Here is a 61,724-nt window from a genome sequence, read left to right as displayed (position 1 = left end):
AAAAAAAAAAAGAAAAAAGAATCTTGCTCTGTCACTCAGACTTGAGGGCAGTGGCACAATAATGGGTCACTGCAACCTCAGCCTCCCTCACTGCAATCCTCCTACCTCAGCCTCTGAAGTAGCTGTGACCACAGGTGTGCGCTATCACACCCAGCTATTATTATTATTTTTTGAGATGGAATCTCGCACTGTGGCCTGAGCTGCAGTGCAGTGGTGTGATCTTGGCTCACTGCAACCTCCGCCTCTAGGGTTCAAGTGGTTCTCCTGCCTCAGCCTCCCAAGTAGCTCGGATTACAGGTGCCCACCACCATGCCCAGCTAATTTTTTGTATTTTTAGTAGAGATGGGGTTTTACTGTGTTGGCTAGGCTGGTCTCAAACTCCTGACCTCGTGATCCGCCCGCCTCAGCCTCCCAAAGTGTTGGGATTACAGGCGTGAGCCGCCTCGCCAGGCCTTTACTTTTTTTTTTTTTTAATAGAGATGAGGGTCTGCTCGTGTTGCCCAGGCTCATCTTGAACTCATGGGCTCAAGTGATCCACCTGCCTCAGCCTCCCAAAGTGCTGGGATTACAGGTGGGAGCTACTGCATCCAGCCTAAAATGTTTAAAGTTAGGTTTTTGTATTAGGTTTGTGTGCACCTGGAATGACTTTTGTATATGAAGTGAGACAGAGGTCCAGTTTTCATTTTTCCCCATATAATCAATTGTCCTAGAGCCATTTATTAGCCCGTCACTTCCCGCTTTTTTTTTTTTTTTTTCCTGAGATGGAGTCTTGCTCTGTCGCCCAGGCTGGAGTGCAGTGGCGTGATCTCGGCTCACTGCAAGCTCCGTCTTCCGGGTTCACGCCATTCTGCTGCCTCAGCCTCCCGGGGAGTTGGGACTACAGGCGCTTGCCGCCACGCCCGGCTAATTTTTTGTATTTTTAATAGAGATGGGGTTTCACCATGTTAGCCAGGATGGTCTCGATCTCCTGACCTCGTGATCCGCCTGCCTTAGCCTCCCAAAGTGCTGGGATTACAGGTGTGAGCCACCACACCCGGCCACTTCCCACTTATTTTTGAAGGGGGAAAAGGCAATGGTTGTTTTGAAAAAAATTAACCTATCTAAATAAAATATCAGCAGTTGAAACTAACAATGTATATTACAACAGTATTATGACCAAGTTGCCTCTACCCCAAGAATTCAAGAATGGTTTACCATTAGAAAGTTTATTGATGTAACTGATCTCCTTAACAGATTTAAAGAATACCCGTATGATCATCTTAATAGATGCAGGAAAATCATGTAATAAAATACCTATTTATGATAACTGCTAATATTTTATTTGTGCTTTTCCTTAAAATGCAGTGTTTTAGGAATTAAAGTTCAGAGCAGCAAAAGTCAAACAAAAACCAAGTCTAAGCAATAGAGTTACTACAATGCCCATCACAGTCTTTGCTCAGATGACTACCTAAGGTCATGTTCAGCTCTATGTTTCTGTGACCACAAATAGCACTTTGGCAAATCTGGTTTCAGCTGATCTTTGTCCAGCTCCTGGATTCCATGCAGGGCCTGAGAAGCCCTCAAGGATAAAAGATTAATCCGGTCCAGTGGACTTCGTGGTTCCTCAACTCCAAGTGCCCCCACCATAGGTAGGACCTGCCTCTCACGCAAAGGATCCCTGGCGGCAACCCCAGACCGGTTCAGACCGGTTCTCCTACCCGCATTCCGCCGTCTCTCGCTCTGCCCAGGACGCACAGATGAGAGCGCTCAGCAGACTGGTGCGTCTGTCTTTCGGTCCTTCCTAATTTTCCCCTCCTCTGGGGAAAGGTCAAGGATACCTGAACCAAAGTGTCTGGCGGGGTGTAGGGGGGGGTGCATCTGTGCACAATCAAGGGCTTGGCCCTCCCGAGAGCGCCCAGGGGCAGGGGCCTCCTAGGTTCTGGCGGCCGGCAGGGGCGACCGGCGCAGCGGGTCGCGCAGGATTGCGGCTGAGGTCCCACCAGCGAGAAACAGAGACTTTCAGACATTTAGTCCAGAGACTGCAGCAAGGGAGGGGGACGAGGGGCCAGGGCCGGAACGTCGGGGGAGGACTTGGGAGCGCGGCGACCAGAGTCGTGTGCTGGCACCTGCGGGGGCGAATGCAGGGGCTTGGCCGAGATGACTTTGGACCAGAGCTCCCTTCCGGCCTGCAGAGATGAGCTTGGGGTTTAGCTTAGTGAGAAGTGAGCAGCTTTTCAGCCGCAGTGCTGCGAAGGAGGCGGATGGAGGATGAACTGGAGCCGTCCTTACGGCCTCCGACGCAGGTGAGCCCCCAGCAGCGGCGATCCCCCACCGCACGGTGGCGACAAACCCCGCGCCACCGCGGCGGCGACCCCCTCCCCCCACGGCGGCGGTGAGCTCCCCAGCACCGGCAGTAACTCTTAATACGCTGCAGGTCCGCGCTTGCGCCTCAAGCGCCCTCCGCGACAGTCTACCGGCTCTGCGCTCCACTGCGCCTGCGCTTGAGTCTCAGGCCCCAGTCCCGGCCACTGGTTAGCGTTGTGCGAACCTTCAGCATGTGCGGCCGTTCTCAATACCCACTGCGCTTGTGCTACCGCTTGGTCTCGACTGGTTTGAGCCTCTCAAACGCTTACTGCGCGTGCGCTAGTCCCTCTTTCACAGCTGGGTAACGCGCGCTGACCTTCCCTCCGCGCGCATGCGCCCGGTTAACCGCTTGGTAATGGCAGCTGGGGTCTCCCTGGGACAGCAAGACCTCCACTCAGGCCCCTCTTCCGAATGCTCTATGCCCTCCTGCGATCTGGAATGGTCTGAATTCTCATACCTGCCCAGACCAGGCATTTCAGATGAGGGATTGCGGACCTGAGTGAACTGCGCATGTATAGCCACCTTGGAGGCTTCACTAAGTCGTCAAATGTTCAAAAACATCGTGCTTGTATGTACAGTGGCGTTAGGTGCTAGGCTCAGATGTCCATAGGCAGGTGTTTACGTCCAGGGTCGGCCTGTGGGCCAGAGCAAGGTTGCTGGACCCTGGCATCCCAGCCCCCAAGGATGCTAAATCCTCTGCCGATCAGCCCTGACCTCAGAGGCAGTAAGCCCTCCGAGCACGGCAGTCCTGACCGCTCACTCCTTCCCGTGACTGTTTCCCACCCTCGCCTCTTTCCTCCTCATGCTCCCTCAGCTCTGACCTGGCGTCCTGCCTCACAGAGGGAAAGGGCGCAGCCAGAGGAGAGCACCTGCACTGCCCACCACTTCTATGGGTTCCTCCCCAATCTGGACTGATTTCTTTAGGTATTTGCATGGCACATTCCCTTACCTCCTTTGTCGTCATTTGCACTTGTATTCCTTGACAGCCGTATTTAAAATAGCACCAACTGAGGTGGGAGGATCGCTGGAGCCCAGGAGTTTGAAGCTGCAGGGATCTAATAGGATCTCACCACTGCACTCCAGCGTGGGCGACCTAGCGAGACCTTGTCTGTAAAAAATAAAAATAAAATAGCACCACCTGGTCCTAACACTTCCTACGCCCCTTCCCTGCTTTAAGTCTCTGTAGCACCAGCTGATGTACTATATATTTTGCTCGTTCATTTTGCGATTGCTTGTCTTTCCCTGCTGGAAGGAAAGCTCTGATAGCTCATTGATTTTGTCTGTTGTTCACTGCTGTATCCCAACACCCAGAACAGTAGGATTATTGACCATAATAGGGAGGCAATAAATCTTTGTTTGCCGAATTAATGGTCCATATCATAGCTAATGTCTGAATGCTTACCATGACCAGGCACGGTATAGGCAATCTCCATGCATGATCTCACTGAATTCAACAATTTCCTGTAGTCTTAGAGGCCTGTCAGCATCTCCTGCTACATGAGTTCAGCTGCTATCAAGCACTGTGTTCGCTGCTTCCTTCAGATCTGCTGTCTTAAGGGAGCTCTTACTTCCATGAAGCCCCCGTGGAGCTGTAATGTGGCCCTAATGGGACCAGGCTCCAGGTTTCTCACCTGGCTTCTTCCTAAGGCTTCCAGCCTAAGAGAAAGTAACTTAGGCCTTATGGGAACTCTGGGCAGCCAGGGCCCCTGTCACCAACCTGTCTCCAGACCTATGGCAAAGCCTTCAGCAGGATTCTGCCCTCCAGAGCCACTTCCTCTGCTCCCCCACCCTCCAGTGCAGTATCTCACTGAATGGTGAAAGCACAACTGACGCTTTCCCAACTATATCTTGCCTCCCCAGCACACTTCTTGGCTGAGATAAACACTCAGGATTTTTTTGTTTTTGTTTTTGTTTTTTTGAGATAGAGTCTCACTCTATTGCCCAGGCAGGAGTGCAGTGGCGCAATCTGGGCTCACCGCAACCTCTGCCTCCCGGATTCAAGCAATTCTCCTGCCTCAGCCTTCTGAGTAGCTGGGATTACAGGTGCCTGCCACCACGCCTGGGTAATTTTTGTATTTTTAGTAGAGACGGGGTTTTACCATGTTGGCCAGGCTGGTCTTGAACTCCTGACCTCAAGTTATCTGCCCACCTCGGCCTCCCAAAGTGCTGGGATTACAGGCATGGGCCATCGCATCCGGCCAACACAGTATTTGACTAATGAATGAATAAATAGTCCGTAGGTTCTGGAAACTTCAGAAAACCTTAGCCAAACATCCTTCTGTCATGAAAATTGTATCAAAGTTTTCAAAAATAATACATTTAATTTTACAGAACAATTTGCCAGAACAAGAAAGGCAGTAATTTTTGGGGGAAGATATCAACGATTCAATTTTTGTAAAGTCAACTACTTTGCAAATATCTAGGAAAATACCTGAGGGAAGGAGTTCATTGTTGTGCCTTTGGAGGAGTGGAGAACTTTCAGTATATACTGAATTTTAAAAAATCTTAACAAACGTGTCATTTTGTAATTAAAAATCACAAAAGAGTAGACGGGGTATGGTGGCTCACGCCCGTAATCCTAACACTTTGGGAGGCCAAGGCGAGTGGATCGCTTGAGCTCAGGAGTTTGAAACCAGCCTGGGCAACATGGTGAAACCCCGTCTCTACAACAAAATACAAAAAAAATTAGCCCAGCGTGATGGTGTATGCCTGTAGTCCCAGCTACTTGGGGGGCTGAGGTGGACGGATCACTTGAGCCCAGGAGGTTGAGGCTGCAGTGAGCCAAGATCCCGACACTGCACTCCAACCTGGGTGACAAAATGAGACCCTGTCTCAAAAAAACAAAACAAAAAATCACAAAAGGAGAAAGATAAACAATTTTGTGAATCCCTCAGAAGACCTCAACTACAGGTCGGGTGCAGTGCCTCACATCTGTAATCTCAGCACTTTGGAGGCCAAGGTGGGCAGATCACTTGAGGTCAGGAGTCTCTACTAAAAATACAAAAATTAGCTGGGCGTGGTGGTACATTGGTACATGCCTGCAATCCCAGCTACTCCGGAGGCTGAGGCGCGAGAATCACTTGAACTGGGAGGCGGAGATTGCAGTGAGCCGAGACTGCGCCATTGCACTCCAGCCTGGGCAGCAGAGCAAGACTCCGTCTCTCTCTTTTTTCTATTTTCTTTTTTTTGAGACAGAGTCTCACTCTGTGCCCATGCTGGAGTGCAGTGGTGCGATCTTGGCTCGCTGCAACCTCCACCTCCCCGGTTCAAGCAGTTCCCTGCCTCAGCCTCCTGAGTAGATGGCATTACAGGTATCTGCCAACAAGCCCGGCTAATTTTTTTTTTTTTTTTTTTTTTTTTTTTTTTTGAGACAGAGTCTCGCTCTGTCACCCAGGCTGGAGTGCAGTGGCACAATCTCAGCTCACTGTTTGCCTCCCGGGTTCACGCCATTCTTCTGTCTCAGTCTCCCAAGTAGCTGGGACCACAGGCACCCGCCACCAGTCCCGGCTAATTTTTTGTATTTTTAGTAGAGACAGGATTTCCCTGTGTTAGCCAGGGTGGTCTCGATCTCCTGACCTGGTGATCCGCCCACCTCGGCCTCCCAAATTGCGGGGATTACAGGCGTGAGCCACCGCGCCTGGCCAATTTTTGTAGTTTTACTAGAGATGGGGTTTCACTATCTTGGCCAGGCTGGTCTTAAACTTCTGACCTCGCGATCCACACACCTCAGCCTGCCAAAGTGCTGGAATTACAGGTGTGAGCCTGGCCAAGACTCCTCAAAAAAAAAAAAAAAGAAGAAATTCCCAACTATAAATGATGAGGCATTGGGGATGCCTTTGGGAATTCTCCCTCCATCTCTAAGGGTGTTTCACTGTCCTTTTGTGTACCAAGTGTGCATGACTCATGTGTACCCAGCCTAGAAGTAGGCTTCATTATCTCCAGGTCCAGGTAAGGAAGTGACTTAGGATGAGGAAGTAAGGGGAGAGCTGGGATAGGGACCAGGCACCTTGGCCATCTATGCTGCCTCTGTGCTGCTCATATGTCCCCAAGTCCTTGCACCTGCAGGTCCATGTGGCTTCTTTTCTTAGCCTAGTTGCAAAACATGCTGGTGGGAGGTAAGAGAAGGAGGCTCAGCCCAGATTCCTGGAGCCTGGCCACTCTGTTGGAGAACGTTTTCCTGGGGCAAGTCAGGGGCTCCTGTCCTGCTGGAGGCAGAGCTTTACTCTGCTGGGGCCCCAGCACAGGGGACTGTCTTCCCCTAACACAGCAGACGTGCTCAGGGGCAGCCCAACAAGAAGGGATGGGAACTGCTCTCCAGCTCCAGGAAACGTTGGGGCTATGGGTGGTGTGAAGGTAAAGTGGGGCCCTGGACTCAGAGCAGGAGGCCTGGATTCCTCTGCTACCTGTCAGCCATGTGACCCAGATTAACTCCTCTCTGAGCCTCGCTTTCCTCATCTGCAAAGTGGAGACATCACTGCTTGATTCAGATAAATTGCAGTGCTGTGATTGGCAGCTCTGGTCCAGGGAGAGGGGTGGTGGCTGTTGTTGGTCACTCTGTGTTCTCCCCTCTCTCCTCAGATTCAGGGCAGGATCCTGCTCCTGACCATCTGTGCTGCCGGCATTGGTGGGACTTTTCAGTTTGGCTATAACCTGTCTATCATCAATGCCCCGACCTCGGTACGTATCCTCTCTGTGTCGACTGCCCCTGTCTGAGTGGGTACTGGCTAACAGCTGCCCACTGAGGGGCTTCAGCCAGGCATCCACTTGGTGGCGCTTTCTGCCACAAGTTTGTCTCCATTGGGTTGGCCCACAGGTTCCTGCAGGTTCAAACTAAGCATACATCTTCCCCCAAACCTGCATGTCCTCCTGAGTCCCTAATCTCAGCGGATGATTCCATCTTCCACCTAGTGATGGGGGGGTCAGCGTTGACTTCTTTTTGTCTCTTGAACACCAAGTCCTTCCTAACTACCTCTAGAATCCAGCCACTTCTCCCCATGTCTCCACCACATTCCCAGTTCTGGCCCAGCCTCCTCACTGGCCTCCTTGCCTTCAGCCTCTCCCCATCCTGATCTCTTCAAGTCGCTCCCCTGCTCAGAATTGTTTTTTTTTTTTTTTGAGATGGAGTTTTGCTCTTGTTGCCCAGATTGGTTTGCAGTGGTGTGATCTCAGCTCACTGCAACCTCTGCCTCCCGGGTTCAAGCGATTCTCCTGCCTCAGCCTCCTGAGTAGCTGGGATTACAGGCATGTGCCACCACGCCCGGCTAATTTTGTATTTTTAGTAGAGACGGGATTTCTCCATGTTGGTCAGGCTGGTCTCGAACTCCCAACCTCAGGTCATCCGCCTGCCTCAGCCTCCCAAAGTACTGGGATTATAGGCATGAGCCACCACACCCGGCCTCATGAATGTTATTTATAAAGTAGCTAGTGGAGGTTAAGTTTCCGTGTTCAGCGGCGAGGCCTTGAGCTACCAGGGCCTCAGCTTCATGGAAAAAGGAAGAAGAAATTTTAAAAAGCCAACTGACCAAAAGCAAGCCGGGCAGGCAGATCTGACCAAATGAACCCCTCGGTTTCACTGTCTCACACCTCCGCTCCCCCAACCCTGATACCAAAGCAAGTTAAGTATAGTTCCTCAAATGCCTATGACACAGCCCTTCCTCTAAGCCTCCTTCCATGGAGGGGCCCTCTCTGTTCCACCTGTAGAAGCCCACCCCAGATACCACCACCTTCTTGAAACCTTCTTCCCTCTCCAGCCCTTGGTGTAGGCTGTCCTCACTCATGCTGTGTGAGGGCTGTTTTGTGTCCATCTCCTCTCTCCTGCTGATTCACTCTCAGCATCTGAGTCATCTTTGAATCTCCGGCACTTGGTCGTAGCCTGGCCCGAGCCGATGTTCTGTGAGGGTCTGTGGAAAGGATGGGTCTTTCAGCCCCAGTGATAGAAGCCCACCTCTAACTTGCTTAAGTAAGAAGGGCAAGTACCTAGTCATAACTGGGAATGATGGGATATGGGGCCTCACACAGCACTGGGGGAGAGCTGCAGGAACCAGGCCCCAGGACAGAACTGTGGCTGTCCTGCCCCTGATTTTCCTCTCTCTGTTTTTTTTTTTTTGTTTGTTTGTTTGTTTTAAACAGAGTCTTGCTCTGTCACCCAGGCTGGAGTGCAGTCATGCAATCTCGGCTCACAGCAACCTCCACTCCGCCCCAAGCTCAGGCGCTCAAGCGATCCTCACACCTCAGCCTCCCAAGTAATTGGGACCACAAGCGTGTACCACAAAGCCCAGCTATTTTATTTGTATTTTTTAGTAGAGACAGGGTCTCATCATGTTGCCCAGGCTGGTCTCAAACTCCTGAGCTCAAGTGGTCCGCCCACCTTGGCCTCTTGAAGTTCTAGGATTACAGGCATGAGCCACCGTGCCTGCCTTGGCCTTGTTTTCATACCCAGTTGGGGAGCTGCTGTCACCAGATTCACTTCCTGCCAGCTGAGAACTCCCCCAACCAACAAAAGTCTTCCAGATTAGCTCATGTAGAAAGGCAGGGAAGAGCCTGAGGGGCTGGTTTGGTTTACATGTCCACTCCCAGACCAGTAATGTGGTCAGGAGGCTGGGATGCTCGGATTGGCCAGACCTGGGCCAGGTGATCACCTTTATGGGGGAACCAAGAGCTGTACTTGACCATGGAGAGAACTTCCTCCAAAGTAATAGTTGTTAGCAGAAGATAGAGATGGGAATAAAAAGAATGATAGCAGCCCAGCCTCTTAAAGCAAGGGATGAGAATTTAGAAAGGGAGGTCTGAGCTGGCTGCATTGGTTTATTTATTTATTTATTTATTTATTTATTTATTTATTTATTGAGATGGAGTTTTGCTCTTGTTGACCAAGCTCGAGTGCAATGGCGTGATCTTGGCTCCCTCTGTCACCCAGGCTGGAGCACGGTGGCGAGATCTCAGTTCATTGCAACCTCTGCCTCCCAGGATCAAGTGATTCTCCTGTCTCAGCGTCCTGAGTAGGTGGGATTACAGGCGCCTGTCACCATACCTGACTAATTTTTTTGTATTTATAGTAGAAGTAGACTTTCCTCATGTTAGCCAGGCTGGTCTCAAACTCCTGACCTCAGGTAATCTGCCTGCCTTGGACTCCCAAAGTGCTGGGATTACAGGCGTGATGCATTGGTTTATTTATTCATTCATTCATCAAGCATTTGAGCACCCACTTCAGTGCACACTCAGACTAGAGAGGGGTCCATCCCGGGCTGGGCAGGTCACTCAGACCTTACCTCCCACGGCCATCACCAGCCCCCACAAAGGAGACTTTCCTAGGCTCAGAGGCCTCCCCTACCCTGCTGAATAGTGTTAAGTTCTAATTGTTAAAGAAAAAGTTATTCAGGCTGGACATGGTGGCTCATGCCTATAATCCCAGCACTTTGAGAGGCTGAGGCAGGCGGATCATTTGAGGTCAGGAGTTCGAGACCAGCCTGGCCAACATGATTAAACCCTGTCTCTACTAAAAGTAGAAATATTAGCTGGGCATGGTGGTGCGTGTCTGTGATCTCAGCTCCTCCAGAGGCTGGGGCAGGAGAATCGCTTGAACCCAGGAAGCGGAGGTTGCAGTGACCTGAGATCTCGCCACCGTGCTCCAGCCTGGGTGACAGAGGGAGACTCCCTCTCAAAAAAAAAAAAAAGAAAAAAAGACTGGGCGCAGTGGCTCACGCCTGTAAACCCAACACTTTGGGAGTCTGAGGCAGGTGGATCACCTGAAGTTGGGAGTTCCAGACCAGCCTGAACAACATGGAAAAACCGCATCTCTACTAAAAATACAAAATTAGCCAGGCATGGTGGCACGTGCCTGTAATCCCAGCTACTTGGGAGGCTGAGGCAGGAGAATTGTTCGAACCCGGGAAGCAGAGGTTGCAGTGAGCCGAGATTGCGCCATTGCACTCCAGCCTGGGCAACAAGAGCAAAACTCCGTCTCAAAACAAAACAAAACAAAACTATTCAATGACACTTGTCAAAGCACACTAATGAAGACTTTATTCAAGAGGTGGCAAGCACTAGTTGGAGGGACCATGGCAATGGGGTCCTGCCCTGAGGCAGAAAGATTGGATTCAACTTCAAATACAGCATGGGCAAGTGAGAACTGATAGCCGAGGAGTAGAGTGGGGACAGTGGTTGCACAATGACTAAGAGGATCATCAGGCGTTTGTGGGGGATTCTGGTTAAATTGACCCAACAGGATTCTTGTTGAGCGCAGGCCAGGGTAACCAGACATCATGGAGGATGGCAGAGGATAAGGAGGCCGATTAGATTTTGAAAGTGATCAGATGTGGAGGACGAGGATTCTAGCTAAATCAACTTAGCAGGACACTTGCTAAAACTGAACAAGGCAGAGATGAACACAGAAGTCCAAAAGTTGAGACCTAGTTGAAAAAGCGCTCAGAATACTGGGCGCAGTGGCTCACCCTTCTAATCTGAACACTTTGAGAGGCCAAGGTGGGAGGATTGCTTGAGCCCTGGAGTTTGAAATCAGCCTAAGCAACACGCAAGATCCAGTATCTACAAAGAAGTAAAAAAATATTCAACAGGGCGCAGTGGCATGAGCCTGTATTTGCAGGTACTTGTGAGGCTGAGGTGGGAGGATGGCTTGAGCCCAGGAGTTCGAGGCTGCAGTGAGCTATGATCATGCCACTGCACTCCAGCCTGGACAACAGAGGGAGATCCTATCTTTATTTTTTTATTTTTTATTTTTTTTTTTTTTAGAAGGAGTCTCGCTCTGTCACCCAGGCTGGAGTGCAGTGGCCAGATCTCAGCTCACTGCAAACTCCGCCTCCCGGGTTTACGCCATTCTCCTGCCTCAGCCTCCCGAGTAGCTGGGACTACAGGCGCCCGCCACCTTGCCCGGCTAGTTTTTTGTATTTTTTTAGTAGAGACGGGGTTTCACCGTGTTAGCCAGGATGGTCTCGATCTCCTGCCCTCGTGATCCGCCCGCCTCGGCCTCCCAAAGTGCTGGGATTACAGGCTTGAGCCACCGCGCCCGGGTATCTTATTTTTTTTAATTTTTTTTGAGGGACGGGATGAGACGGAGTCTCGCTCCGTCGCCCAGGCTGGAGTGCAGTGGCCGGATCTCAGCTCACTGCAGCTCCGCCTCCTGGGTTTACGCCATTCTCCTGCCTCAGCCTCCTGAGTAGCCGGGACTACAGGCGCCCGCTACCTCGTCCGGCTAGTTTTTTTGTATTTTTTAGTAGAGATGGGGTTTCACCGTGTTAGCCAGGATGGTCTCGATCTCCTGACCTTGTGATCCGCCCGTCTCGGCCTCCCAAAGTGCTGGGATGGAGACCCTATCTTTGAAAAAAAAAAGAGCTTAGAAAACTCTGAGGAGAATCTTTGTCAATGGTCACTCTTGAGGAGTTCCAGCCAATGTCGGGGAAGCTGGCCCTGGTCCCAGCTCCTGTGGACAGTTCCTCCCCCGAGAGGCAGCTGGTGGGCACTAGGCTGCCAGTCATTGCCCTGAGCTGGGCAGGGGAGAGCTGGCCCAGCACCTGAACCCACTGCCCTCCCTTGTGTTCTGTTCTGTCGGGAGACCTGCAAATGGCATTTCTTTTTTTTTTTTTTTTTTTTTTTGCAAATAGCATTTCATCGCTAACCAAGAAAAGAGTGTCCATGTCTTCCCCACTTCTTTCCTAACCATGTGACTTCCCTTCACTCACCTGAGGTTTGGAGTCTGGGGAGTCCAAACTACCTGGTACAACCCTGACCCATGGCTAAAGCTGTGAACAAGTCATTTCACCTCTCCCTGAGCCTAATCCCCAGTCTTGACAGTGACCAAGGCTGAGCATGGTTGCTCATGTCTGTAATCCCAGTGCTTTGGGAGGCTGCTTCCCAAAAGTAGTGAAACCCCGTCTCTACTAAAAAAATACAAAAAAATTAGCCGGGCGTGGTGGCAGGCGCCTGTAGTCCCAGCTACTCGAGAGGCTGAAGCAAGAGGATTACTTGCCAAGATTGGTGCAATCTTGGCTCGCTGCAACCTCCACCTCTCGGGTTCAAGCAATTCTTCTGCCTCAGCCTTGCAAGTAGCTGGGATTACAGGTGCCTGCCACCACACCTGGCTAATTTTTTTTTGTATTTTTAGTAGAGATGGGGTTTTACCATGTTGGCCAGGCTGGTCTTGAACTCTTGACCCCAGGTGATCCACCCATGTCTGCCTCCCAAAGTGCTCTGATTACAGGTGTGAGCCACCGTGCCTGGCCATGGAATTTCTTGAGTGATAGGAGCATCTTTTGTTATTTGCAATGAGCCCCATTTCATCATACCTGCACATATGCTAATGAGGTGACAGGGTAGGGCCACTAGACTGCCTCAGGATGGAGCTGGTCACCAAAAAGACCAAGAGATTAGAGGGTCAGAATGTTCAGTCCCATTCACAGAGCTCTGGAAAAGGGAGAGGAGCTGAAGATATAAGGTCTATAAAAGCTCTTGAACAACAAGATTTGATGAGCTTCCAGGTTCGTGAACACATTGAGGTGCTGGGAAGGTGGTGTTCCTGCAGGGAACATGGAAGCCTCTAGCAACCTACTCCCCCAGGACCATGTCCAGTGTACCTTTCCCATATGGCTGTTCATGAGTTGTATCCTTCGTAACAAACCAGTAAATGTAAGTAAAGGGCCTTCCTGAGCTTCGTGAGCCATTGTTGCAAATTATCAAACCCACGGAAAGGGTCCTAGGAATCCCCAATTGATGGCCAGTTGGTCAGAAGTACAGGAGACCTGGTCTTGCAGTTGGCATCTGAAGAGGGGACAGTCTTGTGGAACGGAGCCCTTTGACTTGTGGGATCTGATGCTAACTCCAGGTGGATAGTGTCAGAATGGGATTCCATTGTAGTACACCAGCTCGTGTCCGGAGAGTTAGAGAATTGCTTGATGTGGAAAAAATCCACATATTTGCTGTCAGAAGTGTTGTGTGAGTAGGGAGAAATAGTGTTTTTGCAGAGAGGGGCAAATGGGGCATGTCCAGTGCTAGGCTCTGAGGGATATTGAGGGATAAGAACCAGCATGGTGCCCTGCACAGGGGAGGTGCTCAGGTGAGTTGGTTCCTGCTCCACGGGGAGCTCAGAAGACACGGTGCCTGTTCTCATTGCCTGTTCTGCAGAAGCATGGAACCCTGTTGGGGAGAAGGCTTGTCTTGTCTAGTGCCCCCATGCCCCCGTCCCCAGAAGGCTGACTGGCATTTCTGTCCACAGCACATTCAGGAATTCACCAATGAGACGTGGCAGGCGCGTACTGGAGAGCCACTGTCTGACCACCTAGTTCTACTTGTGTGGTCCATCATCGTGTCTCTATATCCCCTAGGAGGCCTCTTTGGAGCACTGCTTGCAGGTCCATTGGCCATCACGCTGGGAAGGTAAGTGTACCTGTGTACCCCCTGAATGCCCTTTAATGAGGAGTGCTGCAGCCTGCAGGCTGAGGGACATGGAAGCAGGAAGAGGCTTGGCAAGCTCCAGGCCCAGATCAGCTCCTCATCCAGCCTCTTACTCTGCCTGGAGTTTCACCTTGCAAGACACATCTTCCAGGATTTGGTAGAGCAAACAGTCCTGTACTATGAAAGAGAGAGGACTCCTGGTTTCTAATTTCATGTCTGCCAACAAGTGCTAACTGACCTAAAACAAGTATTTTCTTCCTGGGCATCACTTTCCTCCTGCGTATCTAATGCAGTTCTTGCATTGCAAACAACACAAACTGACTCTGATTAACAGAATAAAAAATGTAATAGCTCGAAGGACACTGAGGCAGCTCATAGCATGAAAGGAAGTTCTTAGAAGCCAGGCCTGGCCAGGCAGGGTGGCTTACCCCTGTAATCCCAGCACTTTGGGAGGAATTACACTAAGGAGGAAAGATTGCATGGGTCCAGGAGTTTGAGACCAGTCTGGGCAATATGGTGAGACCCCATCTCTACAAAAAATTAGCCAGGTATGGGCTGGGCGCAGTAGCTCATGCCCGTAATCTCAGCACTTTGAGAGGCTGAGGCGGGTGGATCACCTGAGGTCAGGAGCTTCAGACCAGCCTGACCAACATGGCGAAAACCCATCTCTACTAAAAATACAAAAATTAGCAGGGTGTGGTGGCACACTTCTGTAGTCCCAGCTACTCAGGAGACTGAGGCAGGAGAATCATTTTACCCCACAAGGCAGAGGCTGCAGTGAGCCAAGATCATGCCACTGCACTCCAGCCTGGGCGACAGAGTAAGACTCCATCTCAAAAAAAAAAAAAGGAAAAAAAAAATCAACCAGTTATGGTGACACATGCCTGTGGACCCAGCTACTCGGGAGGCTGCAGCAGGAAGATCACCTGAGCCCAGGAGATCGACGCTGCAGTGAGTCTTGCTTGTGCCACTGTACTCCAGCCTGGATGACACAGTGAGCCCCTGTCTCAAAACAGCTGGCTTACTAGCGATCTTAGTCTATTTTTGTTGCTATAACAAAATAACTGAGACTGGGTGATGTATAAAGAACAGAAATTTACTTTCTCACAGTTCTGGAGGCTGTGAAGTCCAAGATCAAGGCACCAGCAGATTCAGTGTATGGTGAGGGCTGCTCTTTCTGCTTCTAAGGTGGTTCCTTGTCCCTGTGTCCTCACATGGCAGAAAGGGCGAATGCTGTGTTCTCACATGGTAGGAAGACAAAGGGGAAAAAGGCAAAAAGAGCCTGCCTAGTTCCCTCCAGCCCTTTTATAAAGCACTAGTCTCATCAATGAAGGTGGAGTTCTCATGGCCTAATCAATCTCCGAAAGGTCTACCTCTAAATACTGTTGCATTGGAAATTAAATTTCAACCTGAATTTTGGAAGAGACACAAACCATCAAACCATAGCACTAGCACAAGATCAACAAGACTGGATTAGACCACTGGGGCTCATATCTGCACCGTGGGGAGTAGGGGAACAGTCGCAAACAAAAGTGGGGCTCTTCCCACGAAGACAGAGGTAATAACTATTGTGTGGCTGTCTCATGATACTTGGTACAGCTGGCATAAGCATGAAAGGAATTAAAAATTCAAATTTAGCACATATGCCTATTCTAATTATGTCAAATGTCTGTTCCCCTTCTTCCATTCAGCAGCTGACTGGAGCTCTGAAATGTGTTGCCATCTTTGGGTGCTCAGGGTTGGTTGCATAGGGGAACAGGTGGGTTAGTCATCTCGGTGCCAGGAAGCCCCTATTGTTGAGTCCATGTACGTTTTCTGTGCTTTCTACACTATTTGCTTTGTTTATCACCCAACTGAGTAAGCACCAGGATGGTCAAGGAAGGCAGTTGAATGCCATCTACAGATAGAAGGTCATACTGTCCATGATTGTGCATGATTATGAAGAGCCTCTTTGCAGCAGGAAGGGGATTCTGATAAGCAGAAACATATTTATGTATACTTTCAGGTTCTGGGTTATTTATTTATTTTTTTGAGACAGAGTTTCGCTCTTCTTGCCCAGGCTGGAGTGCAATGGCATGATCTTGGCTCGCTGCAACCTCCACTTCCCGGGTTCAAGTGATTCTCCTGCCTCAGCCTCCCGAGTAGCTGGGATTATAGGTGCCGCCACCACGCCTGGCTCATTTTGTATTTTTAGTAGAGACGGAATTTTCCATGTTGGTCAGTCTGGTCTCGAACTCCTGACCTCAGGTGATTCACCCACCTCGACCTCCCAAAGTGCTGGGATTACAGGCGTGAGCCACGGTGCCCAGCTATATTTTCAGGTTCTGGGCTAATTTTAAAAGATACACCCACTTAGTGTTTCCCTGTACCTCCTTGAAACCAGTCTTCAAATTCTGCTTCATCTAAGACTGTCTGTCCAACCAAACCTTTTGAAAAAGGGACAGGCTGGGTGTGGTGGCCTGTAATCCCAGCACTTTGGGAGACTGAGGCGGGGGGGGGTTCACCTGAGGGTCAGGAGTTCGAGGACCAGGCCTGGTCAACATGGTGAACACCCCATCCTCTATCTAAAAACTACAAAAATTAGCCCAGGCCGATGGGTGGGCCGACGCCTGGGTGAATCCAGCTACCTCAGGAGGCTGAGGGCAGGGAGAAATTCACTGAACCCGGGAGGCAGAGGGTTGCAGTGAGCCAGAAGATCGTGCCACTGCACTCTAGCCTGGCAACAAGGGAGTGAGACTTCCAAATCCTCAAAAAAAAAATAAAAAAAAAGAAAGACTAAAAAGAGGCAAAGGGTCCGATGTACGGCTGGCCCGGCGCAGTGGCTCATGGCCTGTAATCCCAGGCACTCTTGGTGGTGAGGCCCAAGGCAGGCAGGATCATGAGGGTTTTGGGGAGATCAAGACCATCCTGGCTAACACGGTGAAACCCCCATCTGCTACTAAAAAAAATTACAAAAAAATTAGCCGGGCAGGTGGCGGGCAATCTGTAGTCCCAGTCTCAGTAAGGCTGAGCCAGGGAGAATGGCGTGAACAACTGAAGCAGGAGAATCACTTGAACCTGGGAGGCAGAGCTTGCAGTGAGCCCAGATTGCGCCACTGCACTCTAGCCTGGGTGACAGAGCGATACTCTGTCTCAAAAAAAAAAAAAAAAAAAAAAAAAGTCCATGCTAAAAAACCTGTCTATAGGATAGGTTTAAGTCCTTCAATACCTTTTAGGTCCAAACTGATGTGAGTGACATATTCATGGGAAACTTTGGGGCCCACATTGGGCAAGTTTGGTTTATACCACTTCTATTCAGTGACGGAGTGCTACAGGGCACACTCAACCTTAGTAGGAGGGTGTCATACAGCACCCAGTTATGATAAGTACATGGCCCTGTGGCATCCCGCAGCCTGGTGTTTATTCCCCACTAGTGCCTAGTGACAAGGCCAGGAGCTCTTTCTCCTTAAGAGGATAGCAGGCTGGGCATGGTGGCTCATGCCTGTAATTCCAGCACTTTGGGAGGCCAAGAGAAGAGGATCTCTTGAGCCCAGGAGTTTGAGTCCAGCCTGGGCAACATAGCAGAACCCCATCTCTACAAGAAAAAAAGAAAAAATTAGCTAGGCATAGTGGCGTACACCTGTGGTCCCAGCTACTCAGGAGTCTGAGGTGGGAGGATCACTTGAGCCTGGGAGGTCGAGGCTTCAGTGAGCTGTTATAGCACCACTGCACTCAAGCCTGGGTGACATAGTGAGACCCCATCTCTAAATAAATATAAATAAATATATATTTATATATATATGAAAAAATGTATATTTATTTATACACATGAAAATATATATATATATAATATGTATATATAAAAGAGGCTAGTAATTTGCTGAAGGAGAGTAGCTCAACTTAAAAAGCTTTGGTTTTGCATTGTGACCTCTTTTTAGAGTATTTTAACTGCCACTTTGAGCACCACAGGCTCTCCTAAAGCTAAAGGGTTGAGTGGCAGAGCTCTTTGAGCTTGGCTTGGGGCCGTGATCGTGTATAGTTGCTAGTACTCTGCAACGTGAATTTGGCTTCGACCCACTAGAGAAATACTTCTTTTGCTTAGCACCACTCAAAACTGCCAGGTTTTCAAGTCACCTGATAAATGTGCCAGGTCATGACACCTGATGTGGTATTCCGCTGCCTCCAAAATGGAAAGAAGCTCTCAGAGGCTTGTCCCTCCTCCTTAGAGGAAGGGGACTATGTTGCAGCAATTTGTCATGCACTTTGGAGAAAATACACTGCCACCTCTTAGTCCTCTAGACCTCAGGAACTTCGTTGGAGTGGCAGCCCCCTCGTCTCGTTTTAATCTTCTACTCTTTGTCACAGTGTACCTTACCAAGGTATCTAGTGCGCTTGCTGCTTCCTCTTCTCCAGGTCCTTTCTGTGTGAACTCATCAAAATAGTGGGACAGCAGCATGTCCTGTGGGATGCACAGGTCCCTGTGGAATGGACTGTCGCCCATAGCTGGACAGCTGCTATATCCTTTTTTTTTATTTTTTATTTTTATTTTTTTTTGAGACAGAGTCTCGCTCTGTCACCCAGGCTAGAGTGCAGTGGCACGATCTCGGCTCACTGCAACCTCCGCCTCCCAGTTCAAGCAATTCTCCTGCCTCAGCCTCCTGAGTAGCTGGGATAACAGGCGCCTGCCACCAAGCCTGGCTACTTTTTGTATTTTTAGTAGAGATGGGGTTTCACCATGTTGGCCAGGCTGGTCTCAAACTTCTGACCTCATGATCCGCCCACCTCAGCCTTGCAAAATGCTGGGATTATAGGCGTGAGCTGCTGCACCCGGCTGCTGCTATATACTTAAGGCAGGTCAGTGGAGGTGTATGACTTTTCCTGCAAGGTGAATGCTAAGTGTTTTTGGCAATGTCTGTGTATTGAAATGGAGCAAAGTGCACTCACCAGGTTGAAGTACTTAATTATTATTAATGGATTTATTAATTCCAGTGAGGAAAATGTCTATCATTGTAATTATAATTATTAGTTACAATTGGAGTTACCACTGGATCAAGCTTGTTATAATCTACTGTCATTTTTCATTCTCTAGACACAAGACACACAGGCTTTGGCTCATGTTTTATCACCAATGTGCTGGTCACTTTGAGCAGAACACTGGCCACTTCCGGTCTTCGGTTTCCCTCTCAGTACAGTGAGCTATACCATCACAGTGAGCTCTCCTGGGTGATCTGTATGACAGCACTTCTGAGCTCAATATTAGGAGCTAAAGCTAATGCTTCATCATGATGGAACAGGTGACATTTCCAATGGCCCCTCCTTGGATTGGTGTCTGTCCCATTGATCAAGGCATTGAGACATACAGCCATTCTGAGTTGTGAGAAGCGACTCTGTAATACATGGAGGAAAATATAAGGAAACTCTACTTGATTATCTATGCATCCATTCCTTCACTCTAAAGTCCCTGTTCTTCCTCCCTGGAGTTGTATTGAATCTGAGAAATTACGTATTAGTACCTTCATTGTTGTTGTTAAGACAGAGTCTCACTCTCTCACCGAGGCTGGAGTGCAGTGGCGTGATCATGGCTCACTGCAGCCTCATACTCTTGGGTTCCAGCAATCCTCCCACCTCAGCCTCTTGAGTAGCTGAAATTACAGGTGTGCGCCAACATGCCCAGCTAATATATATATATATTTTTTGAGATGAAGTTTCGCTCTTGTTGCCTAGGCTGGAGTGCAATGGCGCAACCTCGGCTCACCACAACCTCCACCTCTCAGGTTCAAGCGATTCTCCTGCCTCAGCCTTGAGTAGCTGGGATTACAGGCATTGCCACCACGCCTGGCTAATTTTGTATTTTTTTTAGTAGAGACGGGGTTTCTCCAATTGGTCAGGCTGGTCTCGAACTCCTGACCTCAGGTGATCTGCCTGCCTTGGCCTCCCAAAGTGCTGGGATTACACGCGTGAGCCACCGTACCCAGCCTAATTTTTTTGTATTTTTTGTAGTGATGGGGTTTCATAATGTTGCCCTGGCTAGTCTCCTGGGATCAGGTGATCTGCCCGCTTCAACCTCCCAAACTGTTGGGATTAAAGGCATGTGCCACCATGCCCAGCCCAATTTTTACATATATTTTAAAAATTATGTGTTCCAACAGACCTATAAGTGTAGGAACTCTCATCTCATTTGATAGCAAGGATACCAGGACTCAAAGTAGTTAATGGCATACTTGAGGTCATGAACTAATGAATGACAGAGTCAGGATTTAAATTCAGAGTCTTGGCTGGGCGCTGTAGCTCATGCCTATAATTCCAGCACTCTGGGAGGCCAAGGCAGGTGGGTCACCTGAGGTCAGGAGTTTGAGACCAGCCTGGCCATCAGGGAAAAACCCCATCTCTACTAAAAATACGAAAATTAGCTGGGCGTGGCGGCATGCGCCGGTAATCCCAGCCACTCTGGAGGCTGAGGCACAGGAATAGCTTGAACCTGGAAGATGGAGGTTGCAGTGAGCCAAGATTGCACCACTACATTCCAGCCTGGGTAACAGAGCAAGACTTTGTCTCAAAAAAAAAAACCAAAAACAAAAAAAATGAAACTCCTGGGCTCAAGCAGTCCTCCCACCTCAGCCTCCCAAGGTGCTAGAATTATAGGCGTAAACCACCACCCCTGGCCAGTCCCTTCATTTTCAAAAAGTCTGGGGAGAACAATACTTAATCTGAAGGGGGAAAGCCATACCACATAAATTCTGTTATTTCAAGCTTTGCTGTAGGCAGAAAGGAGAGTAATTGGGGTGCATGGCAGGGGAGGGGAGTGGGAATACTCACCTCAAGGCATACCATAGGTGAGCCTAGGTATAATGGTCATTTCCGTTCATGCAGTTTAGACTCTTTGAAACACAAATACACACACACGTGTGTGTGTGATTAGGGCTTGTTAGAGTTGCAAAGAGTGGTCCCCAAGGATGGCCCCTCCGGACTGAGCCACAGCCTCTCTTTCTGTGTGTTTCACTTCCCCTAAGGAAGAAGTCCCTCCTGGTGAATAACATCTTTGTGGTGTTGGCAGCGATTCTGTTTGGATTCAGCCGCAAAGCAGGCTCCTTTGAGATGATCATGCTGGGAAGACTGCTTGTGGGAGTCAGTGCAGGTATGGAGTGGGGGCTTCTCGTCCTACCTCTCTATGCCTATTTATTCACAAATTCATTAATTCCTTTTATTTCATTTCTTCCTTCATTTCCTCCCTTTATTTATTTATTTATTTTATTTTATTTTTTTGAGATGGAGTCTCACTCTGTTGCCCAGGCTGGAGTGCAGTGGCGCTATCTCGGCTCACTGCAAGCTCTGCCTCCTGGGTTCATGCCATTCTCCTGCCTCAGCCTCCTGAGTAGCTGGGACTACAGGCTCCCACCACCACGCCCAGCTAATTTTTTGTATTTTAGTAGAGACGGGGTTTCACCGTGTTAGCCAGGATGGTCTCGATCTCCTGACCTTGTGATCCGCCTGCCTCAGCCTCCCAAAGTGCTGGGATTACAGGCATGAGTCACTGCGCCCAGCCTCATTTATTTATTTTTTGTTTATGCCTACCTTTGTCACAAAAGGATGAAATATAGTTTATCTTAAAAGACTCATATGACTAGATATTTAAAGTAGGTACAGAACAATGGAAAAGTTGTGTAGGGATGGGGGAATAAACATCTGCAAACTAACACTAACAGAGGTCCCATGTTTGAGTAACACTCTAAGCCATGAGCTTCCTGGCAGCCAAAGTATAAAGGGATATAGGATGAGTTTTCTGATCTTCCCTCAGAAGCAGAATGGCCTGGTAGGTACTCCTCGGTTTGTGGGGCTTTTCATGTGAGAGAGCAGAATTTTGAGCACATCCACCTGGGTTTTTAGGGGCTCCAACACAGCTCCCTTAGAGCCCTTCACACTCAGGCCCCAGTGATGGGACCTAGGAAGTTCCCATGAACATGTGGGACTGTGGCCAGGGACCAGGATGGGAGCGGATCTGAGAAAGCCTCTCTCAGAAGTTCTGAGGAGAGAGTTGGGATCCTGTTGACCCTTCAGCAGGTGAAGCAGAGCCCCTCAGAGTGTGGGGGCGAGGATCAGCCCTCAGTGCCAGGATCTAGTTGAGTGGCTGGACAGTGCTGAGTGGGGCAGGGGAGACAGGCCAGTGTCGTGGAGGGAAGTCCCAGCTGGTGGCTGATGTGCCTCTGCTGTGCACATGTCCAGGCGTGAGCATGAACATCCAGCCCATGTACCTGGGGGAGAGTGCCCCTAAGGAGCTCCGAGGAGCTGTGGCCATGAGCTCAGCCATCTTTACCGCTCTGGGGATCGTGATGGGACAGGTGGTTGGACTCAGGTAAGCACCCCTCCCCCACATGCATTGAGTATTTCGGAGATACCAGTAAAAACCTTTCTTCACCTAAATGTCTCCCCTGCCCACTAGTAGATTAAAGCATTGTTGCTTTGCATGAAGGCATCGAATCCTCTATCCACATCTCTGCTGCCAATTCACAAAATGGGTATCAGTCAACATACTGCAATGTGAATCACCTTTTCCTGTCCTCTCCAGGTCAGGGAGCAAAGAACAGGTCTTGACAGAGGAGAGGGTAAAGATTTGGGCTTTCAAAGAGAAACCTGTTCCAGTCATTCCAGAAAAAAGAGGAGAACGCAGAGTCTGGACTCTTGGGAAGGGGAGTTGCTAGGGATGAGGTGGGGCAGTGTCCCTGTCCTCTCTTGGTGCCAGCCTGGGTGGGAGGGATCTTGATGTTCAGACCCAGACTTGGATAGGAAGAGGCACGGGGCAATTGCAGACCCTCTGCAGGGAGGTGTGCAGGTGGGCAGGAGAGCAGGGTGGTAGGACTCTGGCAAAGAGGAATCTGGCCTGGCCTCTCCTTTGCCTCCTTAGGGAGCTTCTAGGTGACCCTCAGGCCTGGCCTCTGCTGCTGGCCAGCTGCCTGGTGCCCGGGGCGCTGCAGCTCGCCTCCCTGCCTCTGCTCCCCGAAAGCCCGCGCTACCTCCTCATTGACTGTGGAGACACCGAGGCCTGCCTGGCAGGTGAGTCTCTGTCCTTGGGCTCCCAGACTGCCTTGACCAAGGGGTGCATCTCCTCAGAGTATATGGGTCCCCATTTCATAGGTTTCATTTATTTATTTCATAGGTTTCATTTATCAAGGAAGAGCTCTCTTTGTGTCCCAGTTTCATGATCTGCCCATACCTGCCTTCAGTCAGAACTCTTATCAAGTGGCTGTCCAAACTGCCAGGCAGCAAAATGGATCAGACGTAGCCACAGTTATTCAAGAACTCCAGAGTGGTGTGGAGAAACATGCGCACACACACATACACACACACACACGGTCAAACACCTGTGCAAGACCTCACCTACCCAATGCCAACTGGGTGATGGTCATCTTATCAGTCAACTATGGCTACAATAAGAATGCCTAAGGAACAACTGCCACATTTCTGGTTTAAAGCAACAATTATTTACTGCATCTTTTATTCATTTGCTTGCCTGGCTGGCTGCGCAGCTCTGCTGATCTCAGCTGGGCTACCTCACAGCATGGGGCGGGGGACAGGGGCAGCGGTGAGGTTCAGCTGCGGCTTGGCCGGTCTGGGCTGGTCTGGACTGGAGTCATTCAGCTTTGCTACACTTTCTGTCCTCTCACTTTTGTTACCAACGGGTTAGCCTAGGAATAGTATGATGATGGCAGAGAAACAAGAAAGCAAATCCAGTTGCATAAGTGCTTTCCAAACCTTTGGTCCCCTCCTGCCATTAACATTCCATTGGCCAAAGGGAGTCAGTCATGCTGCCAAATCCCAAGTCAAGGGATGGGAAAATTGATGGCATATCCTCTCCCATCGCAAGGGGTATGGATTTAAGGAGGGGTGAAGACCAGAGCCCATTAGCCCATTAGTGTACTCTTCTCTGTCACCACGGCCACAATTATTACTTACGTCTCTCGTCTGTGCAAAATGTGTTCAGTCCCATCCCAGGATCCCCCAGAGTCTCATCCAATCATGGCATCAGGCTTGAAGTCCCAGATCTTACACCACATTAAGTCTATATGGGCCTTTTCTTGATCCAGAAACCTAGGATCTAGAAAGATAAGTCTTCCTCCCTTCCCACACTCAGCGTGCAATGGTGAAAAGTAAGATGAGGTAACCGGAATTAAAGCTCTCATTTCAAAAACGAGGAAGCAAGGCAGGCATGGAGCAGTCACTAATCTATAACAATTCTGAAGTGCCCCTAGGAAAATACGGCCATGTCCCCTGCCTTGGGGGCAGGGAGTATTCTTTGTTCAAGTTCCGGCTCTGTCCCCTGCCCCCTAGGAAGGGCACCCCAGGCCACGGTTCTTTTTTTTTTTTTTTTTTCTTTAATTTTTAGAGACAGGTTCTCGCTTGTGCAGGCTGGAGTACTGTGGCTATTCATAGGCATGACCCCATTGTTGATCAGCATGCAAGTTTTCTTTGTTTTTGTTTTGGTTTTTTGGTTTTGTTTGGAACAGGGTCTTACTCTGTCACCCAGGCTGGAGTGGCGTGATCTCAACTCACTGCAAGCTCCGCCTCCCAGGCCCAAGCAATTCTCCCACCTCAGCCTCCTGAGTAGCTGGGACTACTGGCCCGTGCCACCATGCTTGGCTAATTTTTTTTTTATTATTGTATTTTTTGTAAAGATGGAGTTTCACCTTTTGCCTGGGCAGGTCTCAAACTCCTGAGCTCAAATGATCCATCCTCCTTGGCCTCCCGAAGTGCTTGGATTATAGGCATGAGCCATTGTATCCAGCTAGCACGGGAGTTTTGAACTGTCTCATTTCCAGCCTGGGCCAGTGCATTCCTCCTTAGGCAGCCTGGTGGTCCCTGCTCCTGGGACGTCACTATATTGATGCTGAACTTAGTGTAGACACCTGATCTGCCTAGCGTACTACAACCCAGAGCTCCTGGGCCCAAGTGATCCTCCTGCCTCAGCCTCCTGAGTAGCTGGGACTCTAGGCACACACCACTATGCGTGGCTCTCCATGCTTCTTGCGTCTGCCCTCTGAAATGTTTTTCCTTTTCTATCACCTTCCTTGATTCCTTCTGAAGAGGGCATTGCACAGTGTGCTGCTTTTGATGGTTGAGCAAATTTCTCAGCTTGCTTCCTGCCTAGAGAGTTGGGGCAGGCCAGGCACCATGGCTCATGCCTGTAATCCCAGGGAGGCCAAGGCGGGCAGATCACGAGGTCAAGAGATCGAGACCAGCCTGGCCAACATGGTGAAACCCCATCTCTACTAAAAATACAAAAATGAGCTGGGTGTAGTGGCATGCGCCTGTAGTCGCAGTTACTAGGGAGGCTGAGGCAGGAGAATCGCTTGAACCTGAGAGGCGGAGGTTGCAGTGAGCCAAGATGGTGCCACTGCACACTGCACTCCAGCCTGGTGACAGAACGAGACCCCATCTCAAAAAAAAAAAAAAGAAATAAAAGTTGGGGCACAGAAGTCTTTATATTTCAAATTGTCCTGGTCTTTTTTTTGTCCAAACTGGCAGAGCTTTTGCCAATACAACTTTCTAAAAAATGATGTGAGTTTTCTATGTATTTGAGGTTTTTTCATGTGCCAACAAACCACGCTCACAATTACTTTTGAGACAGGCTTCTCTCCCAAGGCCTAACTGCTGTTATTTAGAGTATGTCAGGCTACCCTGAAGCAACGCCCGCAAGCCTCCTAAATGCCCCCTTTTCTAGCTGTGAGGGTCTATGAGGCACTGCTTTAAGCCACATGCTTGATTTGATCTTTACTATGAGTCCATGGCTTCCTGGCGGTGCTCCAGATTTGATCTTTGCTCACAGGCTGTTACTTAATTTGGGATTCTTTTGCTAGCTGGAGAGGATAGAGGCGAGAAAACATTTTTGTTGTTGTTTTCAACTAACCCAGCGTTTCTGAAATATGTATGTTTAATTAAATTTTGTTGCCTCTGAATTCTGTTTGCAAACTGGCCAGTTATTTTCTGAGTTAATTCTTCATGTCTTACAGCAAGCTTAGAATATTCATTTAACAGCAACCAGTTCATGCTTTCAACATTTGGAGTTTTCTTTGCTCAAGTCCATAAGTTCATTGAGCCCGTTTTCTTTCTTCCATGTTACTGCACTATATAACATAGCATTTCATTTCTTCAACCTCATCGCCATCCTCTGCCTGGTCTTGGAACTAATACCATATTTCACAGGTCTTTGTTATGGTAGCACCACTCCTGGTGCCAATTTACTGATCAGCTTTCTATTGCTGACTAATAGACAATCATAACATCTCGGTGGTAAGCAAAAACAAACAAAAAAAGCAATTGTTTAGCCTAAGCCTCTAAGTCCTCTGGGCTGCGCTGATCTAGGATGGTTCTGGCTGATGTCTCTGCTGATCTTGGTCATTCCTGCAACTGCAGCTCAGCTGGGCATTGGCTGATCTAGAACAGTCCCAGCGAGGGTGGCTCATCTGGGCCCCTTTGGCTGTCCATGTCTCTCTTTTTTTTTTTTCTTTTTTGAGACAGAGTCTCACTCTGGTCCCCCAGGCTGGAGTGCAATGGCACGATCTTGGCTCACCACAACCTCCGCCTCCTGGGTTCAAGCGATTCTCCTGCCTTAGCCTCCTGAGTAGCTGGGATTACAGGCGCCTGCCACCACGCCCGGCTAATTTTTGTATTTTTAGGAGAGACAGGGTTTCACCATGTTGGCCAAGCTGGTCTCGAACTCCTGACCTCAGGCTCACCTCTGCCTCCCAAAGTGCTGGGATTACAGGCTTGAGCCACCGCGCCTGGCCGATGGCTGTCCATGTCTCTTGTCATCCTCCTGGCTAGCCTGGAATGTTCTCATGGTAGCAGAAGAGCAAGTATAAGTGAGCAAGGCCTCTTAAGGCTTAGGCTGGAACATGGCACACCCTCACTGCAGCCTCATCCTATTGGCCAAGCCCGGAGCCAGGAGCAGGGATGTAGGCGGTACTTGCCCCTTTAGTGGGAGGAACTGCAAAATCACACAGCAAGCAGCATGGGTGCAGGGAGGGGTGAAGAACTGAGTTTGATAATGTGCTGCAATAGTCATGATATGTCCGCAGAACCCCGAGTTTCTTTCTAAAGCCTTTTTTCATCCACGGTAGCAACACCCCAACAGCCCTGAGAAATGTCAGGGCCAGGAAGATCATCTCCATCTGACCAGGGAGGCAAACAGACACAGAGAGATTGAGAGAGACAGAGGCAGAGAGAGAGACACACACACAGAGACAGACACAGAGACAGAGAGTGAGCCAAGAAAGAAAGGAATGGTGTGATGGAGGAGAGGGTCCCTGTGGGGGGACCAAAGAGGGGCTTGGGGAAGGGGAGCTCAGTACCCTCTTCCCTGGCTCAGCACTACAGCGACTGCGGGGCTCCGGGGACTTGGCAAGGGAGCTGGAGGAGCTGGAGGAGGAGCGTGCTGCCTGCCAGGGCTGCCGTGCCCGGCGCCCATGGGAGCTGTTCCAGCATCGGGTCCTGAGGAGACAGGTGACAAGCCTCATGGTGCTCGGCAGTGCCATGGAGCTCTGCGGGAATGACTTGGTGAGACCCCTGCCCCACCCCACGCCCTGGGCCCCGGAGGCTTGGTGTTGCAGGCTGCTGGGAGCCATGGGAGGTGGAAGGGAGCCCAGGCCTGAAAGCCATGCTCTCCCAGATGTACGCCTATGCCTCCTCCGTGTTCCGGAAAGCAGGAGTGCCAGAAGCGAAGGTCCAGTACGCCATCATCGGGACTGGGAGCTGCGAGCTGCTCATGGCGATTGTTAGTGTGAGTCTGGAGGGTGCCCTTCCTCCACCAGCCCTTGGGGGAGGGACTCCCAGGTCCTCTGCATTAAACCAGTTTACACTCCAGCTTATGGTGTTAAAATGCAGTGAGGGGCCGAGTGCAGTGGCTCACACCTGTAATCCCAGCACTTCGGGCCGAGGCGGGTGGATCACGAGGTCAGGAGTTCGAGACCAGCCTGGCCAACATAGTGAAACCTCGTCTCTACTAAAAAATACAAAAAATTAGCCGGACATGGTGGCGGGCACCTATAATCCCAGCTACTCGGGAGACTGAGGCAGGAGAATCACATGAACCTGGTAGGTGGAGGTTGCAGTGAGCTGAGGTGGTGACATTGCACTCCATCCCAGGCGATAGTGCTGAGGTGGGATCAGGAGTTCGAGACCAACCTGGGCAATGCGGTGAAACCTGTCTCTACAAAAAATACAAAAATTAGCTGGGTGTGGTGGTCTTTGCCTGTAGTGCTAGCTACTGGAGAGGCCGAGGTGAGAGGATCACTTGAGCCTAGCAGGTTGAGACTGCAGTAAACCAAGATTATGCCACTGCACTCCAGCCTGGGCTGGACCAGCGAGGCCCTGTCTCAATCAATCAATGCAGTGAGTTAGAGAGCATCTATTGTTTGCGGGTCACTTCCAGCACCATTTTGAGATGCGGAAACTGGCTGAAGTTGGGTGATTGATTGACCAAGTTCCTTTAGGAAATTAATAAAGTCACATTGAAGCAATAAACTACCCCCACCTCCACCACCAGCTTTCTCAGGAGACCCCTTCCCATTGCCTGTCCCATACCTCAGTGACCATGGCTGGGTGCATGGGTCTGCGCTTTCTTCCTTTGAAGTGTGTGGCAGTCGAGAGGATGGGTCGGCGCGTGCTGCTCATCGGTGGGTACAGCCTGATGACCTGCTGGGGGAGCATCTTCACTGTGGCCCTGTGCCTGCAGGTAACTGGGGTGGATGAGGGCTGGAGGGTCCAGGCTGGGCTAACTTCCACCTCACCCCTGCCCCGTCCACGGCAGAGCTCGTTCCCCTGGACACTCTACCTGGCCGTGGCCTGCATCTTTGCCTCCATCCTCAGCTTTGGCATTGGCCCTGGTGAGTGGGCCCAAGGGGCTCTGGGCATCCATCATCACATAGAAGGAGTGATGGGTAGCTGGGTGCACAGTGGTAGTGTGAATGCAATGTCCCCTACGGGCCCTCAGAGACCACCTCATATTGGGGCTTCTGGGAGGGAATGGCAGGAGGAGAGCCCTGAGGGGTCCCCCATACAGACTGGGCCTCGGCTCCCACTCCCATGTCTGGGCTGGGGTAGGGGAGAGGCAGGCAGGGAGCCCTGGCCAGCAGACCCCTGTCCCTGCCCCCCCTTCCAGCTGGAGTGACGGGGATCCTGGCCACAGAGCTGTTTGACCAGATGGCCAGGCCTGCTGCCTGCATGGTCTGCGGGGCGCTCATGTGGATCATGCTCTTCTTGGTCAGCCTGGGATTTCCCTTCGTCATGGTAGGCCTGCCCCTCCCGCTGGGGGCCCTGCCTTAGGCTGTGTCCCTGTCATCCTGAGAACCCCAGCGGGGGGCTTCCATCCAGGGAGACTGAGACTGAAAGGGAGGGGTCTTAGGGGAGCAAAGAGGGGGGCAAATCCCTCCTCACAACCTGTCATGGGCCTTCCGTTTGGGGCTGATGGAGCCACACCAGGTCTTGGGGTCTCTTTCAATCCACAGGAGGCCTTGTCCCACTTCCTCTATGTCCCTTTCCTTGGTGTCTGTGCCTGTGGGGCCATCTACACTGGCCTGTTCCTTCCTGAGACCAAAGGCAAGACCCTCCAAGAGATCTCCGAAGAATTACACAGACTCAACTTCCCCAGGCGGGCCCAGGGCCCCACGTGGAAGAGCCCGGAGGTTATCCAGTCGACAGAACTCTAGTCCCAAAGGGGTGACCAGGGGCCAAAGCCAGCTGCTGTCCTGTCCTCTGCTTCCTGCCAGGGCCCTGGTCCTCACTGCCTCCTGCATTCCTTTGTTTAAGGAGTGCTTATTGAGCACCCTTTGTGTGCAGACATGGCTCCAGGTGCTTAGCAATCAGTGATGAGAGTGGTGTTCCAGGCTAAAGGGAATTAACTGACAGAAAATCAGTAACAACATAATTACAGTCTGGTTGTGGCAGCTCATGACTGTAATCCCAGCACTTTGGGAGGCCAAGGTGGGAGGATCAATTGAGGCCAGAGTTTGAAACCAGCCTGGGTAACATAGTGAGACCCCCCTATCTCTACAAAAAAATATAAAAAAAAAAAAAATTGAAAAATGAGCTGGGCATGGTGGTATGTGTTAACAGGTCCAGCTACTCAGGAGGCTGAGGCAGCAGGATCACTTGAGTCCAAGAGTTCCAGGTAGCAGTAAACTACGATCACACCACTGCATGCCAGGCTGGGTGACAGAGGAAGACTTCATCTCTTTTTTTTTTTTTTTTTTTGAGACAGAGTCTTGCTCTGTTGCCCGGGCTAGAGTGCAGTGGCCGGATCTCAGCTCACTGCAAGCTCCGCCTCCCAGGTTTACGCCATTCTCCTGCCTCAGCCTCCGGAGTAGCTGGGACTACAGGCGCCCGCCACCTTGCCCGGCTAGTTTTTTTGTATTTTAGTAGAGACGGGGTTTCACCGTGTTAGCCAGGATGGTCTCGATCTCCTGACCTCGTGATCCGCCCGTCTCGGCCTCCCAAAGTCCTGGGATTACAGGCTTGAGCCACCGCGCCCGGCCGACTTCATCTCAACGTAATAATTACAGACTCAGGAAATGCAGTGAAAGAAAAATACAGGTTGGCCAGGCGAGGTGGCTGATGCCTGTAATCCCAGCACTTTGGGAGGCCAAGGCAGGAGGATGACCAGGAGTTTGAGACCAGCCTGGGCCACATAGTAAGATCCTGTTTCTACCAAAAAATAAAAAAATAATAAATTAAGTTGGGTGTGATGGTACATGCCTGTGGTCCCAGCTACTCAGGAGGCTGAAATGGGAGGATCACTTGAGCCTGGGAGGTCGAGGCTGCAATGAATCCTAATTTGAGCCACTGCACTCCAGCCTGGACAACAGAAGGAGACCATGTTTCAAAAAAAATAAATACAGGTTGTAGTGGGTATGGATATGCATACCAAGAGGACTGACGTAGTCTGAGAGGGGAGTGATCAGAATTTTCTGAGGAATTGATGTTTTTAATCAACTTTATTGAGGTATAATTTACACATAATCAAATATATCCATTTTAAGTCTATATTTGGTGAGTTTTGAGAAGTGTATACACTTGTGAAATACCATCGCAATCCAGATGGAGCGTTTACCCTGCCCCAAGGCACCCTCATGCCCCTTAGTTATCAATAACCCACCCCAGCCCCAGACCCAGGGAACCACTGACCTGCTTTCTGCCTCAATTAGTCAGATTTGCCTTTTTTTCAGAATCTGAAGTCATTCCATACTGTATGTACACATTTGTGTCTGGCTTGGCTTCAGATACAGATTTTGGGATTCATGCATGTTGTTGCACGTATTAGGAGAGACTCCTTTGTATTGCTGAGTAGTATTCCCCTCTGTGGTTAGACCATGATTTATTTATCCATCAACCTGTTGGTGGACGTTTTGGCTATTTCTAATTCTTGGCCATCATGAATAAAACTGCTGTGAATGTTCCTACACAAATCATTGTCTAAACGTATGTTTTTATTTCTTTTGTGTCTTAGTCCGTTGGGCTGCTATAACAAAGAACCATAGCCTGGGTGGCTTATAAACAGCAGAAATGTATTTTTCATGGTTTTGGAGGCTGGGAGGTCCAAGATCAAGGTGACAGTGGATTCAGTGTCTGCTGAGGGCCCATGTCTTGATTCATAGATGGCGGTCTGCTCACTGTGTCCTCCTAGACATGGCAGAAGGGGCAAGGAAGCTCTCTGGGGTCTCTTATAAGGACACCAATCCCGTTCATGCAGGCTCTGCCCTCATGACTTAATCACCTCCCAAGAGGCCCAAAGGCCCTACCTCCAAGTACCATCATATGAGGGATTAGGTTTCAATGTATGGGTAGGTTACCTGGGGAGGACATAGTCAGTCAGTCTAGCTTTTTGGGTAAATGAATTGCTGGGCTTAATAATAAATGCATATTTAACTGTATACAAATTGTTTTCGAAAGTGATTGATTATACTATTTCACATTCTCATTAACAATGTGTGAGAGTTCTGGATACTCCAAATCCTCACCAGCACTTGGTATTGTCAGTCTTTTCAATTTAGCCATTCTAGTGAGTGTGTAGTGGTATCTTGTCATTTAATTGTGGTATTTCCCTGATGACCAATAATGTTAGACATCTTTTCATGTGCTCAGTATGGCCATTCGTGGGTTTTCTTTTATGAATAAATTTTTTTTTTTTTTTTTTTTTTTTTTTTTTTTTTTTTTTTTTTTTTTTTTTTTTTTTTGAGACAGGGTTCTCTCTGTTGCCCAGGCTGGAGGACAGTGGAATGATCTCAGCTCATTGCAACCTCTGCCTCCTGGACTCAAGTGATCCTTCCACCTCAGTCCCCCCCACGTAGAGGGGACCACAGGTGTGAGCCACCATGCCCTGCTAATTTTTGTATTTTTGGTAGAGATGGTATTTTGCCATGTTGGCCAGGCAAGTTTCAAACTCCTGACCTCAGGTGATCCACCCACCTTGGCTTCCCAAAGTGCTGAGATTACAAGCATGAGCCACTGCACCCAGTCCTTATCTATTTTTAATCAGGTTGGTTGTCATTATTTTTGAAATGTGGGCATTTTTTATACATTCTGGAAGCTAGTACTTTGTTAAATATATAGTATCATAAATATTTTCTTGCAGTCTGTAGCTTGCCTTTTTTATTTTCCTTTTTTTTTTTTTTTTTTTTTTTGAGACAGAGTATCGCTCTGTCGCCCAGGCTGGAGTGCAGTGGCCGAATCTCAGCTCACTGCAAGCTCCGCCTCCCGGGTTTACGCCATTCTCCTGCCTCAGCCTCCCGAGTAGCTGGGACTACAGGCGCCCGCCACCTCGCCCGGCTAGTTTTTTGTATCTTTTAGTAGAGACGGGGTTTCACCGGGTTAGCCAGGATGGTCTCGATCTCCTGACCTTGTGATCCGCCCGTCTCGGCCTCCCAAAGTGCTGGGATTACAGGCTTGAGCCACCGCGCCCGGCCGCCTTTTTTCTTAATGCTACCTTTCTAAGAGCAGAATTTATTTATTTTTATTTATTTGGTTTTTTTTGAGACAGAGTCTTGCTCTGTCACCCAGGCTGGAGTACAGTGGCATGATCTCGGTTCACTGCAGCCTCTGCCTCCTGGGTTGAAGCAATTCTCCTGCCTCAGCCTCCTGAGTAGCTGGGACTACAGGCACACTCCACCACACTGCTAATTTTTTTGTACTTTTAGTAGAGACGGGGTTTCACTATGTTGGCCAGGATGGTCTTGATCTCCTGACCTCGTGATCCACCCGCCTCGGCCTCCCAAAGTGCTGGGATTACAGGCATGAGCCACCTGGCCCAGCCAAGCAGGAATTTTTATTTTGGTAAAGTCTGATTTATCAGCTTTTGGTTTTTGTGCTTCATGCTTTTTGTACCATAAGATATCTTTGCCTCTCCCAATCTTGCAAAGATTTTCTTCTAAATGTTGGATAGTTTTAGCTTTTACACTTATGTTGCTGATGATGAATTTCAACTTAATTTTTGTGTATGGTGTGAGGGGTTGAGGTTCCTTTTTTTTTTTTTTTTTTTGAACAGGGTCTCACTGTGTGTTGCCCAAACTGGAGTGCAAGTGACATGATCTCAGCTCACTGCAACCTCCACCTTCCAGACTCAAGCAATCCTCCCACCTCAGCCTCCTGAGTAGCTGGGACTACAGGTGCATGCCACCATGCCTGGCTAATTTTTGTTTTGTTTTATTGTTTTGTAGAGACAGAATTTTGCCATGTTGCTCAGACTGGTCCTGAACTCATGGACTCAAGCCATTTGTTTGCCAAAGTGCTGGGATTACAGGAATGAGTCACAGCGCCTGGCCCTTTTTTCTTTTCTTTCTTTTTTTTTGAAATGGCTATCTGGTCGTACCAGCACTGTTTGCTTAAAAACAGCCATCTTTTCTTCATTATTTTACTTTGGTGCCTAAATTAAAAGATCAATGGACTATTGTTGTATAAGAAAGAATTTCGCTTTTGTCAGGAAACAGTGACTGTTAAAGAGAAGTGGTGGCAGTGGGTTCTCTGCAGAGAGAAATATGTGGGTCAGGGGATCAGTAGGGGTCTCAGGGAGATGGTGACTCTGAGCTGGCTTCCCAAGGATAGGCTCAGCTGGGAGCCTTTTAAAAGCTAGAGCCTTGGCAGCATGTGCCTGTAGTCCCAGCTACTCAAGAGGCTGAGGTGGGAGGATCGCTGGAACCCAGGAGTTGGAGATTACAGTGAGCTATGATTGCACCAGTGCACTCCAGCCTGGGCCACAGAGCAAAGCCTTGTTTCTACCAAAAAAAGAAGAAAAAAAAAACCAAAAAACTGGAGCCACTCGGAGGCAGTAGCGTTGCGGGATGGGAATGAAGCCCCCGTGTCCAGTCACTGTGGAGTTCAGGAGGCAGGGGCAGCCCTCCCAGGAACCCTGTGTGTGGTCACTCTGACCCTCTGTGTCCATCCACCCTGATCCTGCATCTGTTGACCTGCTCCCCAGCTTACCTTTGTGCTCCAAATGGCTTCCCTGGCCGCCCTGGCTGCAGACCTCCATGAGTAAGAATCCGTAGACAAGCACCCCTGAGATCCTGGGGTACATGCCACAAGCAGAGCAGGCATCAGGTGACACCCAGGTACCGGCCTACCTCAGACACACTTGGTTCCCTGGTCCCCAGCTGGAGCCCTGCCCTCTCACTCACCACCCACCCAGCTGGAATTGGCTCTGGCCACTCTGGGAGCACAGGGTGGGGGTTGCAAGTCCCTTATTGCCCAGCGACCCCCTCAGTTAGGGAGAGGAGACAGAATCTCAGGACAGGACCTTGAAGACAAGGAAGGGCAGCGCAGAGAGGGGCGGGAGGGCCAGACTGGGTTTCTAGGGGGTGGTCCAGGGTGGGAGCTGACCTGTCTGCTGAGCCTGCATTCCAGGTGTGAGGATCGATGTCATGTAGCTAGAGAGGAGCCACAGCCATGCTCCCCAGCTCCAGCCCACCTCCCCAGACCCCAGACCCAGTGTGGCCTCTCCCTACCTCCCAGAGCATGTGATCAAGCCCCTCAACTAGCCCGAATCCCTCCCTCATTTGTTAATTACCAGGACCTACATGTCCCAGCTTCCTAGGGCCAGGAGACAGGGCCCAGCCCATCTGGCAGGCTCGAGTTGACTGCCTGGCCGCCAGGATCCAGGCGGCGCTCACAAGGATCTGGGCTTGCACAGCCTGCAAAGGGCCGCTGTCCATTCTCTTGTATTTGCTCTCATCCTCTCCTTTCTTGGACCCTCTGAGTCTCTGGTTCCCTCTTGTTGGGACCCAGATCACTCTGTGCCTCAGCTGAATCATTTTTCCCTTCAGTTCACACATATCCACCTAGGGTCCACTACATCCAAAGGCTTCCGCCTCAGTCCTTGTCCTCAGGCTGTGCCCAGGCTTATGAGGATGGCGGTCGTCCTTACCTTGCAAAAAGAAACAGTCTCCCAGTGACAACAATGTTCAGGGATAACATCTATGGAGGGCTTTCTACATATCAGGACCATTCTGAGTGTCTTCCAAGTGTTAACTCCTTTAATCCTGGAAAGGACCCCATGAAATTAGTACTTTTATTCCCCCTGTTGTACATATGAGAGACTGAGTAGAAGCCGGTGGCTTGTCCAGTGTCACCCAGCTAACTGGAATGGCCAGGAGTAGACCTGGTGACCATGGACCCCAGACCTTGATCACTGCACACGCTGCGTCTGGGGACTCGCCTGGTATCTGAGGTCCGTCGCATGCTGGTGCTGATCATTCAGAGTGCTCATGGGCAGTGTAGTCTAGAGTCTGTGTGCTTCCTGATCTCCTTGATCTCCATTTTATTGAGGAGGCCTTTAGGCCACCCAAGGGGTCCAGAGTGACCCAGTGGATTAGCAGTGGAGCTGAACTTGAGCCAGTGCTCTTCAAGGCTTGTGTTCTGCCCACTCTGGTTCATTCTGCAGGTAGCAGGGAATCATTGAAGATTCGAGAGAATCAAACACCTAGAGAGAGATGACTCTGCCAGGGGAACCTAGGCTCCTGTCTGGGTGCACACTCCAGGGCTAGATGGTGACTTCTCAGCTACTCTAGCTTTATAGGCTCATATGTGCATGTGAGCGTGCATGTGGACACACACACGTGCACGCATACACACATGGACACACACACCGCTGTCTTTAGAATCAGACCATGAAAATGCTTCCTCAGAGGCCTAGGGGTGAGGAAACTGACAGGTGGTTGGTGCCTCCAGCTGGATGTGCTAGGATGGGGTGGGAGATGAGGTGACCACACGTGGGTGGCAGGGGCTCTGGGGCAGTGAACCTTCTAACTAACAGATCTGGGATGCTGCCATGAGGAGGAAGAGGGAGTTAGCAGCCATGCCTGCCAATGCCTCCTGGAGCATTTGTCCATGGTTTGCAGATAATTATTGTGTCCCTATGGGTCCCAGGTGTATTATTTTTATTGCTCTTATAACAAATCAACACAAACTTTTAGCAGCTTCAAACAACACACATTTATTATCTCCCACTTTCTGTGGGTCAGTAGTCCAGCGTAATGTGACTAGGTCTTCTGCATCAGGACTCGCACGGCTGAAGTCAAGGTATCTGAAGGGACAAGGGAAAAATCCACTTCCAAGTTCAATCTGGTTGTGAGCAAAATTCAGTTCCTTGTGGTTGTACCATGAGGTCTCTGGTTCCCTTCATCTTCAAAGCCAGTAATGGACATCGAGTGCTTTTCTTACTTCGAATCTGGCACTCTGGCTGGAGAAAATTATCTGCTTTTAAGAGCTCATGTGATTAGATTGGGTGTACCCAGATACTCCATGCTAATCTCCCTATTAGGTCAATAATCCTAATTGCATCTGTGAAGTGCTTTTTGCCAGGTAACATAGCATACTCATAGGTTCCAGGGATTAGTGCTTGTCCTCCTCCTGCTATTCTTTAGTGGGCAGGGGGTCATCTGCCTACCACGGAGGTAAGGGGTCAGGAGGTAGGCATACAGCAATGCCCAAAAAGAGACTGTCCCCACTGGCACGGGGTTTACTGCCTAGACATGCAGTCTTAACTCAGAAATATGGAGATAGCCTTGAAGGACAGGACAGGTGCTGGGCACATGTGGGAATGCACCAAGCCAGGTGCTCCAGGGGCTTTCCCAAGGAACTGAGGCTGAGTAAAGAACTGGAGGATGAGTTGGAGACAGATGAGGGAAAATGTGGGCAATTTCAGGACCAACCCCCAACCCTGGAGTCAGGAGCCATGGTACTGAAGGACAGTATGCCATGACTCACAGAACAAGGGAGGGTTGGGGGAGGCTCACAGGGCCTTGTGACAGTACAATCCCTAGTATCAGAGGAGACTGTTACTAGCATTTAGGCCACCTGGTGCTCATAACACCTCTATGTCAGGTGAACGCTATTGTCATCCCCAAATTATAGATGGGGAAACTGAGCCAAATGTCCATGCTAGTAAGAGGCAAATCATATCACTTCTTTGGGTACCCTTCTAGAAAGATGAGGCTGACTGCCACTGGAAACAGCTGGGGAGGGTACAAGGAGATGACAAGTGGCTCAGAGGCTGTCCTGGCTATAAGAATTAAAGAGGAAAGAAACACGAAGGGTGGCTCAACAGTCAACAAGGACAGGTTTATTTTAGAAAACAAACTTGAGAGGGGCTTCTGGTCGAGTTAGGTCAGAGCCACACTCTCTTACAAACTAAGGATATTTAAGGGTTTTGGAGGGGGTGCTTATCATAGGTTCCGAATGTTTCTGTGTGAGGGAAAGTTTATTGCGGGGTTGGAATGTCTCTGGTTGGAGGGGAGGCTGTCTCGGGGTTGGCATGTTTCTGGTCAGAGAGGGGTTTATCTTAGGATTGGAATGTTTCTGGTTATGCTGACATTAGCCATTAGGCTGATGTTGGGGCTGGATTTAGGTGGCTTTTAATTAAGGGGGAACTTAGAATGGTGGTGTTTGTTCAAGGTGGCAATGCTCCTGCTCCATCACTGGCCAGGTAAGGCAACCCTTTGTTACGATAACAACCTGAGATTGACAGGGGCTCACTTCCAGGGGGCGCTCAGGTGCTTGCTGGCGAGGCTGCACCTTGTCATTCAGGTTCACAGGGAACAGGTCAACCAAGCCCTGGCTCTTCAGTCTTCTGCCTGGAGTGACTTACGTAATTCTGTTCAGCTTTCATTGGGCACAGGGAGTCACAGCTAAATCTGCTGCCTGGGGCTGGGAAACAGACTCCTCCCTTGAGGAGCAGCAGTCCACCATAGGGAAGTCACAGTGGTCCAGGCCAAAGGCGATGCAGCTAGTGCAGACTAGGCAGTAGTGTGGGGAATGGAGAGAAGTGGGAATAAAGGGATAGTGAAAGGAGGCACACTTCACTGGCAGGTGATCAGGTGTAGGAGGACAAGTCATATATCTGGACTTTACAGAGCAGTGGACACTCAGTCAGCTGCTGTCAGCACCTGGGGCTTAGGGGAGTGCCCCTGGCTGGAGACATGGCATGGAGTGCCATCATTTAGGGAGCCCTGGACACAGGTAAGAGAAGGTGTGACAGCAGGAGGGAAAGAGTCTGGGGCCCAGCTGCAGGAACCAACACCCATAGGCTATTTGTATAAATGGGCCATGGGGCCTCCCAACTGGAGGCTGGCTGGTGCCACGAGGGCCCCACAGGCATGGGTGTCCTTACTATATCACATGGCCTTCACCGAGACTGGTATATGGATTGCACCTATCAGAGACCAAGGACAGGACCTCCCTGGAAATCTGAGGACCTGGCCTGTGATCCACTTGCCGCCTTGTCCTCTTCCTGCTATGTCATGGCTTATCTTCTTTCACCCATTCATTCATTCATTCATTCATTCAGCAGTATTAAGTCAATGTCTCTTGTATGCTTGGCACCTGCTAGGTGGTCCCCGAATTTACCATTAGTGGAAAAGACAGTTAAGAAATTCAGCAAGTGCTCTATGAGAGGTCATACACGGTGGACCTGACTAGGGTGTGGCTTCCCTGAGGAGCTGAAGTGGCCCAGAGGCCCAGAGAAGTGGAGCTGCGCACGTTTGAACCACTGAACCTGGTCTCGACCTCACCTCCTTCCCTTCGGTGCCTCCCAGCATCCTATCCTCTTTAAAGAGCAGGGGTTCAGGGAAGTTCCCTGGATGGTGATTCGCAGGGGCAGCTCCCCTCTCACCTGCCGCAATGACTACCCCTCCCCATCTCCAACACACAAGCTAACGCGTGCGGGGACTGGAGCCCTTGGGGACGCGAGGCCCAAAGACTCAGGACGTACAGGGGCTCAGTGCGTGCAGTGGAATCGACTGGGCTTCACCTCTGGAAGGTCCAGGGGCCATCTTCCGGGTTCACCACCGCATCCCCACTGCCGGCACAGCGCCTCCTGGCGACTAACATCGGTGACTTAGTGAAAGGACTAAGAAAGACCCGAAGTGAGGCCGGGACAGGAAGATTTCTAGCGGCCACGTGGAGAACGGTTTGGAACCCTGCGCCGGGCTTAGCGGCGGTTGCTGGAGGAACGGGCAGAGTCGCCCAGGGTCCTGCCCTGCGGGCAGGCGGTGACGTCCCCACTGGAGGCGGAGGCAGGCGGTGACGTCCCCACTGGAGGCGGAGCCGCAGCCTCGCGGGGGCGGGGCCTGGCGCCGGCGGTGGCGTCACAAAAGGTGGGGCCGCAGTAGTGTCCGAGAAGTCAGGCACGTAGCTCAGCGGCGGCCGCGTCGCGTGCGTTTGTGCTTCTGCGCGGGTGTCCGGGTTCTTCTGTCATCATGCCGATGTTCATCGTAAACACCAACGTGCCCCGCGCCTCCGTGCCGGACGGGTTCCTCTCCGAGCTCACCCAGCAGCTGGCGCAGGCCACCGGCAAGCCCCCCCAGGTTTGCCGGGAGGGGACAGGAAGAGGGGCTGCCGGCCGGACGAGGGGGTCCCGCGCTGGAAGCTGGGGAGGCGACTCCCAAACGGAGCTGAGGGGACGGAGCGGGGGGAGGACGGTGGCTCGGGCCCGAAGTGGACGCTTGGGGCTCGGCGAGGTCGCTGGGGCGGGCTGATCGCGCCCCTTCTTGCAGTACATCGCGGTGCACGTGGTCCCGGACCAGCTCATGGCCTTCGGAGGCTCCAGCGAGCCTTGCGCGCTCTGCAGCCTGCACAGCATCGGCAAGATCGGCGGCGCGCAGAACCGCTCCTACAGCAAGCTGCTGTGCGGCCTGCTGGCCGAGCGCCTGCGTATCAGCCCGGACAGGTACGCGGAGGCGCGGAGGGGCGGAGGGGCGGGGGAGGGGCGGCGGCACGCGGCCAGGCCGGGGACTGAGCCGCCCGCTGAGTCCAGCCTCCTCCCCGCGCAGGGTCTACATCAACTATTACGACATGAACGCGGCCAACGTGGGCTGGAACAACTCCACCTTCGCCTAAGAGCCGCAGGGCCCCACGCGGTCTGCGCTGGCTGGACCCGGGAACCCGCCGCACGCAGTGTTCTAGGCTCGCCCACCCCAACCTTCTGGAGAAATAAAACGGTTTAGAGACCAGGAGTGCCTCGGTGTTCCTTGGTTTGCGGGAGGAATTGGTGCAGAGCCGGGACATTGGGGAGTGAGGCCGGGAACGGTGTTGGGGGCGGGGGTCAGGGCCGGGTTGCTCCCCTCGGAACCTGTTCGGGAGCCCTTTTGTCCAGCCTTTCCCTCCTACGCCCCCAACAGAGAAGCCCCAGTGTCTTTCCATTCTGTGACCTATGAAGGGATGAGGAGAAGTTGGCACCCTGCCCTGGGCTGCAGCCTCCGGATCTAAGGCGCTTTGCCCACCCGAATCTGTTCTACCTAGGGCCACCACGTGGGGTGCTTGAGGTGAGCCCACTAAGGAAGAGGGGGAGGAGGAGTTGGAGTTGAGAGTCCGAGGTCTTCTAGGCCTAGACCTTTCTCTCAGCCCCAACTTCCCCAGCCTTCTTGATGGGCAGAGGATAGCCAGAAGACAAAGATCCCACCCAGAGCCACTCACTGCCATCTGCTTTGTTAGGTGACTTAAGTAGAGTTTTCAGCAGGTGGGTGGGGGAGGTGCTGAGTTCTTGGTTTTACTGCTCCGTCCACCCTGAGCCCTACGCCTGGGTCTGCTCCCTTCAGCCACCCAAGCCCCCGCCACAACAGTTCCCTGAGGAAATTGGGCGTGGGGTTTCCACTGGGACCGTTCGTGTTCTGTGGTGCCACAGACATGTCTGTAAAGCCTTCAGTTATGTTTGGGTGCGGTGGCACACGCCTGTGATCCCGGCACTTTGGAAGGTCGAGGTGAGTGGAGTGTGACTCCTCTGCTTCTCTTAGTCTCCAGCCAGGTCTCCTCCCCAGTCCCGTGTTCACTCGGTCATCCCGCCCAGCACCGGACAGCAAGATCTCCTTCCAGAAGAGCAGTGGGGCTGGGTGGGGTGAAGATTAGAAAGAGGAAGGAGAATAGAAGCTCCAGGGAGCCTGGAAGGGTGGCACCCATCTTGGGATGGGGCACCCCTTCCATAAAGGTCTCTAAAGCAAGGACCTTCTAGCTTACTGCCTGCCAGCCGAGGGCTCCAGTGTCACTTCAGTCTCATTGTTAACTCAGTGAGAGGGTGGTGGAACCCCTTGTCTGCCTCCCAGCTGGGGGAGGCATGGGGGGCATGGCATGGCTCCAGCTGTACCCGAAGATCTCAATCTTCTCAGCCTGGCTTTCGGGCTTGAGGTTTCCTTGGATCCGAGTACCTGCGGTGTAACAGGCACCCTCCTTGGCCCTGGCCTTTGTCACATCCCCTCAGCTCCTGGGTGCCCCCAGCCCCAGCCTCCCAAGGCCTGAGGCAGAGCTTTGCCCAGGACCCCCAGTTCCCCCCACAACAAGCTCCTTCTGCCTGGGGCCCCACACCCCACTAAGCCCTGGCTGGCCCCCGGCCCCCACCCCACCTCAGCAGTCTTCACTCTCAGCTGTGCCACGGATGGGGAGAGCAGGGGCGCAGGGCTCCATGAGCATCTAATTCAACTCCCTCATTTCACAGATGAGGACACTGACCCCAGGATCCAGGGCATGGCAGTACACTCAATGCCATGCCCCCTGCAAGGGCCCTGTGGTCTCACATGAGCAAGTTGGACTCTTGAGGGCTGAGGAGGTGGGCAGGGCAGGCTGGGCACCTGCTGTGTGAGGGCAGGAGGGTTAATGGGAGAGCCGCCCTCCAAAAACAGGTGAGTGTCTGAGGTTCTGTGGCCCCCTGGGAGCATCCACAAGGTCATGGCTCCTTGGACTGCAGGAACAAAGCGGGTGTCTGTGGGTCGGGAACCTATCCACTCACCCTGCTGAAAGTGCTCCTAAGTCTCCTGGGACTAACAACTGGCCTGCCTGCTGAGGAGGGCGGCCGCTACATCCTACCTTCAAGCCATACCTGCCCCCGTCGACCCTCATCCCATGGCCAGCTCCATTTCCTCCAAAGCACAGGCTCCACTGCCTGCCAGGTGGTGGGTCTCTTCCTCAAACCCCCGTTTGACTGCCCCAGAACCTGCAGGGTCAGCCTTGCAAATGCATTTCCAAGTAACACCACAAACCTCGAGGTACAGGACAGACAGGTGTGGGGCCCGTCATGCTGCCTGTTCTCCATCACTCTGGTGGTACCATGTCATCTGCTGAGAAAGACTCCTGGCCTACAGGGTGACCCTCACTCTCCTCAGGGCCACTGTTTGCAACAGACGGACAGCCTGGCAGGCCTTGAACCTCATTTTATAGGTTCAAGGCCTGTCCCCCATCTGTCCACTATAAGCCTCACACACACCATTCTTCCGGGATACCCTCCCTGAGGCCACCTGGTCAACGCCCACAGGCCCCTTTGCTTCAGCCCAGGTCCTGTTAGCCGAGGTTTCCCTTTCTGGGTGTGTCTCCTGCACATAGCTCCACCCAGTTCTGTCATCCGCTGGGCTTGTGGCCCCAGAGGCCCCCTCGGTACTTGTCCATTCTGGAGAGTCCAGCAATGTAGGCTTTTCCCAAGACTTCCCACCCTGCATGGCTCCCACCTCATCCCCTCCAGGAACGGCTTCGTTGCAGAGACTCCCTCCCCACCACCCCTCACTGCCAGCCTCCATTCAGACCCCACTCCCTTCTGGGAGCTCGATTCCAGCAAGATCAGGATCAAGCCCCCACTCTGCTCCTTCTCCGGGCCTCAGTTTTCCCCATCTGTGAAATGAAGGGATTCATCAGAAGTCCTTCCCACATAGTCATGTCGGCATGACATGGACATCTTACATCATCAGAGGCACGATTAATCCGAGGAACGCCATGGGAGGGGAGGAGAGAGCAGGTGGCCTGTGCCTGCACTCAGGTCTTGATAAATTGTGAAATCTCTCCCTTACCCCTTCCTCAGAGGGCACTATTGTTCCTGATGTGCCAGCCTTGATGGCAGTGGATAGGGAGGCAGGGACAGAGACAATGAGGAAGTGTGGTCAGGTATCTACTTAGAAGTCTCCAGATGGAGCTGGGAAGTGCTAGGAGGCCAGTGAGGCCAGTCTGTGCAGCAAGGCAAGCTGGAGCGGTATCCTGCTGGGATGCAACTGAAATGCATTCACTGGGAACTGTTCCCCCACCAGCCCCACACTGAAGGGCTGGCTCGACCACTCACAGGAACTGGCAGGGCAGGCAATAAGATAACCCTACAACCTCTAATGCAGTAGATAAGATTAATGTAGGGCCAACCCTCATATCAGAGTGGTTTTTCAGTTACCTGGACAAGTATTGAGGGAGGGGCCCCTGGGGCCACCAGCCCAAAGACCACAGAACTGGGTGGAGCTCTCTCTCTGCAGGAGACACACACAGAGATCAGCTGATCCCTGGAACTTGGGATATTTCCAGGATTTCTGGGCCACCGACACTGTGTTTCTATAAAGCCCTCTTTGGCCATCTCAGTTCCTTTCCAGGCTGAGCAGTGAAAGCCAAGTCTTAGCTCTCCAGGCCTGGGCCTCCCTGAGTAATTTCCAGGACAATGTGGGGGACAATGTCAACCCACCAGCCAACTGCCCAGATTTTCCCTCCTGGTGAGTGAGGCCAAGCCACTTCATTTCTGTGTTTGAAGCCCATGTAAAAGAGACAGAGATTGTCAGTTTCAGAAACTGACTCTGTCCCTTCAGTCCTGGAACCTCAGGCCTCATCTGGTGACTATGGGGTCTCAACTCACAGTTTAGCTCTCAAAACAGCCAGATAGAGCACTGAACTGAAAGGCTACAAATGAGAAGCTTCATCCCCCATGTCGTCCCCCCCGCCCCAGTGACTTGGCTTCTTGCGTACCTAGCTCTCTTCTCAGTTTAATAGGTAATAGATTTACATAGCTCAAATTCAAAGCGTGCCAAGGGGCTCCAGAGAGAAGGCTCCCTCCTGTTGCCTTCCTCCACAGGGTAATCCTCTCTCAAATTCACCAGATCACTGCATCCAGACAAGGAGACGCTGGATGTCTCGGTCATCATGGTTGCTTTCTTACCCCTCCCTAATTCCTTCCCAAACATAGCTACATCCCTTCCACTGTTACATAATCCTCCAATTTTAGTCGGTCAGGGAGATGGATTCAAGACTTATCTCCCATTCTCCTTGACTGCAGCACCCAAACAAAGCCCTTCTTCCTGGCAGTGATTGGCTGTGCAGCAAGCAATGGGACCTAGATGAAACCCCTGGTGTTTCGGTAACACATTCAGACTGCGGAACAGATTAACCCCGGCTCTCTAGAATTTGTTTTCTGAAGAAGAAACAAAGCAGTAATGTCTTATAAAAAGACATGAGTAACCCTAAGCTTGTAAACCCCATCCATCTGTAGGGCACCCCATCTCACAGCAAAGCATGAATGACAGCTGTGTGCTGAGAAGAATCTGAAAAGTAGCCATGCTTCCAAGAATGTCTCCCTCATAACATGATGGGATGAGTCCTTAGTGAATTGCCAACCAAAACAAAAAACACAGTTGCTAAAAAAGAAGTTTCCTCCTTTAGAATCCTTGTACTATCATATCAAAATATTGAGAAGGAGCATCTCTTAATTGACAGTAAGGATGCTGATGACTATTAGTGAATAAAAAGCCAGAAGAAGACATGAAGGACAAGAACTTATACACATTTAACATTTCGGCCAGGTCAAGTAACTACAATACCCTATATACAAGACAAACAAGACAAAGTATATTTAGAATACATGTGATGAGTATTAATGCAGAAATGGACATTTCTCAGAATAAGATATGACTTTACAGATACCATACAGAGAATATGATTTCATGCAGATGGAGAAGATGTGGGGGTTGTAGGGGAGCAATAGAAAATAAATTTCCTGGTTGGGTGCAGTAGCTCACGTCTGTAATCCCAGGACTTTGGGATGCCAAGGCCAGGAGTTCAAGACCAGCCTGAGCAACATAGTGAGACCCTGGTCGATATAAAATATTTTTTTAAAAGTTTCCTGTACCTAGAAACAAATCCAAGATGTACTCTACAGAGAACGTTTACAGAGAAAACTAACACCCTGAAGGTTATTGGGGAACTAAATAAATGAAGAGACTGACCATGTCTCTGCATTGGGAACAGGCCCCCCAAAATCTGGCCATAAACTGGCCCCAAAACTGGCCATAAACAAAATCTCTGCAGCACACTGTGACATGTTCATGATGGTCATAATGCCCATGCTGGAAGGTTATGGGTTTACTGGAATGAGGGCAAGGAACACCTGGCCCACCCAGGGCAGAAAACTGCTTAAAGGTGTTCTTAAACTACAAACAATAGCATGTGCGATCTGTGCCTTAAGGATATGCTCCTGCTGCAGATAACTGGCCCAACCCATCCCTTTATTTCGGCCCATCCCTTCATTTCCCATAAGGGATTCTTTTAGTTAATCCAATATCTATAGAAACAATGCTAATTAATGATTGGCTTGCTGTTAATAAATACGTGGGTAAATCTCTGTTTGGGGCTCTCAGCTCTGAAGGCTGTGAGACCCCTGATTTCCCACTTCACACCTCTATATTTCTCTGTGTGTGTGTCTTTAATTCCTCTAGTGGCCGCTGGATTAGGGTCTCCCCTACTGACCGAGGTGGTCTTGCCATCTCTGTACTGGAGGCAATATTGTGCTGGTAACAGTTCTGTCTGGTTGATGATTCAGCACAGTCCCAACTGAAATTCCAACAGATTTTTCTGTGGAAATTGACAACCTAATTCTAACATTTATATGAGACTCTAAATGACCAAGAAGAGTCAAAACATTTTCTTGAAGGAGGCAAGGTGTGAGGACTTGCTTTCTCAATATCAAGACACATTATCAAGTTACACAATTAAGGCAAAGTGGAATCAGAACATAGCAGACAACAGACAAATGGAAAAAAGAGTAATCCAGAAACAGACCTCTCCACACACATGAACACAGTATCATACTGGGGGAGCACTGAAATTCCCGTGAAAAGAAGAACTCATTCAACTAGGGGTGCTGGGCAGCTGGCTACCATGTAAGAAGAAAGATCAAACTGGACTCCTATTTAACTCCCACACAAAAGTCAGTTCTACATAGATTAGAGCCATAAAGAAAAGGCCACAAAGATCTTAAAAGATGATGTAGAAGAATATCATCTTTATGATTTAAGTAAGATAAAATGAGTACATACAATAAGGAAAGATTGACACACTGACGTTAGTAAGACACCGTAAGAATAAAAGACATGGTACAGTTTCTGCAAATGGTCTTAATGCAAGTGAGCCCCCCAACTGGGGCTCAGCCTGAGAGTGTTCTTGGCTTTGCACAGGAAATAATGTGACCCAAGAGAAAAAAATGAAAGCAAAGCAAGTTTATTAGAGCACCAGAGTACAGAAAAGTGGGTTTCATAGAGCATCCATACAGATGGATGGGGTTTAGAGGGCTACCCCACAGGCAGAGCAGCACTCCTGGACTACCAGCTATCTATATGTATAGCTACTTCTTAATTATATGCTAAATAAGGGGCAGGTTATTCATGAAGAAAAGGGATCTGGAGTTCCTGGAACTGAGGGTTCCTCTCCCTTTTAAACCACATAAGATAACTTTCGGGTATTGTCATGGCGTGTGTAAACTGTCATGCTGCTGGTGGGAATGTCTTTTAGCATGCATTATCACTAGCATATAATGAGCAGTGAGGGCAACCAGAGGTCACTTTTGTCGCCATCTTGGTTTCAGCTGATTTCTTCACTGCATCCTGTTCTGACCAGATTCTGTTTTGATCAGCGGGGTCATGACCAAGGTCTTGACCAGTGTTGGAAAACAAGTTCTGCTGATCTCCTACCTCAACATTACATTATTAGGAAACGCTATTAAAAAAAAATGAGCAAAGGACTTTAGAAGCCACTTCACGAAACGGAATATCCAATGGAAAACTTGTTCATCCTCAGTAGAAATCAGGGAAATAAGAACCACCATGACACACCACTACCAACCCCATCGGCTGTAACTAACGTGCCCACAATCCCACTCCTCGGTGTATCTATCCTGGAGAAACTTGTATCTGGAAGCAACCCAATGTCTATCAAGAATTGAATAGATAAATTATGCTTGTTCATTCATGGAATTATTCAACAGCAGTGAAATGAACAAGCTATAGGTACAAATATCACCACAGACAAATCTCAAACACATTGAGCAAAAGCCACAAGATGCATATAATGCAGTTCCATTTATATGAAGTTTGAAAACAAGGAGCCCCAGATTGTATTGTTCGGAGGACGATGTGTAGGTCGGAAAATTGTGAAGAAAGCCAGGAAAATGGTTTCTATCACAGTCAGGACAGCAGTCCCACCGACCAGGGGCATTTGGGAGGTGACAGGGTGCTGCAGTAATTTTCTGTTCTTACAAGTGTCTATGTATATTTATTAAACCTTATGCATTTTTCCATATCTCATATTCCCTGATACAAAAATTAACATGCACAGTAGAAGGGAGTGAAGAGGAAGTGAAGAGCACCACCACGAGGCCGACGGTTGGGTACCGTGCCACGCAGAGGCACTGCCCAACTGCCCCATCCCTCTGAGACCTTGCCAGACACTAGCCCATATGGAGAGCTGTTCCCACTTTGTTGGCCTCTTCCCCAGCCTCCCTGAGCTTCCCACCACTGTTTCTCCTGGGATTGGGGGCCTTTCCTCCTCACCTCCTTGTTTCCCCATGAGGTGCTTATGTCCCTAAACAAGCACCACCTTAGCACCCCCCGTCTAGCTCAGCCTTTCGGGGCTCTGCTTTGCTGTGTACTCCCTGCCTTCTGGCAAGTACTGTGACCTTCACAACTGTGGCGGAGGCCCCAGGATTGGAATGGGAAGAAAGGCGTGTTTTATTTAAGCCCCCTTAAATCCAGCAGAGGCTTTGAGCTTTGAGTCCTCAAGTAACCACATAAAAGTCTGAGGCTTTGGGATGCCTGGTGTGTGCAGCGGGGCTTCACGGGGACCACGCTGGCTTCTGGCCTTGGCAGCTCCCCACAGTGCTTTGAAGCCACGAGCTGATCCTTATGGTCTTAGGGTTGGCTTTTAACTAGTGGCGCAGGCCGGAGGTTCCACCTTGCTGATATAAATAAGGTCCATGTGGGGGTATGACCTTGGCAACTCAGGACAGTGCTCTGGGGACGGTCATGGCTCAGAGCCATGTTCTCTGACTCCCGCATGGGCCTCCTATTAATCCAAACAGAGACAGTGGAGAGGAGGCTACAGAAGAGTCCCAACCTCTGAGGCATGAATGGAGGAGGGCAGGCCCAGGCTTGCTGCCTTTCCTGTGTTCTCAGCCGGGTCTGAGATCACCACTTCCAACTGCGAAGGCAGCAAGGGGCCGATGCACCCTGGTATGACTCTTGTACCACCCACAGTGGAGTTGTGCCAGATGAGCTGCCCCCAAAGCCTCCTGCCAGAACAGGGACTGGGGAGGGTCCCTCCTGAACCCACGAAGCACATCCCTAGGCCTGCTGAGTTCGTCCCCTTGTGCGGCTCAGCTTTGCTGTGGATTTGTGCCTTATGTACATTTTGTTTTTATTTGTTTTTTCTTTCTTTTTTTTTTTTTTTTTGAGACGGAGTCTCCCTCTGTCGCGCAGGCTGGAGTGCAGTGGCGGGATCTCAGCTCACTGCAAGCTCCGCCTCCCGGGTTTAGGCCATTCTCTCGCCTCAGCCTCCCGAGTAGCTGGGACTACAGGCGCCCGCCATCTCGCCCGGCTAATTTTTTGTATATTTTTTTAGTAGAGACGGGGTTTCACTGTGTTAGCCAGGATGGTCTCGATCTCCTGACCTCGTGATCCGCCCGTCTCGGCCTCCCAAAGTGCTGGGATTACAGGCTTGAGCCACCGCGCCCGGCCTGTTTGTTTTTTCTTTTTGGAGACAGGGTCTCACTCTGTTGCCCAGGCTACAATGCAGTGGTGCTTCACGCTCACAGTAACCTTGAACTCCTGGGCTGAAGTCGTCTTCCCGCTTCAGCTTCTTGAGTGACTGAGACTACAGTTTTGTACCACCATGCCCAGCTAATTATATTTTTATTTTTGTAGAGACGGGATCTCACTAGGTTCCCCAGGCTGGCCTCAAGTGATCTTCCCACCTTGGCATCCCAGAATATTACAGGGATCACAGATATGAGCCACCGTGCCCAGCTATTACATACATTTTGACCCAGGAGTCGGGAGACTAAAGTCGTGGCTTTGCCCACAGAAAGGCAAGAGTTTGTTAATGGACAACAGCATTAAAGGGAATCAGAGCCCTTCAGAGAATATGCTATTTTCTTGGGTTGAGATAGAGAAACAATGAAATCAATACACATCTAAAGTTAGCAAGGGCCATCCAAATGGCTTTTGCTGAGAACCGCCTGTCCCAGGGAATTGGGTTTAATTAGGAGATCCAGAAGGAACTGGAATGGTTTGAAACACACACCACAGTCTTACCCTTAGAAGGGGAGCAGTGGTGTCAGGAGGCAGGTTGGGCAGAGATGAGGGATCATAGGACCCTGGAGTGAGCCAGACCAACTTAGGGGACAGGAAAGCTCCCTGATGTGAAGGGAGGGCAGACGTTGGGAACAGATAGGGTCACCACCAGGGAACCAGGTGACCCAGAACACTCTTGAGGGGTGGCCATTCAATGCTGCAGACAGTGACTCTGTAAGAACCAGAAGCCATTCCATGAGCCAGGGCAGCCCTCAGAGGCTGTAGGGAATTTGGACAAATTAAAGGACAGAAGATCAGCATCAAACATTGAAAATATTTTGGGTACACTTGGGGAAAGTGCAGTTACTGTGGGTGGGTGCCTGAGGTTGCTCAGGTCCTAAGGGAATGCATTTTTTAAATGTAGGGATTAGGTGGCAAGGAGGGTTCAGTGGAGTCCTCCCTGAGGAGAGCACAGCCAGTCAGGAGAGAGGGGCTGATGGCAGGGAGGCTGATGGCCACGGCTACCATCTCTTGGGTGCAGCCGTGGGACTGTTTCAACAGCAATTCTTGTGGCAAACCTGGGATTGCCTGGTTTTGCTTTCTGTTGCCAGGGGAGACCCCCAAGTGATAAAATCTAGAGGAATATGTCAGAAAAAGTAAATATATGGGCTGGAAAGCAAAGAGAAAGTAAAAGGAGGGAAGGCACTGGGGTTGAACACAAATGACTAGCCCTGTGTGTGAAGACGGCCAGCAGCCAGCAAAACTACCATGACCCCAGCTGAGCCATGCTGGGGATACGAGCCAGCAGTCGCGTGAGGAAGCACAGCTGTGGACATCTGTCCCTAGCTGCTGACAACTCCGCTGCAGAAACTGTGCTGCTTAGGGCTGGGAACATCCCCAGTGGAGGACAGCTAGTGTCCTGAGAGCCAGTGGGACATAACCACTGCTCCCTGGTGCTCAGCTCAGCAACCTGCCGGGCTGCACTCCACTGACTGGGGCAGGATCTCTTAGGGCCGAAGACACCCATGCAATGGGCACACAGAGAGAAATGGAAATGATGAGATTTCACACATATGAAAAGGAAGGTGGTGTTATAAATAAGACCCAGGCAGGTGATGACTGCTTGTACAGAGACGCTCAGGGAGGAGGACAGCAGAAGTTGCTTCCTGCTCCACCACAGCGGGGTCGCCAGGGCTAATGCTAACCCTCCACCTGGTCAACTATGCTGTGGGGTCTAGGGTTTGTCTTCCCTGTCTACTCTCTTTCCGTCAGCTGCCAGGGCATTCCTGCTGGAGTACTACGGTAGCCGGAAGAGAGGGCTACATGGGGCTGGGTCCGGGATCCTGGAGACATCTCATGGCCTGCACTCTGCTCTAAGGACTTCCCTGTGGTTGGCGAGCAGGAAGCTGAGGCTATCACCATCTGCTCATTCCTAGTAACTCTGAGTCTTTTAAAACTGGAGCACATGGCAGGCCAGTGAAAATGCTGAGATGTGGAGAGAAGGATCTCACTTTCTAGGAGACACCCAGCCCTCCTGTGCCTACGGGCCACTTTGCTCACTGGGTGAGCACAGAGCCTTGGAGAGGAGGTTAACACCACTGGGCTCTGATGGGCCCCTGGGCTCTCTTTGAATGCTTTGGGCTTGAATCCTTTGACCTTAAGACTTTTTTCCCCCCCCTTTGGACTTTAACCTAAAAGGACAAGAGAACTTAATTTTTTGACTTGAATTTGACCCTAGGAAATTTATGAAAGACAGTTCTAAGGTTGACTTTTTATCTAGGTATCTGGCATTTTATATCTTTGCAGGACCTCTGACTCCAATTTGAACTTTGAGGTTGGACCTAATTTAGGATGGGAAAGTAGGAAGAGCAGTAAAATAATTTGTAGTCTGGGGTCCAAGCTGCCCTTGGAATCAAACAGCATTGAATGATGACTCATCCCAAGTCCTAGGTGGGGGGAGTCCATGCTGCCCCAGGTCTCCAGCGGGGAGTGGATAACACAGGGGCAACTGGGCTTAGCAAGTAGCAGCAATATCGCTGACCCCTGAGTTCAGGAGCAGGGGGCAGTTTCAACTCAGCTCCCCGCGTCTTCCCTTGGGATTTGGCCACTTTGCCATGTGGGTATCCTGTGGTGCCCTCTAATCAGGGGTGAAGCAGAGCAGCCTGCCCAACTTCTCTTAGTCTCCAGCCAGTCCTCCTCCCCAGTCCCGTGTTCACTCGGTCATCCCGCCCAGCACCGGACACAGCAAGATCTCCTTCCAGAAGAGCAGTGGGCTGGTGGCGGTGAAGATTCAGAAAGAGGAAGCGAGAATAGAAGCTCCATGGGGCCTGGAAGGTGGCACCCATTCTTGGGGATGGGGCACCCCCTTCCATTAAAAGGTCTCTAAAGCAGACCTTCTAGCTTACTGCCTGCCGCGAGGCTCCGTGTCACTTCCGTCTCATGTTAACTTCAGGAGCGGGTGGTGGACCCCTTGTCTGCCTCCCCGTGGGGGAGCATTGGGGGGCATGGCATGGGCTCCAGCGTGGTACCCGAAGATCTCATATCTTCTCAGCCTGGCTTTCGGGCTTGAGGGTTTCCTTGGATCCCGATTACCTGCGGTGTAGACAGGCAACCTCTTGGCCCTGCCTTTTGTCACATCCTCAGCTCCTGGGTGGCCCCCAGCCCCAAGCCTCCCAAGGCCTGAGGGCAGAGCTTTGCCCAGGCCCCCCATTCCCCCACCACAGCCTTCTGCTGGGCCCCACACCCCACTAAGCCCTGGGCTGGCCCCGCCCCCACCCCACCTCAGCATCTTCACTCTCAGCTGTGCCAGGATGGGGCAGAGCAGGGGCGCGGGCTCCATGAGCATCTAATTCAACGCCCTCAATTTCACAGATGGAGGACCACTGACCCTCAGGATCCAGGGCATGTCAGTAACACTCAATGCCATGCCCCCTGCATGGCGCTGTGGTGCTTCACATGAGCAAGTTGGACTTTGAGGGCTGAGGAGGTGGACAGGGCGGCTGCGGCACCTGCTGTGTAGGCCAGGAAGGTAACCTGGTGAAGGTCTCTCTCCACCAACCCAGACCCCTAGGAACTCCCAACTGGCTGCTGATACCAGACTTCCTGCCTCCTTCTGGGCCCTAAAGAAGTGGCGCCCTATGTGGTCCCCACCCCACTCTGGGACTCCTCCTTTTTATCCCCAACACTGCAGTCAGCCTCGGTATCACTCCCGATTTCCACAGGCCTGTCCCAGAACCCCTTACACCTATTTTTTCTTCTGGAAATGAACCCTGAACTATCATTTTAAGTAATTTTTTTTTAAAGGACCCACTCTGTCCACATTGCAACAGGCAGAATATGTTCTGATAGTGGAGGCCATGGGGAGCGGGAGAGGGAAGAGGAGAGCTTATACCCACTGTCCATGCTGTGAGCCTGCGGTCCCCTCCTGCTGGGGCCTCTGCAGGGAGTTGGTGAGCCTGATCCCTGGGCCTAGAGACTGCAGTGAGACTTTGGCTTTGCAGTCCCTTGCTGAGTCAGACCCCTTGCTGATCCCTGCCTGGTGGTCTCCCAAAGCCCCCGTTGCAGCCCCTGCTGAGCATCCTCCTGCATGCAAGTTCCAACCTTGGGAGACCCTTCTCCTGGTACCCCCAGCCTCAGCTGGTTCTCTTCCCTGAAGGCCCTTGGAGGGGTAGGCTGGGCTACCCCAGCAGCAGGGAACTGGCTGCATCAGCAACTCAGTTTTCCAGGAGCAGGTTCTAGGGTACCCATATGTTGAGCTCAGTCCCTCCGACTCCCAAGCCAGGACTCTCTGATGGCATCTGCTTTGGTCAGGGTGTGGGAGGTTGGCTTGGGCAGGACTCTTCCTCCTATGGCAGGGTCAGTGTTGAGTAAAGGCCAGGGCCATTTCCCCAAACAGGCAAGGCAGGGCCCAGGCCTGGGTCCAGGGCCTCTGAATCCACATCCCCATTTTGGATGTGGGTGATGAGCAGTTTCTGTGTAAGTGGCCTTTTACACTTTCCCAAGCAATTTCCCCAGATGTTACCTCATGTTATCCTCATGAGGACCACCCTGTGAGGTAGGAATTAGCAGCCCTGCTTTAAAGGGGAAACTGAGATAAGGTATGAGGCTTTCCTGGCAGGGCCAGCCTCTGGCACGGCAACAGGGGGACAGTAAGGATGGCCCGATCTGGGTGCCCCTCCACACTGCCCTCCCTTCCAAGCTACAGTCTTTTATTCCAATTCTTCTACTCTTTTTCTCTCGTTTCCCCTCCCCTACTGCCATGTTTTTTATGCTTGTGGACGTCTTATGTAAGAGTGTTCAATAGCTCCTCCCAACAGTCTTAGAAGGCAGTGTAAAGGTGACCAGACACGGAACCCCGAGAGTTCATTCAGGGTTCCCAAAGGCATGTATAGGATCCAACATGTTTTTTCTGCCTCCCACTCCGCCCCCTTTCAAGAAGTGCACCTGTGGTTCAAAGTTCAGCTTTGAGTGCCCGTGCATGTGCGGCATAGGACAGGGCAGGCTAGAGCCCTGCTAAGGGCCAGAGAATCTCATCCCGCCCAGAGGAGGGTTCTTTTAGGGGGTGGGTACAAATCTCAGAACCTCCCCACTGTATGTATCGAGAGGGGGGTGAGGTGGGACGTGTTGGGGGGAAGAGCAAGCTGCAGCCGGTGCAGCTGCAATTATCCAGAGCAGAGGTGGCTTCACAGACAACATGAAGCTTAACCCTCAGGGGTCCTCTTTGCCTTGGGAGGAGCCCTATCAATGCTTTTGTCATGTGCCTTTGGAAAATATGTAGAAGCCATTTTTACAAGTTGGTTGCGGCCCACTGTCTCTTTTCAGTTCATATTCTCCCTCATGCATCTGTCCTGTTGGAATGGCTGTGGCTATTTTGGATATGGCTAAGGGATAAGGTAAAATTGGGGATCATTTTGTGTGTGTTTAAGTGGGATGGATTTCTGGGCTTTGAAGTCACTCCTGTAGATACAGAAAAATTGCTATAGTTATTTTTGTGCATAAATTACTTCTGGCTGATGCAGGCGAACCCCTATATAGGGACTCAGGCCAGGAGGGTTTTTGGCTTTGCTCAGGAAAGAATTCAAGAGTGAGCTAACAGACAAAACTGAAAGCAAAGTAAGTTTATTAAATCAACACTGTACAGCAAAATGGCTGCTCCATAGACAGAGTAGCACTCCAGGATTGCTGGCTAGCTATACTTATTCCCACTGTTAATTATATGCTAAATAAGGGGCAGCTTATTCATAAACTTTCTGGAAAAGTAATAGGAAGTTGCTGGAACCATATAAGGTAATTCCTGGGTTATTGCCATGGGATCATTTGTAAACTGTCATGGCCCTGGCGGGAGTATTTTATGCAAATGCATTATAATTCCTAATCGGAGCTGGGTTTGGCCGTTATTTGTTATTGTTATGTTCTGTTTTGATCAGCAGAGTTTTGACAGGTGCTTGGAAAAGTCCTACTCATCTCCTACCTGACAGGGACATGCCTACTGCCAAAGGAGAGACAGAATTATCTCTCTATTCTCTCCATAGAAAATATTACAAAATCACTGTCACACAAAAATGTGATCAGAGTCTGCAGCCAAAAAATATGGGGGGGACAGAGTATTTTAAAGGCACAGATGTGTCTGTCACTTAGTAAAACATCAGGATGTTTTATCCTGGAGTTTGTGGTGTTTGTCGGCTTTTCAAAATTTGTCGTTCCTTTTCTTAATCTAAATAATCACTTTATAGAGAAAAAAAATTACTCATCAGTGTTGATGATGCCCTGGTTTTCTGTTCAGCTTTGTTTTCCAATCAACTCTTCACCCAAGACTCAATCCTCCACCCTCCAACTCTTCGCTCAAGACTCAATCCTCCCCTCCCAGTGCTTATTGATCAGCCTCTTATCAGTTATTAACGGGACCTTAAACATTCTCTATGGCTCTGTTCTCATGCCATGCAATCTGCTAATCTCTAAGAACTGAAGACCCCACTTAATGCATTTAAAGTATAATGTGACCCAATCGCTTCTTTTTTTTTTTTTTTTTTTTTTTTTTTGGGAGGGTGTCGCCCTTTGAAGGCTGAAAACACCCCCCACTTTTCCGCCCCACTCCCAAGGCGCAAGGCCACTTGCGCTAGCTAGCAGCATGTGTCAGCAAGATAGCAGAAGCAGGAAGAGAGCTGGCCAGAAGACAGGTACCCCTGAAGATAGAGAGAGAGGTCAACTGGGTACCACGTAGCCATTACGTCGGACTGGGACACTTCCTGTTTACAGGAGACTATAAAACCCCTGCCCCATCCTCACTTGGGGCTGATGCCATTTTAGGCCTCAGCCCATCTCCACCCAGGCGCTCATTAAAACAGTGTGTTGCTNTTTTTTTTTGTTGAGACGGAGTCTCGCTTTGAAGGCATGAATAACTCCTCCCTTCTCAGGCCCACTCCCAAGGCGCAAGGCCACTTGCGCTAGCTAGCAGCATGTGTCAGCAAGATAGCAGAAGCAGGAAGAGAGCTGGCCAGAAGACAGGTACCCCTGAAGATAGAGAGAGAGGTCAACTGGGTACCACGTAGCCATTACGTCGGACTGGGACACTTCCTGTTTACAGGAGACTATAAAACCCCTGCCCCATCCTCACTTGGGGCTGATGCCATTTTAGGCCTCAGCCCATCTCCACCCAGGCGCTCATTAAAACAGTGTGTTGCTCCACACTGCCTTGTGCTGTTTGTTGGCATGCTCTCAGGGTTCGAACCAATGCAAGAGCCTTATAGTATGGCCATAGGCATTTCTCAACATTTCACAGACCCTGGTCGGAGTAAAACATTCCATGGGGGTTCAGGCCATAAAAAAATATTGCCTAACCACCTAACTATAGGAAAACCTCTATCAAATCCTCCTGGACGAAGGGCCCAAGGAACATCTTCAACATCCTGCCGGGCAGCAAGCCATACTGCCTATTCTCCCCCGTCCAGACCTGTAACTGACAGAGCAGGAGCACTGCCATCTTGAACAAACACCACCATTCTAAGTTCCGCCTTAATTAAAAGCCACCTATATCCAGCCACAAAACATCAGCCTAATGGCTAATGTCAGCATAACCAGAAACATTCCAATCCTAAGATAAACCCCTCTCTGACCAGAAATATGCCAACCCCAAGACAGCCTCCCCTCCGACCACAGACATTCCAACCCCGCAATAAACCTTCCCTCACAAACATTCAGAACCTACGATAAGCCCCCTTCTGAAACCCTTAAATATTCTTAGTCTGTAACAGAAGTTAGTCTGAGCTAACTCGTCCAGCAGCCCCTCTCAAGCTTGTTTTCTAAAATAAACCTGTCCTTGTTGACTGCCCAACCACCCGTTGTGTTGCTTTCCTCTTTCTTACAGTTAACTGTCCCAGTCGGTAAGCGGGACTCGTGATCTGAGACTAAGCTGGTCCCCTCCCCCTCACAGGTTTGTGCTGGCAATAAACCTGTGTTGCTGTTAAGCTGCCAACTCTTTCTTCAACCCTCACCTTTCCTTTAAAACCTAACAAGGATGAATGAGGCATGATCATCAAGACAGAGGGTCAAACCCAAAGAGCAGATTCCATGAGAAGTCTCCCTATTGACAAGGGTTACTAAGGATGGGGTCTTCTCTGGACCCCCAGTCTTAGACTTAGTCCACTACAACCAGAAGCTCTTGAAATAAGATTGCAGTGCTTCCGGCATAGCCAAAGACATAGATTTCTCTTAAAATCAGTGCCTAGCTCTCCCAGGCTGGGCCCTCACTGTTAGTCCAAGCTGTATTATTTTGTAAATCTTTCCAACATTTCATAGACCCTGGTCAGAGTGAAACATTCTGCAGGCGTTTGGGCTGTACCATCCTTCCTCCCCAACTGTCTGACTTCTTTATCACATCTCGTTGCGACAAAGGTTTAAGAAACATTTTTATTAACATCCTCTTGGGCGGTAAGTTGTACCATTCCAGATCCCTCATCCAGGCCTATAATGATTCCAGGCTGTAAGTGCTAGTGGGGCTTTGGCATTAAGTTGGTCCCCACCTCTCTAGGATGTGTTAATAAACGTGTGTTGTAGAGTCGTCAACTCTGTCTTTAACTTTAACCCTCATCTTTTTTCAAAAACCTAACACTCATGTGTCCTCTCCCTCACCTTCTCCTGGCATTCCTTGTCACTGACCCTCTTTCCCCTCCTTAACCCGAAGGGAAATCTCTCCCGAAGGTGAAAGTCTCCCAGGGGTTAAAAGGGAGCTTGAGGCACCAGAAAGAGCTGCAGTCACAGCCACCTGTGAAAGCCATCTCTGAGGTCCCTTCCTGTCCAAGAGCTGGGCTCCTGACTCAGACCAAGACAGCTTTTGTTTCTTTTCCTTTCTAGCCCCCGACTCCCCACCCACCTTTCTGTTTTCTCATATGGGCTCATTATGGTTTACAGGGCTAAGGAACGTTGCCTCTTCTGCCCTCCATTTCTCCCATCTCCCATCTCCCTTCTTTCCCCTCCACTTTTTCTGAGTCCACCCCTTTTCCCTTCTCCTTCCTTCCCTCTGGGACGCTGCGCAGTTCCTTCCACCCGACACAGACTGGGACTCTAGACTCTCTCTGAAGGTACGAAAGTATTTCCTTCCCTCCCTCCGACCCGACCCGAGCTTTCGGCCCTGGATTCAAAACAATCTGAGGTCCCTAGGCCCTTCGCTTTCCGCCTCTGCGCTCTCCATGGGGTCCGGGGTAGTTTTCCCGCCCCTTCCCTGCAGCTCCCGAGGCACTCGGACACAACGGAGCCATCCAGCGCCCTCAAAGGCCCTGGGCACACTGGCAGATGGTCACCGCCTCCTAACGGAGCAGCGCGCGCCCGTTGCCCGCTGCCGGTTGGCGGTTGCCGGTAGCCTGTAGCCCCGTCGGGCGGGGCTGGCGAGGAAAGTGAGTCCTTAGGTCCCCAGCATGCTCCACGCGGGGCCGGAGCTCCAAGGGGCCAGGCGAGGGTGGGACCGGCGTGGTCAAACCAACCTATCAGCCTCCAGCATGCTCCGTGAGGGGGCGGGGTTCCCGGGGGCGAGGCTCGGTTTGTGTGCCCTTCCGACGTTTCTCCCGTACGTTCTCTGAGATGCTCCCACGCAGATGTATGGGCCTAATTCGCTAATTTCCACTCTATATCCTGTTCCATCCTCTTGTAATGTGCGTTTGGAGAGTTGCCAATTATTTGCTATTATAATGATTGTAATAGCATATTAAATAACTTGAACATAGTTTGATTGTCATAACATTAAATATAGCATCTTAAACATACAATTTGAGCGTGCCAACCTGATGGGTGTGGAATGTAATATTCATCATAACTTTTTCATTTCCCTACTTTGAGTGAGTATGAACTTTTTTTTTTTTGAGACGGAGTCTTGCTCTGTCGCCCAGGCTGTCATGCAGTGGTTCAATCTCGGCTCACTGCAAGCTCCGCCTCTCAGGTTCACGCCATTCTCATGCCTCAGCCTCCCGAGTAGCTGGGACTACAGGCGCCCGCCGCCACACCCAGCTAATTTTTTGTACTTTTAGTAGAGACGGGGTTTCACCCTGTTAGCCAGAATGGTCTCGATCTCCTGACCTTGTGATCCGCCTGCCTCGGCCTCTCAAAGTGCTAGGATTACAGGTGTAAGCCACCACGCCCAGCTGGACTTCTTTTTATGTAATTATTGGCTACTCTTTTTTCATATTCTGAGGATGCCTGTTTATATTTTTTGCCCATTTTTCTATTGGGTTGTGATTTTTATTGACTGGTAGTTCTTTATAATTTTATGGATACCAGTTCAGTGCATTAATTGCAAATATTTGCTCCTACTCTGTGGCTTGCTGCTTTTCCACCCCTAATTCCTAGGGTGTGTTTTTGAATCTCAAATTTAAAATTGTAACACAGGCGACTATCTTTTCCTCTATGATTTGAGCATTTTGTGTTTTGCTTAGAAACTCAGCCCTTGTCCCAAGGTCATAGAGATATTCTCTTGTATTTTCTACTGATTCACCCCCCATATTTAGGTCTTTGGTCCATCTGTATTAATTTTTATGTGTGATATGAGATAGGGATCCTACTTTATCTGTATTGTGTTAACCAAAAAATAACTGAGGTGTCTCAAGCAATAAAGGTTAATTTAGCCAAAGTTTGAGGATATGCCCGGGAAAAATGCAAGTCTCAGTTCCTAATATTAACCCCTTGCATTTAGTAGAAATGACCTTCAAGGTTCTCTGTAGCAGAGATGTGGTTGAAGAAGGAAATGAAGACATAGGGTTTGTAGATGGCCGTAGCTTCATGGAAAGAGACGGAAGAAGGGCAGGATATGTGGTTCTCTCCCTGTGGAAAACCACAGAGGCCAAAAGCCTCCCTGCCCAAACTTCAGCCCCAAAGACTGAGATAATAGCCTTAACCAGAGTCCTGGCACTAAGAAAGGACAAGGCTTTGACTGTTTGTACAGACTTGAGATATGTGTTCGCTGTGATCCATGCCCATGGTGCAATCAGGTAAGAAAGGGGACTTCTAAATGCCAATAACAAATAAATCAAATGTGCAATATAAATATTGGCACTACTGCACAGTGGAAATGACTAGACAGATCGCGGTGGTCATCTAATAGGGGACTCTGAAATAATGAGGGGAGCAACCTGGCACGCACAGGGAGGGAAAGTCCCTGCTTCCTTCAGAACCTCTTTATGAATATAAACCAATAAACCAAGACACTCCCCTGGGGAATTGCAGGAAAGAGGGAGATCATCAGAGTTCCCTCTCAGAGGGATGGGCCCTAAATAAGAGAGGCAGGATTTGGGTGCCCAGAAATCTGAGTTGGGCTATTATAAAGCCTGTCCATGATCTCCCAAACTATGGCAAGGAGGCTATGCACACCTAGCTCCTCAGGATAATGAGGACCCCAAAAGCAAAGAAAATGATAGGTAAAGTGGCTGACCAGTGTGTCTATTGTCAGAGAAACAATGCTTAAACCAGACCTCCCATATCTCCCTTGGCCAAAGTGGTACAATTCAGGGGAGCCATGTGAGGGGAGGACTAGCAAATTGACTCCACTGTTACGCCTATATCTTCTAGAGGATTTAAATCTCTTGGTGCTTTCTTGATGCCTTTACTGGTTGGATAGAGGCTTTTCCATGCTGGACTGAAAAGGCAGAAGCCATGAAGGCTTTACTAAAGGAATTTATCCCTCGATTCAGTCTCCCTGAGTCAGTCCAGAGTGCTAATGGACCTGCATTCACTTCTAACATAGTGGTAAAAACTACCCAGGCCTTGGTCATACAGTGGAAGTAGAATGTAGCCTAGAGACCAAACTCCTTGGGAAAGACTGAAAGGTCTCATAGACTCTCTTTTTTTTTTTTTTTTTTTTGAGACAGAGTCTCACTCTGTTGCCCAGGCTAGAGTGCAGTGGCCAGATCTCAGCTCACTGCAAGCTCCGCCTCCCGGGTTTACACCATTCTCCTGCCTCAACCTCCCCAGTAGCTAGGACTACAGGCACCCGCCACCACGCCCGGCTAATTCTTTTGTATTTTTAGTAGGGACGGAGTTTCACCGTGGTGGCCAGGATGGTCTCGATCTCCTGACCTTGTGATCCGCCCATCTCGGCCTCCCAAAATGCTGGGATTACAGGCTTGAGCCACTGTCCCAGCCCTCATAGAACTCTCAAAGGTATCCTAGCCAAGTTATGCCAGGAGGCCCAAGAGAATTGGTTAAAGCTGTTTACCCATAGCCTTGGCCCAAGTATGGGTAGCACTCAGAGGAAGAATGGGTCTTAACTCCTTTGAAATGTTATATGGGGCTGGGCGCTGTGGCTCATGCCTGTAATCCCAGCACTTTGGCAGGCTGAGGCAGGTGGATCACTTGAGGTCAGGAGTTCGAGATCAGCCTGGCCAACATGGTGAAACCCTATCTCTACTAAAAATATAAAAAAATTAGCCGGGTGTGACGGTATGTGCCTGTAATCCCAGCTACTCAGCAGGCTAAGGCATGATAATTGATTGAACCTGGGAGGCAGGGGTTGCAGTGAGCCCAGATCATGCCCCTGCACTCTAGCCTGGGTGACAGAGCAAGCCTCCATCTCAAAAGAAAAGAAAAGAAAAAAGAAAAGAAAAAAGAAAAGAAAAGAAAAGAAAGAAAGAAAGATTATATGGGGTTGGGTGTAGTGACTCACACCTGTATTCCCAGAACTTTGAGAGGTGTACCCATGAAGAG

At 50.3% G+C, this 61,724-nt stretch overlaps 2 protein-coding genes across 6 annotated transcripts; both read left to right on the top strand.

The window, feature by feature from the left end:
• Nucleotides 1-1,195: 1,195 nt before the first annotated feature.
• SLC2A11 (solute carrier family 2 member 11) lies at nt 1,196-29,942 on the top strand. Of its 4 annotated transcripts, none has more exons than XM_017889490.1 (12): nt 1,196-1,757; nt 6,922-7,020; nt 13,568-13,728; nt 20,736-20,860; nt 21,946-22,075; nt 22,625-22,773; nt 27,086-27,273; nt 27,386-27,496; nt 28,349-28,450; nt 28,526-28,601; nt 28,877-29,004; nt 29,223-29,942. In XM_017889490.1, the coding sequence occupies exons 1-12, from the start codon at nt 1,737-1,739 to the stop codon at nt 29,421-29,423; spliced, it is 1,491 nt and encodes a 496-aa protein (XP_017744979.1). In that variant the 5' UTR covers nt 1,196-1,736; the 3' UTR covers nt 29,424-29,942. The 4 variants fall into 4 exon arrangements, with proteins under 4 accessions (XP_017744979.1, XP_017744978.1, XP_017744980.1 ...); XM_017889489.1 differs by having other exon boundaries at nt 1,196-2,282; XM_017889491.1 differs by lacking the exon at nt 1,196-1,757 and adding an exon at nt 2,654-2,911.
• A 9,032-nt stretch (nt 29,943-38,974) lies between these two features.
• Nucleotides 38,975-40,212, top strand: MIF (macrophage migration inhibitory factor). 2 transcript variants are annotated; one of them, XM_017889488.1, is made up of 3 exons: nt 38,975-39,566; nt 39,756-39,928; nt 40,032-40,209. In XM_017889488.1, the coding sequence occupies exons 1-3, from the start codon at nt 39,459-39,461 to the stop codon at nt 40,096-40,098; spliced, it is 348 nt and encodes a 115-aa protein (XP_017744977.1). In that variant the 5' UTR covers nt 38,975-39,458; the 3' UTR covers nt 40,099-40,209. The 2 variants fall into 2 exon arrangements, with proteins under 2 accessions (XP_017744977.1, XP_017744976.1); XM_017889487.1 differs by having other exon boundaries at nt 39,756-40,212.
• The last annotated feature ends 21,512 nt before the right edge of the window (nt 40,213-61,724 follow it).

This window comes from Rhinopithecus bieti, unplaced genomic scaffold, assembly GCF_001698545.2.
Source record: "Rhinopithecus bieti isolate Rb0 unplaced genomic scaffold, ASM169854v2 scaffold_19615, whole genome shotgun sequence".
Lineage (NCBI taxonomy): Eukaryota > Metazoa > Chordata > Mammalia > Primates > Cercopithecidae > Rhinopithecus > Rhinopithecus bieti.
This window is presented reverse-complemented; position numbering and strand designations above follow the sequence as displayed.

Excerpts from the sequence above, each read along its gene's own strand:
- SLC2A11 (XM_017889489.1), top strand. The coding sequence starts at position 2,241 with ATGGAGGATGAACTGGAGCCGTCCTTACGGCCTCCGACGCAG. Across the intron at positions 27,497-28,348 it reads TGCTCATGGCGATTGTTAGT|TGTGTGGCAGTCGAGAGGAT; the intron begins GTGAGTCTGGAG and ends CTTCCTTTGAAG. Across the intron at positions 28,451-28,525 it reads CTGTGGCCCTGTGCCTGCAG|AGCTCGTTCCCCTGGACACT; the intron begins GTAACTGGGGTG and ends CGTCCACGGCAG.
- MIF (XM_017889487.1), top strand. The coding sequence starts at position 39,459 with ATGCCGATGTTCATCGTAAACACCAACGTGCCCCGCGCCTCCGTGCCG. Across the intron at positions 39,567-39,755 it reads CCACCGGCAAGCCCCCCCAG|TACATCGCGGTGCACGTGGT; the intron begins GTTTGCCGGGAG and ends CCCTTCTTGCAG.